We start from the raw sequence: 72,089 nt of genomic DNA on the forward strand, positions 1-72,089 counted from the left end.
AGTGTGCTTGTGTGCCTGTGAGTGCATGCATAGTGTTTGTGTGCATGGTGTGTGAGTGGCTGCATATGTACGTGTGTGCCTGTGAGTGGTGTGTGTGTGTGCATGGGTGGTGGGTTTGGGGCATGTGTGCACACACACATGCCTTTGTGCACATACACTTAGGACAACAGACCCACACCCGGGGGCTCCTGAGGGTTAGGGTCACAAAAAGTCATCTTTAACTGAAGAAAGTATCATTTGAAGTGGATTTATTTATGAGGGGAATGTCGAAAGCACCTAAGGAAAGGATGTGTGTACGTGCACATAAGGATGCACACAGAGACAGACACGCATTGCTGGAGCAAGGCTTGTGAAGCCCTGTCTCTGCCTGGGAAGTTCAGACTGGTTTCATGTTTTGCTGAAAAACAGATGCTGCAAGTCCAATCCTCATGCACAGTGTGGCCAGACGGACCAGTGGAGGAGAGGGGCTGCCTCTGCTGCTGAAGCCAGGTGGCCTCACTTGGCGGAGAGGCTTTCTGCCTCCTTTGCTTCCAACCTCTGTCTGCCAGAGTCTCAGCACTCCTGGTCAGTGGGGGCCCCAGCTCTGAGCTGTGACCCTTTGGGCAGATGACCTCAGCTCCACTGGCCATGCTGGAGGGATGCGGTGAGCCTAAGAATTGGAGACAAGCTGGGATAATAAAAGGATGGGGCCTTCCCAGTGCAGTGGCAGGGGCCACGGGCTACTCGGTCCTGTTACAGGCCCCAGCGCAGGCCAGGTGTTTCATGCCATTGCTCACAGACACTCATGCACACACACACGCATACATACATCATGACACACACAAACATGCATGCATTCACAACACACACACATGCATGCATTCACAACATACACATTCCAGTCCTCAGCAAGACCATCCCAGTCCCACACCTCCCAACTCCAAGGCCTTCCACGTCATCTCATGCCTAGCCTTGCTGTCAGAGGAGGGGACAGACCCCGGCCCCTGATCTTCTACTTGCTAATTTACAAGGTGCCTCCGCCACTATCTTCAGGAACTCTAGACTGGGCCACCCATTGGCATCCTGGTGCCTATAAGGACAGGCTGCCACTGCTCAGGGCACCACCGCCCCCAAGAGAAGGGACAAGGCTGCTGGGGTCACACACCCCACCCCTCCCCATGGGGGCTTCCTGCCTGTGGTGTCAGCTTGCACACAGCCATTTCCTGGCCCCATTTCTTCTCCTCAGGACCAAAGAAGCATCCGCTCTGCCCACTCCCCAGGTGCTGTGGCAGTGCCTGCCCCAACGCAGCCATGCTTGGGAAGCTGCTCCCAGTCAGAACAGATGGAGGTGGGGGTCCCTGCTCAGAAATATCAGGGCTTCTTGAACATTCCACCTCATCCATGGCAAGCGCACCTCAAAGCCGCCCCTCCCCTGTGATGAGCTCCTGCCTGAGGCTTGTCACAAAGCAAGATGCAGCGAGCACTGGGCTAAGCACCAGCCTGAAAATTTCACTCAGACCCCTCAGAATACCGGTAGGCCAGAGTTTGTGCTGCTATGAATGCACGATCACTTAAAATTAAACAGTTTTATCTTTATCATGAAAACAACATACTTGTAATGCCAACTGGAAGACCGAGAGGTCTTTTTTGCCGGCACGGAGTTTCACCACAGAGCGATCCTGCATATTCAAACATCATCACGTTGGCCTCCCACTGCCGTCTTCCGTAGACTGAATCAGCACTGAGTTACTCTAATCATGCCTCATTTTGCTTCTTCACCCAGAAACAAGATCTAAGAGCCTGCCCTCTGAAAGCTGCTGTTCAAGTTTCACCCACTGACTTCCCTGTCTACGCTTGCTCTCTGGTGCCCTCAGCCAGGCTCCCGGCTTGAAGGGGACTCCAGGCCAGCAATGGCCCACAGCGCAACTCCAGGCAGACCATTCCCTTGAGCCTCATACTCACGTGCCCAAGGATCTCCTCAAAGCCTCCTCTGGATGTCAAACATGTCCTCACGCCACCCACACCCAAGGTCAAACTCATGATTTCCATGAGTGCAAGATGTCCCTTTCCTCCTCCTCCTTCTTCTTTTTTGGCCAGGTCAGGTGATATTTTGTTTGTTTGTTTGAGACCAAGTCTCCCTCTGTCACCCAGGCTAGAGTGCAGTGGCGTGATCTCAGCTCACTGCAACTTGGGCCTCCCAGGTTCAAGCGATTCTCCTTCCTCAGCCTCCCGAGTAGCTGAGACTACAGGTTTGCACCACCATGCCTGGCTAATTTCCTTTATGTTTGTATATTTTTTGGTAGAAACGGGGTTTCCCCACATTGGTCAGGCTGGTCTCGAACTTCTGAACTCAAGTGATCCGCCTGCCTCGGCATCCCAAAGTGCTGGGATAGCAGGCGTAAACCACTGCGCCCTGCCAGGTCAGGTGACTTATAGTAGTGCTCCCTTATCCAAAGTTTCATTTTCTGGTTTCAGTTATTCACATTCAACTGTGGTCTAGAAATAATAAATCTGGAGAATTCTAGAGATAAACAATCCGTAAGTTTTAAATTGCGTGCCATTCTGAGTGGCCTGGTGAATTCTCAGGCAGTCCCTCTGTACCCCACTTCCCTTTGTCCAGCATCTACAGCTGGAGACGCCCCTGCCCGTGAGTCACCTAGTTGCCGTCTGGGTTATCAGATTGACTGTTGTGTCATCACAGCACTTGTGTTAAGTAACTCTATTTTTTTTTTTCTTCTGAGACGGAGTTTTGCTCTTGTTGCCCAGGCTGGAGTGCAATGGCATGATCTCGGGTCACTGCAACCTCCGCCTCCCAGGTTCAAGCGATTCTCCTGCCTCAGCCTCCAAAGTAGCTGGGATTATAGGCACCCACCACCACGCCTGGCTAATTTTTGTATTTTTTAGTAGAGACAAGATTTCACCATGTTGACAAGGCTAGTCTCGAACTCCTGATCTCAGGTGATCAGCCCGCCTCAGCCTCCCAAAGTGCTGGCATTACAGGCATAAGCCACCGCGCCCGGCCCAGGTAACTCATACTTGACTAAATAATGGCCTCAAAGTGCAAAGTAGTGATACTAGCTTATTGTTATAATTGTTCTATCCTATCATTAGTTATTGTTGTTAACCTCTTACTGTACCTGATTTATAAATTAAACACCTCCATAGGTGCATACATATAGGAAAAAAATGTAGTACAGACAGGGTTCAGTACTATCTGTAGTTTCAGGCATCCCCTTTGGGGTCTTAGAACCTATCCCCCATGGATAAGGGGGGACTACTGTGTCTGTGTTTACTTTTTTTATTTTGAAACAGCTTTAGACTTACAGAAAATTACAAAAATAGTAGAGAGATTTCCTGCATAACCTTCAACCAACTTCCCCTACCGTCGGCATCTTCCATACCATGGGGCAATGATCAAAACCAAGAAACTAACTTTGGTAAAGTACTATGAGCCAAACTCCAGACCTTACCCAAACCTCAGGTTGTCACAGCGGTGTCCCATGCTGCTCTGTGACCAGAGGGCCTGCAGTCACCCTCTCCTTGGCCTCCTTCTCCTGAACTGTTCCTGAGCCTGTCCTTAGCTGCTGTGCCCTTGACTCTGGAAGAGAACTGGGCAGGTATTTTGTAGCTTGTCCCTTTGTGTGTTTATCCGATGATTTTCCTGAGTAGATGAGATTGTGGAGCAGAGAGAGGGTTGGTTTTGCTCATTTTTCCTTTTGCTTCAGCCAGTTTCCTTTTCCTCCATGGCCCCACTACTTCATGTCCCCCACGGCCTCATTTCCTTTTCCTTCATGGCCCCACCACTGAGTTTGTCTCTATTTAACCATCATGGAGTGTATTTGCCTTAATTTTGATTTTTAAACGATTGCATTGAAATACTATTGACCTTGATGACTGAGTTTCTTGCACTCCCCCATCCCTCCATTAAACTTGACTCCCAAGGCAAGTGCCTCGCTCATCTCACCCGAATGCCCGAGCTGATCGGTCAAGGCAAGGCCCCGGCCAGCCTGGATTTAAGGGGAGGGGGTGGGCTCCCTGTTGCCTACAGTGGTGGGAGGGGGTGTTGAAGGCCATGGCTGGAACAATCCCTCACTCATCCCTTCCAGTTCTGCTTTCCGTCATGTCCAAGGATGTGGCAGCTCCCTTGCAATTCTCTCCTGCCCACTTTCCTTTCTTGAAATGCAGAAACAATGCACTAGGTACAAATGAAAAAGAGAAGTCTCCTCAGTGAGGAGCTAGCTAGCCCTGAGGCTGCCTCCCCTCAGCAGGTTCGGGCTTCTGGGACCCCAGGATTAAAGCCCAATATGTACTCGGGTAGAAAGAAAGAAAACACGCCAGCAGGCAGCTGCTGGGACATTTTGTCCTCCCATGGTTTCTCTGAGAACGTTCTGTTCTACATCCTCTCCATCCATGCTCTGCAGTTATGGGAACAATAAAAGAGGAATTAAAATCTGGAAGCCAAGTGTGCCTGACTGCCAAAGGGGCTCCACATGGGAGAGGGGGGTATGCGGCCAAACCACTCCCGACTCCTGTGGCAGGACTGCACAGCCATCTGCAAACACCTGGGAAAAGCACGTGGGTGTTTTCCAGAGCCCCCCATAAGCTGCAAGAGCTGCTGCCCCTGCAGAGACATGACACCAGCCTTCCGCACCCTCCCACACCGAGTCCCACAGTGGCTGCTCAGAACCCCTCCTGCCTACCCTTCTCTGTGGCTCCACTCCCAGTGCACCTTCCTCCCTTCCAGCCATGCCCCTGGTCATTCCTAATGCCAATCACTTTCACTGCTTCCATCTCACCATTCTCCAATCAGGCTGCAGCAGCCCCTTACAGGGCCTGGGACCTAAGCAGGCAAACCCAAACTTTCCTTAGAAGGCTGGAGAGCAAGAGGAGGCCAAGTACTGTAACAACTCACACTCCCTGCACACAGGAAGGATCAGGCTGAGCTCAGGCCCTCATGTGCATGCCCCCACCTAGTCCTCACCACCAGCCTCCTTTTTGCAGGAGAGGAAACAGGCTCAGTGACCAGTGAGAAAGGAAAGAAACTTTTAGTCTGTGGAATGCGAGCCCCCTTTAATTATCAGGCCCAGAGAGGCACTGAAATATGTCCGTGTGTGACGGCCGTCACGCCTCACTCACCCCTTGAGCTAAGTAATTACTTCTTGAAGCCTCTTGCAGTGTGCGCTCCAGACCGACGCCAAGGAGCCATAAAATGCCTTACGTTGGACACAATAACTCATACCCTAGAGCTCAACCATGTACAACCAATCACCAATGTTACTTCTATAAACCTATGAGAATTCCTCAGGAACAACTTTGTAATGGTCCCCCTCCTGATTCACTGTCTTTTAAAACACACACACACATACACACACACACACACACACGTACTTGAGCCTTTCCTTTGTTTTCTGGTGCAGTCCCCAAGGCAACTTGGAAGTGTGTCCCAGGCTACTGTCCTCAACCGTGGCCCAAATAAACTCTTTAAATTAATTTGGCTTGAGTCTCTTTCTTTAGATGGACACCAGCATAGCGCATGCTCATGTCCCATATACCATGTATCACAGCATGAGCTGCACCCTAGGACCAGTTAAGAATATCATATCAGCTACACAACACTTAGAGTAACCTGTTGACTTCAGTGATGGCGTAGAGTGTGTAGAGGAATGCATAAGAACACTATTCAGAGAGATGAGTGTTCTGCTCCCAGCTCTGGTTCCTGTGAGCACAGGAATGTCATTGACCTTGAGGGAGGGAGAGAGGGGGAGAAAGAGGAGAAGAGAAGGAGAACGGGGCAAAGCATTAACAACTACAACTCTAGGATCTAGTGAAGGGCACACGGGGGTTCATGTTGCCATTGAAACTTTGCTGTCTCTGCCTCCAGGACTGTGCTGTTAACCACCATACATCCTCCCACTCTGTGCCACTCCAGTGACGTCAGCTGAGCCAGGGATGCCCAAGGTCCACAATGGAAACGCCAAGCAAGGCTGTCAGAGTGAGCCATGGCATCACTCTGAAGGGGAGCCAGAGATGCTGGGCAGAGCCCCTGGGCCAGGCCAAGAAGGAGAAGGCAATGACCTTTGTGGTGTGAGTGGGGAACCCCAATCCTGCCTCCTGCAAACCCACCCTCCTCAGTCTGCAACTTTAAGTTATTTGTACAGCAAGTTCTTTTAACAGGAACAAAGCCTTTTCTTTCGCAGCCTACCTTAGGATGAAAATGCAAATCCCTCAGCAGAGCCCTCAGCAAACTCTCCCTAAGCCAGCAGCGTGCATCCCCTTCCCAGTTTCTCCCCTTGAGCTCCAGGGTTCTGCGTTGCAGTGCTTCCCACCTTAAATGTTTGGAAAGAATGATTTGCAGTGTTTGGGACACACTTCTACTAAAGGTGACTCCACGCTCATCTGAAATTCCAATGTACTGAGCCACCTGTGTTTTCATCTGCTAAGTCTGGCAACCGTGATTGCAGCCGTGTCTTCATATGTGGGCTCCCCACTAGGTTATCGGCCCATTTTTGTTTGTTTCTGCTTTTTATTTTGAAAAATGTCATACAGCAAAGTTTCAATGGCAACATGAACCCCCATGTGCCCTTCACTAGATCCTAGAGTTGTAGTTGTTAATGCTTTGCCCCGTTCTCCTTCTCTTCTCCTCTTTCTCCCCCTCTCTCCCTCCCTCAAGGTCAATGACATTCCTGTGCTCACAGGAACCAGAGCTGGGAGCAGAACACTCATCTCTCTGAATAGTGTTCTTATGCATTCCTCTACACAGTCTATGCCATCACTGAAGTCAACAGGTTACTCTAAGTGTTGTGTAGCTGATATGATATTCTTAAGTTGGATTGGTCTTCCTGGGAGCAGGGGACAATAATCAGAATGCATCAGCCCCCTCAGGTAGACCACAGCTGTTCAAGGATTGCCTATGCCTGGAGCCTTCTACTCACAGAGGCTCCAACATGCCCTGCAGCTGCCAGGAATGCAGATTTGCTGGACCAGAATCCATGAGCACCTAAAAATTCAGCCCATTCGTGAGCTGAGGAGAGCATGAGAAGTCTAGAATTAGCTGTATATGTCATCATGAGTTATGAATATATAGACTACAATTGTGGCCATCTCTATGGTGGGAGGGCTGGCAAGTAAAATTAGGAAAGATTTGTATATTTTGTTTATTTTCATTTTCAACCTATCTGCAAGGAGCTTCTACTGCTTGGGTAGGCTCTATGGGGCAGCTGACATTCTCTTTCTCCAAAAGCAAGAGAAAAACAAATAGAACATCAACAATAACAAGGAAACAAGATGTATTTGTTTCTTCTTCCCTGAAAGTACAAGATAATCTTTTGGAAGCATGTTCTGCCCTAGACAAGGTATTTGGGCTGCCCAGCTATGGAGGAAGATCGTTGCAAGGATTTAGAGTCAGTCTCAAGGGTCTCCAAGGCCCCCTGGAGAGCGAAACAGTCCAAACCCAGTCCCGGGGGTACTCCTGAGGTCTTGTGTGGGGCTTCTAGGTTTCCCAATGTGCTTCTCTCTGCAAACAACTTCCTTCTCTGACTGGTGGCTTCTCTGCTCCCCCTGACCTGCCTGGACCCCTACAGACCAGCCAAGAAGGCTCTGCATGGCCCCTCCATTCAAACGCCCATGGTGCCCAACTGATTCTCCCTTTCCAAGTTTCTATTGCCATTTCCTGGCAGAGAGAATCTGATGATCTCTGCTTGGGTACAAATCCATCCCTAGGGCAAGTCAGTGATGGCCAGGGGACGGACCACAGGTAAGAGGAGGAAGTTATAGATGGGAAGAAGAGATAGGCATATAGACTTACCCAAAAGTTAATTACTTCCTTTGGACAAATATATTACAGGCTCACACCTGTAATCCCATCACTTTGGGAGGCTGAGGCTGGCGGATCACAAGGTCAAGAGATCAAGACCATCCTGACCAACATGGTGAAACCCCGTCTCTACTAAAAATACAAAAATTTAGCTGGGCATGGTGGTGCACACCTGTAGTCCCAGCTACTCGGGAGGTTGAGGCAGGAGAATCGCTTGAACCCAGGAGGCAGAGGTTGCAGTGAGCCGAGATGGTGCCACTGCACTCCAGCCTGGTGACAGAGTAAGACACCATCTTAAAAAAACAAAACAAAACAAAAAACCAGGTTTCTGACCTCCAGGATCCTTGAGTTACAAACATAATCACAAACATATTTTTAAATGTTAGGAGCCTTCAGATGGTTTCTGGCACTTAGCACCGTGTCTGGAACATATTAGAAGTAGATGCTCAATTTTTTAATGAATAGCTCTGAGAAATTACAGAAATCCCAGGATTGGCCAGGCACAGTGGCTCACGCCTGTAGTCCCAGCACTTTGAGAGTCTAAAGTGAAAGGATCACTTGAGGTCAGGAGTTCGAGACCAGCCTGGCCAACATGGGGAAACCCTGTCTCTAGTAAAAATATAAAAATTAGCTGGGCGTGGTGGCACGCACCTGTAATCTCAGTTACTCAGGAGGCTGAGGCAGGAGAATCACTTAAACCCAGGAAGCAGAGGTTGCAGTGAGCCGAGATTAAGCCGCTGCACTCCAGCCTCAGTGACAGAGTGAGATCTTGTCTGAAAGAAAGAAAAGAAAAGAAAAGAAATCCCAAGATTGCTATTTCAAATTATTCCCAGAGGCAGGTAAAAACTTCTCTATCCTTGAGGGTTCTTTTCCTCATGTACCTTTAGGCATTCCTCCAGGTCCAGCAGTGGAGAGACCACCTGTAGGTAAGGATAACCACCCCTCAGTTAGTGACACAGTCTTCGAGTTTTAAGGTGACAAGTATGGAAGGATCCCAGTATCCTGTTTCACCCAATTAAAGTGCCTCTTTTAAAAGATAATGTTATAAAATATCTCACCTACTCACAGTATCAGCAATAATACATTTGGAGTTTAAATCAGCCAGTGTGCTCCAACTGAGGATGAAATTACAATCACACACATTTATAAAGTGCTCCTCTATGATAGGCTCCGATCTGAGCACTTTACATATTTTTCTTTATTTCACTTTTACAATAACTCTGGGAGGGTTATTATAAAAGTGACAGATGAGGACACTGAGGCACAAGTTGCTTAAGTAACATCTCCAACGCCACTCAGCAGGTGAGTGGCAGAGTTTCAAGTCCACGTGGCACAGCCCAGAGTTTTGCTTCAAACCACTGCACAATTGACTCCACCATTAGCCTGGGGCTTTCACTTTCTACACCATGAAGATTACATATGGATAAGAAAGACTTCAGAAGAAAGAAACCAGATTGGTTTCCTTTACTTTAAAGTTCAAATCTAATTCATCAAAAGAAGGAAATGATATGCTAGTTTTCTTCTTCTTTTTTTTTTTTTTTTTTTTGCAACCTACTGCCATACTTAAATTTCAGTTTTGAGTCTCTTTAAAAACTTCACAAAAATCCCTCCATGCTTGATCAGTAATTTCTAGCTGTCTAATTGAGTGGAATGAGTAGACATGTTGCCAAAGAACATCAGCAACTTGTCACAAATCAAACCCACATATCCAAAAATCTAGTACGTTTCTACACTTGAGTCATCAGAGAGACAGGATGATGGCAGGCTTCTCTCAGTGCCTGAGGTCTGCCTTACAGCAGGAGTTGTGTTTTGTTGTACTTTTTTTTCCACTTTAAGAGCATAAGCAAGTGTGAGTTGTCCCATTGGCATTTCCAGTCTGTCACTGTGTGAAAGGTTATCCAATGGAGTTTCTGATGGAAATGCCAAAAACTTTTTCTGGGTTCTAAAGTTTCTTACTAACAGGAGACACGTGTTCTCTGTGACATCCCTTCCTGGCTGCATTTATAAGCAATTTATTTAACCTCTCTAAGCCTCAGAATCCCCATCTCTATACTGGGGACAGTAATAACTGCAGTGGTCTTCCCTTATCCACAGGGGACACGTTCCAAGACCTTCGGTAGGTGCCTGAAACAGCAGATAGTACCAACCTCTACATAAAGTGCTCATCTGCACTGTGGCCATAACTTTTGCAGTTGGAGATGCAACAGCAAAAGCAGCATGACTTTGTTTTTCCCTCTTCACAATTTCACAGGGCGAAGATTTGTTCTTAAACAGATCTTAGCAACTTCAGCATACGATGCTTTACTTGGCTTACTATTGGAACTTTCATCTTTTCACTTAAAGGAAGCACTTTAAGGCTTTCTTTGGCATATGTGAATTGCCAGCATCACCACTCTTGCCCTTTGGGGCCATGATTAAATAAAATAAGGGTTTCTTGTACACAAGCCCTGTAATACCATGACAACTGATCCAATTACCCAGCCAGCCGCTAAGCAACTAATGGGCAGGAGGAAGGGAGGTGCTGGACAAAGGGAGGATGCACATCCCTGCCCTCTGACTGTCAATCCCATGAGGACAGGGGTCCTCTCTCTGCTGTCCTTCCAGCATCTAGCCCTTTGTGACCACTGAGTACATATTTGACAAATAAAGGAATGAGTGAGTAAATGATTTCTAAGACTCCTTTCAATTCTGAGTCAAAGAGGCACCAGCTACCCTTGTTTTACCCTAGAGTATGTGTCTTTTAAAAAGACAAAGATGTTCTTTTGGCACAACTAGGCAAGAACAAGAAATAAAAGAGAAACAAGAAGTAAAACTATATTCACAGATGATACGACTTTGTATATAAAGGATTTTAAGTACTTCACAAAGTAATCTATTAGAGGCAATAAACAAAAGCTGAAGGAGCTCATCACTACAAGACCTGCCCCACAGGAAATGCTGAAGGCAATTCTTCAAGGTGAAATGCAAGGGTGCTAAACAATAACATGAAAGCATATGCAAATGTAAATTTGGTAAACACAAATATGGAAACAAATACATAATACTGTAATACTGTAATAAAAGCTTGTAAATCTCTTTTAACTCTAGTATAGAAGTTAAAAGACAAAAGTATTAAGAATAGCTATAATTAGGCCAGGCTCTGCGGCTCATGCCTGTAATCCCAGCACTTTGGGAGGCCGAGGCAGGCGGATCACCTGAAGTGGGGAGTTTGAGATCAGCCTGACCAACATGGAGAAACCTCATCCCTACTAAAAATACAAAATTAGCTGGGCGTGGTGGCGCATGCCTGTAATCTCAGCTACTTGGGAGGCTGAGGCAGGAGAATCGCTTGAACCCGGGAGGTGGAGGTTGCGGTGAGCCAAGATCGCGCCATTGCACTCAGCCTGGGCAACAAGAGCAAAACTCCATCTCAAAAAAAAAAAAAAAAAAGAATAGCTATAATTACCAAAATGTGTTAATGGATACACAATATAAAAGATATAAATTGTGCTATCATTTACATAAAGTGGAATGTGGGGAGAGTAAGAGTATAGTTTTTGTATATGATTGAAAGCTTGAAATAAGATGATTTACATAAGTAAGCTTTATGATAACCACAAAGAAATTACCTATGGTAGATACACAAAATAAAAAGAGAAAGGAAGCAAAACATATCACTACAAAGAAATCATCAAATCACAAAAGAAGACAGTGAAAAAACAAAAAAGGGACAAAAGAACTACAAAACAAATAAAGCAAATAAAATGACAATTGTCCTTGACTATCAATAATTTCTTTAAATAAAAATGGATTAAACTTCTTAATCAAAAGGTATGAAATAGCTGAATGGATTTTAAACAACAACGGATTAGAGATTTAACTGTGTGCTATCTAGAAGAGACTAACTTTAGATTTAAGGACATACACAGGCTGAAAGTAAAGGGATGGAAAAAAAACATTCCACGCACATGGAAACCAAAAGAGTGTGGGAGTGGCTGTATTTATAACAAACAAAATATGCTTTAAGGTAAAACTGTCCAAAGAGACAAAGAAGGTCAGTGTATAATGATAAAAAGGTCTATTCATCAGGAAGATATAACAAGTGTAAATACACACTGTATGCACACAACATCAGAGCACCTAAATAGATAACGTTGACAGGTCTGAAGAGAGAAATTGACAGCAATATAATAATAGTAGGAGACTTCAATATCCCACTTTCTATGATAAATAGAACATCCACACAGAAAATCAATAAGAAAACAGTGGGCTTTAACAATACTACATGCGAAATGAACCTAATAAACATGTGCAGAATATTTCATCCAATAGCAGCAGAATACACATTCTTCTCAAGCTCAGATGGAACATTCTCCAGGATAGATCACATGTTAGGGCACAAAAATAAGCCTTAACAAATTTAAGAAGATTGAAATCATGCCAAGTTTCTTTTTAAACCACAATGGGATAAAACTAGAAATCAGTAGCAGAAGGAAAACTGGAAAATTCACAAATACGTAGAAACTAAACAACACAATATTGAATAACCATTGAGTAAAAGAAGGAATCGAAAGGAAAATAAGAAAATATCTCAAGACAAATGAAAATGAAAACACAACAAACCAAAACTTATGGGATGCAGCAAAAGCAGTTATAAGGGAAAGTTTATAGCAATAAATGCCTACATTAAAAAAGAAAGATCTCAAATCAACAACCTAACTTTAGAGCTCTAGGAGCTAGAACAAACTGAGCCAAAGTGAGCAAAGGAAAGGAAATAATAATTATTACAGCAGAAGTAAACAAAATAGAGAACAGAAAAACATTTTTAGTATCAACGAAACATTTTTCCCTTATCCACATACTAAAACATTTTTAGTATCAAGTGTTTGGTTTTGGGGAAGATAAATAAAATTGGCAACCCCTTAGTTAGACTAAGAAAGAAAGAGAGAAGACTCAATTAAATAAAATCAGAAATAAAAAAGGAGACATTACAACTGATACCATAGAAATAAAAAGAATTATAAGACATTATTAGGAATAAATATATGCCAATAAATTGGATAACCCAGAAAAAAGGGACAAATTCCTAGAAGCATGCAACCTACTAATACTGAATCATGAAGAATTAGAAAATCTAAACAGACTAATAGTAAGTTAAGAAGATTGAATCAGTAATCAAAAACCTTCCCAAAACAAAATCCCAGGACCACACGACTTCACTGGTGAATTCTACAAAATATTTAAATAGTTAGGACCCATTCTTCTTAAACTCTTCCCCAAAAAATGAAGAAAAGGAAATATTTTCAAACTTATTTTAAGAAGCTATAATTAGCTTAATACCAAAGCCAGACAAAGATACTGCAAGAAAACTACAGATCCTGTATTTTTACATTCATTCCTGATTAACATAGATGCAAAAACCCTCAATAAAATACTAGCAAATTGAATTCAGCAGCCCATTAAAAGGATCATACATTATGATCAAGTGGGATTTATCCCTGGAATTCAAGGATGATTCAACACATGCAAATCAATAAATGTGATACATCATACTACCAGAATAAAGGATAAAAATCACATGATTATCTCAACAGAAATAGAAAAGCCATTTGAAAAAGTTAACACTTTTTCATGATAAAACTTCTCGAAAACCTAGGTATAGAAGAAATTTACCACAACATAATAAAGGCCACATATGAAAAGCCCATCACTAACATCATACTCAATCTTGAAAAACTGAAAGCTTTTCCTCTGAGATTAGGAACAAGGCAAGGATGCCCACTCTTACCACTTCTATTCAACATATTACCAGAAGTTCTAGTCAGAACAATTGCTAAAGAAGAAGAAAAAAATGTCCAAATTGAAAAGAAAGAAGTAAATTTACATGTTTACAGTTGACATGATATATGTAGAGAAACCTAAAGACTACACACACACACACACACACACACACACACACACACACACACACACACAGGCTAAAACTAATAAATGAATTCAGTAAAGTTGCAGGATATTAAATCTACCTACAAACACTAGTTGTCTTTTCATATACAGCTAGTATCCCCTAACAACAACTCTCCCCCAAACTATCCCCAAAAAATTAAGGAAAAAATATCCATTTACAACATCATAAAAAAGAATAACATACTTAGAAATAGATTTAAGCAATAAGGGGAAAGACTTATGCACTAAAAACTACAAAATGTTGATGAAAGAAATTAAAGAAGACACAAATAAATGGAAATACAACCTATGTTCATGGATAGGAAGGCTTACTATTGTTAAAATTTTCCTATTAATAATATATGACTCAAAGTGGTCTACAGATTTAATGCAATCTATCAAAATCCCAACAGCATTTTCTATAGAAACAGAAAAAACAATCCTAAAATTCGTGGGATCCATGAAAAATCGTGAGTAGCCAAAGCAATCTTAAGAAAGAAGAACAAATCTTCTTTCATAATACTTCCTGATTTTGAAATATATTACAAAGCCATAGTATTAAAAGATAAGGTAGTAGTATAAAAAAGACATACAGACCAATGGAACAGAATAGAGAGCTCACAAATAAACCCACACACATACACTCAACTGACCTGTGACAAGAATGCTGATGATACACAATGGGAAAAGGATAGTCTCCTCAACAAATGGTGTTGAGAAAATTGGATATCCACATGCAAAAGAAAAAAATCGAATCTTTATCTGACATTATACAAAAAATCAACTCAAAATGGATTAAAGACTCCTAGAAGAACACTCCTAGAAGAAAATGTACGGGAAAAACTCCATGGCATTGGTCTTGGCAGTGATTACTTTAATATGATACCAAAAGCACAAGCAACAAAAGCAAAAGTAGACAAATGAGACTACATGAAACTAAAGATCTTCCACACGGCAGAAGAGACGCACAGCAGAGTGGAAAGAAAAACTATGAAATAGAATAAGATATTTCCAAGCCATATATCTATAAGGGGTTAAAATCCAAAATATGCAAGAAACTCCTACAATGCAATAACCCCCCAAAAAAATTTTTAAATGAGCAAAAAAATTAAATAGATATTTCTCCAAAGAAAATATACAAATAGTGAACTGGTATATGAAAAGATGCTCAACATTACTCATGAATAACTAGGGAAATGCCAATCATATCACCTCACACCTCACACATTTTCTGATGACTTTTATCAAAAAAAAAAAAACAGAAGATAAGTGTTGGCGGCAGTGTGAAAAAATTGACATCCTTGTACATTGTTAGTGGGCATGTAAATTGGTGCAGCTGTGATGGAAAACAGCATGGAGGTTCCTCAAAAAACTAACAGTGAAACTACTACATGATTCAGCAATCCCACTTCTGAGTATATATCCAAAGGAATTGAAATCAGGATTTCAAAGAGATATCCATACCATCGGTTTGTTGCAGCATTATTCACAACAGCCAGTTTGGAAACAACCTAAAGGTCCATCAACAAATGAATGGATAAAGAAAATGTGGTACACATATACACAAAGAAATATTATCCCACCTTAATAAAGAAGATGCTGCCATTTGTGATAACATGGATGAACCTGGAGGATGTTATGCTAAATTAGATAAGCCAGGCATGAAAGGGCAAATACTGCATGATTCCACTTATATGAGTTAAACTCATAGAAACAGAGAGTGGAATGGTAGTTGCCAGGGGCAGGGGGAGCAGGATATGGAAGGGGTTGCTGTTCAAGAGGTATAAAGTTTCAGTTATAGAAAATGAGTAAGTTTTAGATACTTGCTATATGGCATTGTGCCCATACTTAACAAGAAAAAGGAAAAGAATATAACAAAATCCATAATCTACCAAACTTTGTAAGAGCTGAAGATTTCATCATATTTGCTTCAGACAGGTCTTTTATTGCATAAGAAATAAAGTTTTACATTGCAGTAGAAGACTCTTGAATACTCCTCACCAATCACATCCCCACTACCCACGCCCTAAAGTAACTGCCACCCTAATTGTGGAGTTCATATGCCCCACACATATTTTATATGTTTACTCTTTATTATGTACCCATGAACAATACATAATATTTTGCCTTATAAAATTATACATGTTGTCATGTTGTAAATATCCCTCTGTAAATTATTTGTTTTAGTCAACATTACGTTTTTGAGGCTTATCAATGTTAATTCATTCATTTTACTGAATAGAAAAACAGATAGTTCCATAAAGACACATACACGTGTATGTTCATTGCAGCACTATTTACAATAGAAAAGACATGGAATCAACCTAAATGCCCAACAATGGTAGACTGGATAAAGAAAATGTGGTACATATTCACCATAGAATACTATGCAGCCATAAAAAGAATGAGATCGTGTTCTTTGCAGGAACACGGTTGGAGCTGGAGGCCATTATTCTTAGCAAACTAACACAGGAACAGAAAACCAAATATTGCATATTCTCACTTGTAAGTGAGAGCTAAATCATGATAACACATGGACACGTAGAGGGGAACAACAGATATAGGGGCCTACTTGAGGATGGAAGGTGGGAGGAGGGAGAGGAGCAGAAAAAATGACTATTGGGTATTAGGCTTAGTACCAGGGTAATGAAATATTGTGTACAACAAACCCCCATGACACAAGTTTACCTATATAACAAACCTGCACACGTACCTCTGAACCTAAAATAAAAGTTTTTTTGGAAAAATAAAAAAAGGAAAACAGTTCACATTATATAGACCTCATTACAATTTATTGACACATTCTCCTGTATATGTATGTTTAAATTGTTTATGCATTTTCTACTATCATAATCTACCTTGTTATGAACATTCTAGAGCATGACTCTCTGGGCATCTGTATGAGTTTCTCTAGGTTTTCACCTGGCAGTGGAATTCTCAGTAAGGGATGCATGTCCAACCAGATATTGCCAAATTGCCTATCACCGTGGTCTTCTAATTCACCCTCTTACACTCAAAGTCAGAGAGTTACTGACTCCCTATGTCCCACCCATATATAGTACTGCCAACTTTTACTTTTTCCAATCTACTTGTTATTTCAATTTTCATCTTCCTGATTACCGGTGACAGCAAGCAGATTTTCATGTTTGTTGGTCTTTGGGGATATGTCTCCTGTAAATTGCCTATATTCTTTTGCTCATTCTTCAATTGAATTGTTGGTTTTTTCTTAGAAACTGAGAGAGTTCTTTATACATCTTAATGTAAATTATTGGTCAGTTATATGTTTGCAAATATTATCTCCTGGACTAAAACTTGTATTTCCACTGAGGTTGTTTGTTTGTTTTTAGAGATGGGGTCTCACTTTGACATTCAAGCTGGAATACAGTGGCATGATCATAGCTCACTGCAGCCTTGAACGCCTGGGATCAAGCGGACCTCCCACCTCAGTCTCCTGACATGCTGAGATTACAGGTGTGAGCCATCCCGCCCAGCCCTCCACATTTTATGCTTGTTTTTACCTCTAATATAGCCAAATGAATAAAGTTTTTGTTTTATCATTTTGCCTTTTGTGTTTTGGGAAATACTTGTCAATTCTAGATTATAAATACCTTCTCCTATATATACACTTCAAATTTTTTTCATTTTGTTTTTCACTTTTAGTTCTTTAATCCACCTTATGTTTGGTGGTGGTGTAAGGGGGAAATCTAATTGTTTTTCCAACACTTCCCTCAGCAGTACTGACTAGGCTGTTCGTCATGTTCTCATTGATTCATAAGGGCACCTCTGTCCTGTTAATTTTCCATGTATGTACAAGTCTATTTTTAAGTTCTCTATTCTGTTCCTCTGATCTATTTTTTAAAGAAGTCCAAACACGTGGTAAGCATATCTTCCCACCTTGATGAGTCCTGATTATTCTTTACCATTTCTTCTTCCATGTGAGTTTTTGACTAGCTTGTTACATTTCCAAAAGTTTTTTGTTGGACATTGTTTGAAGTTTCAATGAATTCTTGGAAAAATTTGAGGAAATGGAGGTCTTTGTGCTGTGAGTCTCTTCATCCATGAACATCTTCATTGCCTCATCTATTTTTTGTGTACTCCTCTTATGTAATCCAATAACATTTTGAAATTTTCTTCATAAATACCTTTCATGGCTTTTGTTAGCTATATTCCTAGTTACCATATATTTTTGTTGCCACTATAAATGGTATGTTTCTTAAATTGCATTTTATGTTATCTGCTGCAATAGATAACACATTGATTTTCATATATATTACACATATCCAGCGAGATGGCTAAACATCCTCACTGATTCTAAACATTCGTCTGTAGATACCCTTGGATTTTCTATGTAAACAATCTTAGCATCTACAGATCATCTCAGTTTTGCTTCCCCTTTGGAAATTCTTATACTTATTTCCTTTTAATGTCTTATGACAGTAGCTCAGTAAAATATTGGATAAAAAGAATGATAGCAGACATTCACAGATTTTTTTGACTTTAAAGAGATTTGTGCAATGTTTCACCATTTACGCTGCTGGCTATACATTTATTTGGTAGATGCTTTCTACCAGGTTAAAACCCTTTGTTTCTCTTCCCCATTTTCTATAAGTTTGTATTATAAATAGATGTAGAATTTTAAACTGTTAATGTGGTGAATTACACTAATAAATTTTCAAATGTAAAGCCAGTAATACATTCCTTAAATAACTTAGATTTGTCATGATCTATTTATGTTTACAAACTGCTGGACTCTGCTAGTATCTATTAGGATTTTCATGCCTAGGTTTCTAAAGAAGGTGACCTTCCCTTTCCTGTCTGCTTTGTATAAAAAATAAAGTAGCCTCAGAAAATGAGTCAGAGAGCAGGCCCTCCTTTCTATTCTCTGAAACATTCTGTATGATATTGGGATAACTGTTCTTTGAATGTTTGGTAGAATTCTCTTATGAAAACATCTGGTCCTAGCATTTTGTGTATGATATTAACCAGAGCAGATTTTTAACCCATTCCTTTAATAGTTAAAATCTATTCAGGTTAGTTTTTTTTTTAGTTTTGCTGAGTTACATTTTTGGAGGTAATTTGTCTTCTCTCTGTGTTTTTGTAGTTTTTGTTGCTGCTGTTATTCTTATTGCTGTCTTACTTTTAGTCTCTGTCTCTCATGCTGTGCCTTTGGTTATTCCTAGAGTGGTTTATTTATGCCTTCTCAATTTGGGTTTTTTTTTCTCCCTTGCAATCTGTGTTGACTAAATTTGTCTATTTTATTTGTTGTCTTAAAGAACCAGCTGTTGGATTTGTTGACTCTCTATTTCGTACTTGTTTTCTATTTCATCCATTTTTCCTCTTATTTCTTGTGACTTCATCCTTCTATACTCTGTAGTTTTACTTGGTTTTTAAAATTTTATGTCTTCCTGAGTTTTCTGCTTTGCTATTAAGTTTGAACATTTCTTCTTCTCTGAAATAAATATTTATTTTCTTCCAAATACTAGTTTAGCTGCATTCCTGATATGGTTTGGATCTGTGTCCCCACCCAAATCTCATGTTCAGTTGTAATCCCCAGTGCTGGAGGTGAGGCCTGGTGGGAGGTGATTTGATCATGGGAGTGGTCCTTCATGAATGGTTTAGTGCCATCCCCTCAGTGCTGCTCTCATGATAGTGAGTAAGTTATTGTGAGGTCTGGTTGTTTAAAAGTGTGTAACACCTCTCCTGTCTCTCTCTTCCTCCTGCTCCAGCCACATGAAGTGCTGGATCCTTACCTCACCTTCTGCCATGTTTGTAAGTTTCCTGAGGTCTCCCCAGAAGCCTGGCAGATGCCAGCATCATGCTTTCTGTACAGCCCGTGGAACTGTGAGCCAATTAAACCCTTTTTCTTTATAAATTACCCAGTCTCAGGTATTTCTTTATAGCAATGCAGGAACAAACTAATTCCAAAGTTTTAAAATATAATGTTTTATCACTCCATTCTAAATGTATATATGCATATATATGCATATGTACATACTAAGTGATTTTTTAATATAATTTCATTATAATCAGAAAAATTGAGTCTGTGTAACTACTAACTTTTTGTTTAATAAATACTTGTTTTCTGGTTAGGACATGGTTAATTGCCACAAATATTCCATGTCTGCTGCTTGAACATAATGCACGTATTTTTTAGTTGGCCTTTAGATCAGTCTGTGTCTATTCCGTAGTTTCTCTCATCCACTGAGTTGCTCACTAGCAATTAACCTCTATCTGAGAGTTCTAGTTTCTGAAATTCTTATAATGAGAAGTATGGATTCACATATATCCACAAGTGTTTCTTTGAGATTGTCTTCTAAAATTAAATTTTTATGGGATTTATTGGTATTAAATTTTTTTGAGACGGAGTCTCGCTTTGTCGCCCAGGCTGGAGTGCAGTGGCACAATCTCGGCTCACTGCAAGCTCCGCCTCCCGGGTTCACGCCATTCTCCTGCCTCAGCCTCTCTGAGTAGCTGGGACTACAGGCGCCCGCCACCACGCCCGGCTAATTTTTTTTTGTATTTTTAGTAGAGACGGGGTTTCACCGTGGTTTCGATCTCCTGACCTCGTGATCCGCCCGCCTCGGCCTCCCAAAGTGCTGGGATTACAAGCGTGAGCCACCGCGCCCGGCCCACCATTCCCTTTCTATCCAACCCAGATTGTCTGCAGAAGTGTTCTGGACATTCTTGAACTTTCCATTCTTCTCACAGGACCCAAACAATAGGGAGTGGGTTTTTTGTTGGAAGTTTTTTTTTTTAAAGCCTTGCTAAGGTGAGGGAACTGAGACCCAAGGTAAGTTACAAGACATAGGAAGATCCCAGAGACAGATCTGCACTCCAGAGCCAATACTGCCATAGGGAGAGCAAGGGTGAGTGGTGCTAGGACCATTGCCAGGGTTTGTTTGTTTGTTTGTTTGTTTGTTTGTTTGTTTGTTTTGAGATGGGGTCTCCCTCTATTGCTCTGTCGTCCAGTCTGGAATGGAGTGGCACAATCTTGGCTCACTGCAGCCTCTGCCTCCTGGGTTCCAGCAATTCTCCTGCCTCAGCCTCCTGGGTAGCTGGGATTACAGGCATAAGCCATCACACCCGAATAATTTTTGGATTTTTAGTAGAGACGGGGTTTCACCATGTTGGCCAGGCTGGTCTCGAACTCCTGGCCTCAAGTGATCCACCCACTTCAGCCTCTCAAATTGCTAGGATTACAGGCATGAGCCACCGCACCGAGCTGCCAGGATTGTTTTAAAATATTTAAGGTCTAACAGTGACACGGGCATGAGATACTCAGAGAATTTTCAGGGTAATTGTTTTATAACTCTACTGAACACTTGTAAAACGCAAATGAATAACAGACATCTGAAAATAATCTTTCCTCTCAATAATAATGATAATGTATCTACAAAATAATAATGCATCTACAGAACTTTAAGATTTAATTTGAGCAATGAAAACAACAATGAGATAGCATTTTTTACCTCTTAGATCAGCAAAGAGTATAAAGTGGTAACATTTGTGGCTTTACAAGGGCAGAAAACAAGCTGGTGGAACTATAAAAATGGTGTGTCTTAGAAAAAAAATAAGTTGGCAAAACTCAATAACTCCCATTCTAGGACATCTACGTTAAGTAAAAGCCATACCCTCATACAAGCAGGATGTTATCATTGCCCAGGCACATCCTGTTCTCTTCTGTGTTGGGTATATAGAAAAATACAAACCCCCCTCCTTCACAGGTAGATGGGGCCAGGTGACTGGCATGGGCCAGTGGGCTGTGGGTGGAAACAAAGAGTTTCCTACATGGTAAGCCTGGCACCTGTGAGTTCCCATTGACTCTGGGATCTGTGTGCAAATTCTGGAGGGAGGATGGCAAAGCTGGCACTTCTTCAGCCTGGTCACCGACTAACTATGCAAAATGCAGCTAATAACAAACAGCCCCAAAATCTCAGTGGCTTAACACAACAAAGCTTTATTTCTTGTTCTCTTACAAAGGATGTGAACAAGATGTCCAACAAAGGATGTTCCTTAAGCCTAGATGATCCTAACAACTACACAGAGATTTATATCGCATGAGGTTCATTGTAGCATTACTTATAACAGTATAATTTTAACAACACTCTAAATGTCAAAACGTAAGAGATGACCAAATAAGTTATGACCCATGGTATAATACTATAATAAATATCTTACAAAAAATAGAAGTGATATGTTGAAGATATTTAGCAGCAACGGAGAAATTCTCACAATAAAAAACTGAGGAAAGAAGGCAGAATATTAAACGATTCATACAGTATAATCGCATCATTTATTTATTTAAAACAATTGACTAAATGCAGAGGAAAAATAAAGCCCAAACACTTCAGCATTAGTAATGATCATGGTAGTGACGCAACACAAGATTAGCGATCAAAAGGCTGAAGGTGGCTGTCAGGAAGTTTGTGAAACGAAGTATTGATGATGAGCTTGAATGATGCTATTTCATGTTAATATAGAAAAAAAATAAGTAAAGACTATGTTCCCAAACCATGCAAGCAGCAAGTGGGAATGAGTCATGACTGGTTATGGGGAATTTTTTCATCGAGCAAGCATACCCACGACTTGCAAAATCGTAGTATGGGGCATTGTGCCAATGTATTTATTTATTTTCCTTTGTTTTCTCTGACAGCAACCCTAATCTCAGGTTACAGTTTGGCTGGCCATAGTTAAAGGGAAATAGAGATGAGGTGATGAAACATGCAGGGGGATTCGAAGAGCATTCTCGTGGCTTGCTAACCTTAAAATCAAGTCTTGAGGTGTGGATTATTAGATATGCCATATAACAGCACAGACAACTTGAACTTGCCATCCTCAGAGGTTTGAAAAATATGCCAAACCGTCTGACTGCCCATAAACATTGTGTACTTAGGAAGGGTGTTGGCTTGCAGAAAAAAATAGGAATGTTTTGAAATTATCAGGGCCCATTCCAGGAAAAGACAGGGGAGTGGAGGATCACTGTGGTTTCAGAAATGGCCATCGGACTGATCAAAGAACTTTCACGTCTCAGCAACAAATAGAGTTCCAACAAATCCAACTGTTTCTTCTCTGGGGAAGTCCTTAAGGCCAAGGACTTCCTTTCTCGTCTTTGTGGGTTTTTCCAGAGGTGACCACGTGAAAGTTCATGTCTCAGCACAGTTTGGGCTGGAATGACTCCCATATAGATACTGATAAACCTTTTTTCAGAGCCTACAAATTCTGTTGTGTGACATCCACAGCTCCTGAATGTCACCAACTAGGAGGTTACTCAGATTCTCTTCCACTGCAGGAGTGACAATTGATAACTCACTGTGAGTGCAAAGTAATACTGCTAATTTTTAAGACAAGGATGACAATGTTTTATAGGATAACTCCCTGAGGACATTTGAGAGAGGAGTAAGCAAAAAGAATTGAAGAGTATAAGGAGCCAGTTGGAATCATTTTTTAGACTCAGGACATAGCAAATTAGTCATTTGGAGCATCTGTCATTTGTTATTCATTTAGCAAGTTTTTATGTAGCACCCACTGTGTGCATTGTTCTGGCCACTGGCAACAATGTGGATCCTACATCCATAAAAGCTACCATCTAACAGAGGATGTGGATATTTACAAACTAGAGTAATGAAAGAGGAAGGTATTGGGGGACCTGGGTAAGGAGGCAACCTTGAGCTGAACCCTTAAGCGGCAAGAGCAAAAAGCAACTCTAGAAGTCTATGGACATGGGCTCAAACAGTCTGTCCCTGGTTTGTGGAAGAAGTTGATGGGTTGTGAACAGGTTACTTAAGAACTAGGAAGTCGATGTTACAATATCCCTAAGATGGGCAATACTTCAGAGATTCCCCACAGGAGCTCAGAGGGAGTCTTAGGGGAAACCTCGCTCAGCCTCACGTTCATTAGATAATTCTTCTAATCCACTCAGTTGAGTGGTGGTTTCTATCAAGTGTGTCAGTTTGGTCCTTTGGAAAGCAGACACCAAGACAGAGTTTGAAGTGCAAAAGATTTATTGGAAGTAACACCTAAGATATGCGGACAGAAAGCAAGATATCCAGAGAAAGAAAACCTTCACACCATGGTGCAGGCTGACACCTCTAACAGGTGAGAGTGAAGGAAAAAAGGTGGGGTAGGAGAGCCTCAGCTGGTGGTGCAGCCAAGAGAAAGTCTTCGCCAGGCCCACAGGAAGCTCCAGCACAGAGAGAACATAGAGAAGCCCTACAGTGGGCAGAGATGTCCAGGCCTTGTTGCCCTGTCATCTTCAGGCATTGGTTGAGGACTGCCTAAGAAAAATACAGCCTCAGCTTAAATGCTGCAAGGGCTCTTGAAGGTGTCACAGCTGGAGGCTGTCAGCTACGTGTGCTCCTCACAGCCCAACAGCATGTCTTTCCTCAAGGAAGAGCCAAATGTCATTTATCCATGGCTGCAACACACAGCCACATGGCTTGGTAGCAGTAGAGGTGAGACTAGGCCATCGCTTGCACAATTTCAGGGAGGAGTTAATTCAGAAAAACACATTGCAGATATTTTACCTTTCATCTATAGCTGTCTGCTTAGGAACAAAAGGAAAGATAGTTTCTTGCATGACTCAGCTTTTAGCTTAATTTTTCCCTTTGACAGAGTAATTGGGGTCCCAAGTCTTTATTTTCCTTTCACACCTGCTTACAGAAACTTTGGGTTCCCTGAGTTCAGGCTTCCTCTCCTGCAGTCGATGCACATGCAGGCATCACCTGAACCTCTTCACATTGCCCTGGGGGAACTGGGGCTCGGGGAACCAGCACAAAAGTGCAGCTACCTTGGCTACTCTTATTGCTGTCAGTAACAAACTGTCCTTTGTCTCTGACCCAGGAATCTCCTGTCTTCTGCCAGCACCAGTGAAAATGATTGCTAGCTTGCAAGAAGGGTAAAATCTCAGAGCCTTCATGGTTCTTTCAAATTCAAAGGTACTGGGAGAGAAAACATCATGCACATATAAGAATGCCAAGATGGAGAAGTCTCAACAGGCTTCTCAGCAAGATAACCAGAGTATAAATGGGGTAGGAAAATTTCTGTCCCTAAGGAGACCAGGTTCCAAGAAGGGGGGGCCACCCCCACTGGACCTCTCTCCCTCTTCCAGGTTCAAGTCTCCACTTCCCAAGTCAGAGTGAGGGAAATAATAGGATGGGGGTAGCAATGGCCACCTTGATGACCTGACTATAAATAGCCAATATTTATGTTAAATAGTAAGGGTGAAAATAAATAGCTGTCACAGGATCTCATTTCTAGAGTTATTTATAGGCTTCATAGGATAACCTAATGAGATGGATCACATTTTAATGCTGCGAAGCTTTTGGTCATAAGATAGTCTATCATAAAGGTCAACATTTCCCTGGAGGGAATCTGGCACCTCAGGAACCAGCAGAGCACAGGTGGTTCTTAATAAGCACTTCTGGGTGCTCTTATGGAGCCCAATTTCCAAAACATCAGTGGAAAATGAACCAAGGAACGCACCCCACGCCCCCACTTAGCACCAGCCACTACCCAGTGGCCCTGCCATGGGATATCAGTTCTCCATGCAGATACAGGGCAGTGGCGGTCCAGCCCACAGATCCTCTACAGTATCACTCTAGTAGGTTCTGGGGTGATTTTTTTCACACTTGGTTTTTAGCATTGGTGTGCCAAGTATTCCATCATGAAATTCTAATCGGAAAGTGCTGAAGCCAGCAGTCCTTCCTCGCAGACACGCTCCTCCCCACAGCATCTCCCACAGCGCTGATTGCTCTTCCACCGGCCCATCTGCTGGAGGCACGGGTCCCTCAGTCTAATTCTTCCAAATTGCTTTTCTATTCCCTAAAATGGGCCCGGGTTGGAGGGGTAAAGTAAGGATCTACACTGAAAAGGCCTCTTCTTGCAGTTGTGTGGAGGAAGGACGGCCTTCGGAAGAGGCTGGGAATCTTAGTAACCAGCACTTGGCCCCCAAAAGCAGAAAAGCAAGTAACAACAACATTTGCCTAACTCTTAATAATGTATCATGTTTTTCATAGGCTTGCCTTTTAACAAATATCATATATTTTAGACACTCGTTAATTAATTTTTTAAATTGTTAGATAATTGTAGATTCACATGCAGTTACTTTTACCCAGTTTTCCCAGTGGTTACATCTTGGCAAAACTAGAATACAATTTCACCATCAGGTATTGACATTGATGCAACCCACGTGTCATGTTCAGATTGCCCAGTTATATATGCACAGGGACTCGTGTGTGTGTGTGTGTGTGTTCGTGTGTGTGTTTAGTTCTATACAATCTTCTCACATGTACATTGGTGTATTCACCCCCACAGTCAAGATACTGAACATACTGAACATTTTCGTCACCCAAAGGATCCCTCCTGCTCACCTTTTATGGCCACATCCACCACTGTCCTCCCCAACAATTAACTCAGTAATATTTTATTTTAAGAATAATAAAGTATTGGTGAGCTGTAAACTGGTGCAGCCACTCTGAAAAACAGTTTAGTCATTTCTCATAAAACTAAATATGCAACACCCGTACAGTGGTGTTCTTGAGCATTTATCTCGGAGAAATGAAAACTTACATTCTTACAAAAACTTGCACCATGAATGTTCACAGCAGCTTTATTTGTAGTAGTCAAAAATGTGTAATCGTCAACCTAGATGTCCTTCAGTTCACAGGTGAATGGTTAAACACTTTGTGCACACCCAGACTGTGGAACACCACTCAGCCATTAGACAGAATGGACTGTTGATACATAAAACTTGGATGAATCTGCAGGGAATTATGCTGAGTGAAAAAATCCAATCCCAAAAGGTTCCACACTATATGATGCCATTTACACATTATTCTTGAAATGACAATATTTTGGAAATGGACAGACTGCTTTCAAGCTCTCCTTGTCATGGCCTTGGGGCAGGAGGCAGCATTTGCTGGTATGGCGATCAGTAGTGAACCCATAATGAAGGCTGGGTCAACAAAAGCATTGCATTTGCCCCCTTAGCCTGTTTCCTCCCCATCACTCATTTGTGTCTGCCTTGGGTAAAACACTCAACGGCACACAAAGAAATCTGAGATGCAGCCACAGCAGTTAGTATTACGTGATGAACCTGGGTCACACATGATGTAACTGGGATTATCTTTCCAGAACCCTCTTCCATGTAGAGAGTTGGCCAAAAGAGGGATTCTGCCTGAGATTTGCAAAATGGAAGTGAAGCAGCAGTTTGTACCCTGAAGGTTGTCATGGCCTCTACAGTGACAAGCAAACACAGAGCTGCCCTCCCTCCTCTGGGCCTGACCCTTCCCACTGACCGGAAGGGGCCCCAGGCCCAGCAGCAGACATTGAGCCTGGACTTGATGCTAGAGGTGGTGGCACTCCATAGACTCCGCCTACTCCCCTCCCCATGCCCCTTGCTCTGACTTGCCTCTCTCGCCACAGGCCAGGGATTCAGAAAGGCTGGTTGATGCCTTTTCTCAGATCCTCCAACACCTCTTGTACTTTCCTGCCCAGCTCCCCCATGGTCCCGCGGGGTCTAACCCCTGGAAAGAATCCCTCCTCCGCGCCATACATCTTGCTTCTGCTCTCCTGCTGGGACCCTGCCCTGCAAAGCTCACCAGGAAGATAGCTCCCCACAACAGCCAGCAGTCCACAGAACCACGGCGCGACAGGAGGCATGAACTCCAGGAATCACCAGGGCTGACCTTCTGGCAAAGAGGCACAAGTTCTGATTGGAAGTGAGGAGGAGTTCTGAGTAGGGGCAAGGAGGGAATAACATACAGGGCTGAGACTATTTCATTCACCCATTCACTCAGCAGACTTTCCTGGGACCTGCTGTGTCCCTGCTCACACCAAGTCCTCACCCTCTGGTGGGGTTGGGAGTCAAGGGATGGTGCTGGGCCAGGCTGGCACCAAAGGCTGGCTTCCCACCACCAGGAGCTCAGATCCAGACAATCCCCAGGGAATGTTTGAACCATGGCACAAGTCATTTGAACCCAGAAAAACTGCCAAGACACACTCATGGCATAATTTGCCCAGGGGCTTGGGCTTCCCACCTGCAGATGGAATATTTTCGGGAAACTGCACAGGAGGCTCGAAGGCCTGCCAACAAGTAGTGCGAACCATCTAATCAGCCCACTGTGATGTCGGCACCCACTAGGAACCAAAATATATAACCAGAGTCATGGAGGTAAATTTCAGAAGACAATTTGGCCATCTCGGAAACAAGAAAGTCCCTGTGTAAGTAACTGTGAATGCAGGCTGCAGCTGAACCGGTGCGGCAGCCAGGGAAAGAGTTGTGGGAAGGAGTCATCAGGATGAGATAGAGAAGACAGTTGGAGACAGCAAGAAGTCAGCTGAACAGCTAAGATGGGCAGACAAGGAGGCACCGTTTACTGCAGCTCTGCTCATACATGCTGTGGAACACGCCCCCGGGCTTTCCAGATGGTTTGTCCTGTTGATTCTGTGCTGAAAGCCCTGCCCCTTGGAGAAACACCTGGAGGATCCAAGTGGCTTCCATTCAGAGAAGGACAAGTGCAAGAAGCTATGCTATGACCTCTGTGCGCAATGAAAAATCAAACTGGATTGATGTACCACAGTCAACAAGAAAGTTAAACGGAAGATATGAAAAATGCAACCATGCCTTGGACAACACATACTGGATACTTACCATGAGTGGGGCAGTGGAGTCAGGAAAGCATGCGATGTTAACTCACATGCCCCGCTGCTGCTCTCATCCAGGGTCTCATGGCTTCGAGGGAAATAATAGCAACAGCAGGCCATGTTAAGACAGAGTCTTGCTGCTTCTTTGAGTGACACTGGAAGAAAGCATCCCTGTTCAATAATGGGACGGCATGTTGCTGTCTAAGTCTTGGCAGTATCAGAAATCCCCTCTGGCACAGCAAGTGGTCAGCACAAGTGTGTAGCCAACTGCACCCATACCAAAGGTACAGGCTGATGCCTCATCCAGCTGGGAACCCATGCTCTGCACATGGCAGGCAGCACTTGAGCAAGGGAGAGCTACAGAGAACACCAGCTCTGGGGCAGACGGGGCTCGGGGATCAGCAGTGGTACGTTAAATAGTTGGCTGCTCTGTTAAATGGAACCTCTCGCACCTGCCTTGCTCAGCTGCAGAGCGGATTAGAGATCATGTAAGTGAAGCACCCAGTGCCTAGCAGGCCTACAATAGCAGCTGCCCTCAGGAGTAGTAGCAAAAGCAGTGGTAGAAGATGGAGTCTACAAATCTCTGCAACATGCAAGCTGGAGACGTGCAAAGTTGAAACATGGACATGGATGTTCTCTCCAAGAATGCCCATGGGAATGCAGCCCAGACAGAAGAATGGAAGCAAAGCTTCTTCGGCCATCAGCTAGTTTTCTTGGGACCAGGGGGAGTGCTCAGGAAAGAAGGTTATGGAACTGCCTGGTCAAGGTCACTGCTGGGAGCAGACAGGCATGGCCCTGGAGGGCCTCCTGGGATGCCCATAGAAAGTCTCCCAGAGTTCTCCTAGAGGAGGCTGACCCTTCTCCACTGGCACCTGTCCCTTTGTTGGCAGGGGTTGCCCCAGGGACATAAACAACCTGCATCTTTCACTATGTTTGCAGACAAGCCATCTCTGCTGCTAAAAGACCACCAGTCACTCTCCTGGGTGGTGGGAGCCTCTCCAGCTTGCTACAGTGCATCCTTCCAGGGAAAGTGATCCAGCTGCCCTGAAACCCTGGCCCGGGGTTCAAAATTCTTGAAGCTTGGAATTGGGGGGGGGGGGGCTGGCCTTTTACCTCTCTCCTATGCATCTATGTGCATCATTAACTCATGTCGTATGGGTTTTCTAAGCAGGATATAAAGCTCCCTAAAGGGCAGGAATCTTGTCTCAGAGTTCCTGTTATTGTCCCAAGACCTGCACACATCTCTACCTATTTGAGGTGCTAAGTACAGTGAAGCACCATGCAACAACATTTCAGTGAAGGACAGGCTGCATATACAATGGTGTTTTTAATGAGCTGCCCTATGGAGGGGGACCATGTTTTATCTTTTATACCATATTTTTACTGCCTTATCTACATTTAGATAGATTTAGATACACAAATACTTACCACTGTGTCTGGTTGCCTGCAGTACTCAGTACAGTCTCATGCTGTACAGGTTTATGGCCTAAAAGCAATGGGATGAACCCTATAGCCTGGGTGCATAGCAGGTTCTACCATCAGGGTTTGTGTGAGTGTATTACAGGATGCTTGCACTATGACAAAATTGCCTAACAATGCATTTCTCAGGACGTATCTCTGTTGTGAAGCAATGCACAACTGTATTTTCTGACTACTGTTCTTGCCTGCTGATAAGTGAGAATCAAGTGCATACACTCTAAGAGTTCTCTTTGGCATTCTTGGTTTAACCTGTGTACTAGTCAGGAAAACAGAACCAATAGGGTGTGGGGGTGGGGGTGGTGGTGAGAAGGAAAAACAGAGAAAGAGAGTCCGGCAAGCCTCAAGACCCATGGGGCAAATGGGCAAGCTGGACCCCGGGGCAGCCAATGGTGTCAGTTACTGTCTGAAGGCCAAGGGCTTGAGACCAAGGGAGAGCTAATTTTCCATTCATGTCCAAAAGCAATAAAAAAAACCAATGTCCCAGCCAGCTCGGTGGCTCATGCCTGTAATCCCAGCACTTTGGGATGCCAAGGCAGGCGGATCACCTGAGGTCAGGAGTTCGAGACCAGCCCAACCAACATAGAGAAACCCCATCTCTACTAAAAATACAACATCAACCGGGTGTGGTGGTGCATGCCTGTAATTCCAGCTACTCGGGAGGCTGAGACAGGAGAATTGCTTGAACCCGGGAGGCAGAGGTTGCAGTGAGCCGAGATTGCGCCATTGCATGAACCTGGGAGGTGGAGGTTGCAGTGAGCTGAGATTACACCATTGCACTCCAGCCTGGGCAACAAGAGTGAAACTCCCTCTCAATTAAAAAAAAAAAAAATCCCAAACCAAAGGCCACAAGATGGGAAGAATTTTCCTTTCCTCAAGGGAAGGGCTGCCTTTTTATTTTATTCAGGCCTTGAATGGATTGGCTGAGGCCCACCCACATTAGGAAGAGCCTGCTTTCCTCAGTCCACTGATGCAAATGTTAATCTCAACCAAAATAATGTTTGACCACATATCTGGGCACCCCATTGCCAAGTCAAGTTGACGCATAAAATTAACCATCACCTCTTGTAATTTAATAGAATTCATTTCCTTGATAATCCTGTGCTCTGGTTTTCTATTGCTGAGTGACACCACCACCCCCTCCAAAAACAAACAAACAAAAAGAAAACAAAATAAAAACAAACTTAATGGCCTAGAGCAACCATTTTCTTTTGCTGACAGTTTTGTGGATCAGGAGATTGAGGGAGGCTCACCTGGGAAGCTTGATTCTGACCACACAGCATCCCCTGCATATTCCTCTCCACTCAGTCTTCTGCCTCCTTGGTGCTCCTTGGTCTTCCTCTGAACATGGTGCCTCATTACACAGGCCTTGGCCTTCCCACAGTGTGGTGGTCTTAGGCAGTCATGCTTCTTACACAAGCCTGCTTCTCACAAAGAGGGAAGAGGTGCTGGGACGGTCAAGAGCTACATTCAGAGCTGCTACACCACCACTCCCTTCTTATTCTATTGGTCCAGGGATTCTCAGGGCTTCCTGAATTCCAGGAGGTAGAGAAATGGACTTGGTGGTGGAGTGACAAGTTCAGATGAGAGAAAAGCATGTGACCTGGCGGACACTGTCACACTATCTTTAGAAAGTACCCATCCCATGTGTTTTATTGTATTAGTCTGTTCTCACACTGCTATAAAGAAATACCTGAGATTGTAATTTACAAAGAAAAGAGGTTTAATAGGCTTACAGTTCTGCAGGCTGTACAGGCTTCTGCTTCTGGGGAGGCCTCAGGAAACTTATAACCATGGCAGAAGGCAAAGAAGAAGCAGGCATGTCACATGGCCGGAGCAGGAGGAAAAGAGAGAGAGAAGAAGGAGATGCTATGCACTTTTAAACAACCAGATCTCACAAGAACTCACTCAAAATCATGAGAACAGCAAGAGGGAAATCCACCTCAATGATCCAATCACCTTCCACCAAGCTCCTCCTCCAACACTGGGGATGACAATTCCACATGAGATTTGGGGGGTGGGTGGGGGCACACATCCAAACTATATCATTTATTTTATTTATTTCATATATTAGAAACATCATTCTGATCAGGCATCCATAAGCTTCACCACGCTGCCAGAGGGGTGCACGGCACAGGCAGTGAGAACCCAGCATCAAGCAATGGCTTTATTCCTCTGGAGGGTTGGAGAGAACCAGCTCAACTGTTTATTGGATGTAACTCAACAGCATTTGAACTGTAGCCCGGCAGATCTATCAACATGCTTACTGTCCTAAATTCATCACAAGGACTTCAAACACATTCTATTTATTTATTTATTTATTTATTTATTTATTTATTTATTTATTTATTTATTTTTGAGATGGAGTCTTACTCTGTCGCCAGGCTGGAGTGCAGTGGCACCATCTCAGCTCACTGCAACCTCCGCCTCCCAGGTTCAAGCAATTCTCCTGCCTCAGCCCCCTGAGTAGCTGGGACTACAGGCACAGGCCATCACGCCCGGCTAATTTTTTTTTTTTTTTTAGTAGAAACGGAGTTTCACCGTGTTGCCTAGGCTGGTCTCAAACTCCTGAGCTCAGGCAATCTGCCCACCTCGGCCTCCCAAAGTGCTAGGATTACAGGCGTGAGCCACCGCACCCGGCCTGCATTCTCTTTAAAAATTTCAGTCAAGGCTGGGTGCAGTGGCTCACTCCTATAATCCCAGCACTTTGAGAGACCAAGGCGGGAGGATCACTTGATGTCAGGAGTTCAAGACCAACCTGGTCAACATGGCAAAACCCTTTTTCTACTAAAAATGCAAAAATTAGCCGGGCATGGTGGTGGGTGCCTGTAATCCCAGCTACACAGGAGGCTGAGGCAGGGAAATGGCTAGAACCTGGGAGGCAGAGGTTGCAGTGAGCTGAGATCGTGCCTGTGCACTCCAGCCTGGGTAACAGAGCTAGGCATCATCTCAAGAAAAGAAAAAAAAATCTCAGTCAAGGGTAAGCTGCAAATAGGGGCGGCCTACACCTCTGCGGTCACATTTCACCCTGACCTCTCTCCCATTTCTGAGTTGCCAACATGCTCTCTGCACTGCCACACCCATCTTGTGGTCAGGCCTGAGGCCCTCTTATGGGAATGAGGGTGACAAACTCTCCCTGACAAAGAGGCAGGGACCCCAACAGGGGCACCACCCCATGGCTTGCTCACAGAGTTATACATTGTAAGTCACTGCCAGCACTGGGAAGCTGCCTCCCTTCTGGCCCTGGCCAGCACCCTTGAGCACACCGGAAGCTGCTGGCATCTGAGCTATCCCTTGCTGCGGATGCGTCTGCAGACACATGATACTTGGCTCAGAGTTCCCTGGGCCTCTGCAGACAAGAGCGGCCTGAGATTACCATGAGCTAGGAGGACACCTGCTCTACTCACACTTCACCTCTGACTGCCTTTTTCTGCAGGCAAACTAAAAGTGACCTGAGTGCTCGGCCAGGGGCATGTGGAAGGGACTGGGAGTAGCCCTTGGACACCAAGGTCCAGTGGAAGGGAAGGCTGGCCACAGAACGTAGCACGGCAGGCTCCTGTCATTTTCCAGACTTTGAGAAAAGGATGTTCACTTGCTTCCCAGCTTCTTTCTTCGTGAGACAATTGACTCAGAAAGAAAAATGCTCACTGGATTTCTCACCTCCTCTGTCAGTGCTGCGTAAACAGACCAGAAAAGGCAGAGGGATGTGGGGTCCGGCCTCCTTGATGAGAGAGTGAGTCACCAGCTTGTGGGGGGTGATCGATAGTGCAGAAATTAGTCATGAAATCTGAATGAAAACAAAAGAGCCAATCCCATCCTATGGCTGGTGGTGCCACAGAGACAGTCAATGAAAACAGTCTTGAACATAGGCAGATGCAGAGATCAACTCAACAGAGCTCAAAGAGCGGCTCACCTCTCTATCCCAAGTTCAAAATCCCAGCATCCTTAGAGAGGAAAAGGCCCCCGCAGCAGGGAGGAGAGAAGGGAAGCAGAGGGAGAGAGGGAGGGAGGAGAGGGGCCTGACACTCAGGCTGAGTCTGGGACACCTTGCAGCAGCGTGGCCAGCCTTCCCTTCCACTGGACCTTGGTGTCCAAGGGCTACTCCCAGTCCCTTCCACATGCCCCTGGCCGAGCACTCAGGTCACTTTTAGTTTGCCTGCAGAAAAAGGCAGTCAGAGGACATACGGCCTTTGACCCCCCACTTTCCTGGTGCTGGAAAGGAGGCAGTGCCCAGCAAATGGGACTCTCCCTGGAGCCATAAGGACTAGGAGGGCTGGCATCTGGCTGAATAGCCGGGGTATTTTTATCCACTCTATACAATCTGATTTTTTTAGTTGGCATACTTTCAGACAGAATTTTCCCATTAAAATGTGCTAAAATTTTGCCTAAAAGAAAGCCCATTGTATACAGATAACTCCCCACAAAAGGCCCTCTGATTGCACAGGCCCCACGTGACTCCAAAAAGCACTGGGGTCGGCCAGGCTTGGTGGCTCACGCCTGTAATCCCAGCACTTTGAGAGGCCAAGGAGGGTGGATCACCTGAGGTCAGGAGTTCAAGACCAGCCTGACCAACAGGGAGAAACCCCGTCTCTACTAAAAATACAAAATCAGCTGGGCTTGGTGGCACATGCCTGTAATCCCAGCTACTCGGGAGGCTCAGGCAGGCGAATCGCTTGAACCCGGGAGGCAGAGGTTGCGGTAAGCCGAGATTGCCTCATTGCATTCCAGCCTGGGCAACAAGAGCGAAACTCCGTCTCAAAAAAAAAAACACAAAATCACTGAGGTCTAGCCCAGCAGGACATGCATGGCCGGCTCTCCCTGCAGGGTGAGAGGGACTTCAGAGAAAGGAGGACCAGAAGGAGAGCAGCCCTTCCCATCTTTTCTTCCCCTAGGCCAGGAGAGTGCTTTGGGATGAGGGACGTCCCACACCACAGACTGCAACCCAACGCTTTGAAAGAAGTTTAAAGAAAATGTTAGGGTTTGGACAAGGCCCAGCTGGGCAAGAGATTCTTGTTTTCTAACCAGGAGAATACACTTGCTGCTAAAATATACAGAGAAAGAGATTAACATAGTAACAAAGCAAAGCAAGGAGGAGAAACAAAACCGTCTGTACTCAACAAGAGGGTGCCCCGCCCAGCCTCAGCTCCTCTGACCAACAGGAGAGCTGCCACCCAGGTAACCCGGTTCTCAGGTTCACCCAGGTAACAGGCTGTTCTCAGACTCACCCAGGTAACAGCCTGTCCTCGGGTTCACCCAGGTAACAGGCTGTCCTCAGGTTCACCCAGGTAATGGGCTGTTCACAGGTTCACCCAAGTAACAGGGTTCTCAGTTTCACCCAGGTAACAGGGCTGTTCTAAGATTCACCCAGGTGCAGGCTGTTCTCAGGTTCACCTATATAATAGGGCTATTCCCAGCTCACCTTGGTAAGAGAACTATCCTCAGGTTCATCCAAATAACAGGCTGTTCTTGGGTTCACCCAGGTAATAGGGCTGTTCTCAGGTTCATCCAGGTAACAGCTCTTCTTGTACTCACTCAGGTAACAGGGCTGCCCTGCTAATGCCAGGAAGGGGAGCCAGACTCTTGGGCAGAAAGAATCTGATAGCAGCCTGGCTCTCTTTGCCTCTATTAAGCATCACTGTGTTCAATCTCCATTTTTAGAACTCCACATTAAAAGGTCAAGTGCCTTCTAAAGTATTTATTTTCTCTCCAGTGTTTGTGCCCTGATTGAAATGACAGCCCCATGCTGCTTCCCTCACACCCACATCAAGCTTGATCCACTTGGCACAGGTTATTTTTTACCTGAATGGCCAAAGAAGCCTGAAATTCACAGCATTTGGGGTTCTGTTTTTTCTTAATCTGGCTCTAACCCTGACTCCTAGAGCCACAAAAACACGTGGCCACTCAGAAAAAGCACAGGTGTCCTTCCTCCCATGGCCAGATTGGTGGAATGCACCTGCCAGGTCTTCACCCCCATGGGCTTTACCTCTGAACATATGATCTTGCAAAAGTAAACCCAGCTCTGCCCACCTGTAGGACCCCACCGTCCCAGAGGTGGCCTTCCGGAGCACTGCCTGAGGTCTTGCAGAAAGCTCACGGCATAGATGTCTGGATTGCTGGCAGGCCTTCTCCCTGATCTGGCTGTGTCTTGTCGCCTCTTGCTCTGGGCTTCCTGGCCAGTCACTGTGTCACAGAACTCCACGAGCTTCTCCCGCGCTGTAGCTCTCCAGGATAGCCCAAGGCGTGGCCACACTTCACCCTGGATTCCCCACAACAGAGAATACCAGGCTCCAGTGTTCCAGGTCCAGCTTCCCAGGGGCTCATGGGAACCAGGCAAGAAATCACAACTCTGAGAAGAAAGCCAAACCCTGTTTATCAAAGATCCCTGTGTCCTTGTCTATTGGCCAGGCCCCAGGACTGGTGTCCCCTCTCCAGAGTCCAGGCCTCCTTTCTCCAGGGGCCTCATTTCCAGAGCAGGCAGGGTACAGGCACTGTTGGATTCACCTGCACAGCTCTGAGAGTGGGCTTGGCCCATTTGCAGAACCCCGAACCATGGATGCCAAGGCTCTGTGCCCTCCAGGCTGCTCAACCCCAAACTCCAGAAGCAGGTGAAGAGAGAATCTGGCTGGAACGCTCTTCTAGCAAGGTCCTCAAGTTCTTGGACCAGAAAGACAAAACCCATGGGAAAAACAGACTTCTCACCCTAGAGCACACAAAACCAACTCGCACCATTAAGCCCAGCCAGTCACATTCTTTTTCTCAACTCTCCACCTTCCCAAGGGCAAAGCAAAGCCTTCTTTCCAAGACAAGTCCCATCTCTCACCCCAAAAGAAGAACGGGGGTAGTTGATGGTGAAAACTCATAACAGATAAGTGAAGAACTTTGTCCTCACATCAGCCCTGGGGGCAGAATTCCCGGCCCAGCGCAGGGCCCATCCGGGTAGGAGGGACAGCGGCCAGCGTGACGCCGTTGTCAGAGACAGCCTTGTGCTTCCATATCCCCACCCACAGAGCACAACAGTTCAATCTGCAAATTCAACTCCAGAGCGTATTGACAGAAGCAAAGAAAACAACAGCTAGAACCAGAAGTTCTCACCAGGGAGCCCATGTTAAAAATAAAAATAAATAAAATACTTGGAACATTCTTTTCTGGAGGAACATCTACTCCCTTTTCTACTTAATCCTGGCCTCCTTTCTTCTCTCCCTCTTTTCCTAATGAGCCCCTCTGGCTGCTGCCCAGCGTGGCGGCTCCCCCTCCCCCCATGCCCACTGCTACTGTGTCCTGGGCCTGACCCGGGACCGCCCAACCCTGTCGTGTTCACCCTGCCTGCAGTACCCAGGGACCACCACCGCTAAGATGATCAGGCAAGTTGGGAATTACAAGTATGCTGTGCCTGGTGACTTATGGAAGACTGCAAAACCCAAAACAAGCGTTCTCCTTGCCCAGAAGGTTTTCTCTCTTCTCCTAAAGAGTTTGTTCTCCCACTCTCCAGAGCAACCATTGCACAAAGCCTCTGTCCTCAGCCTCACAGCCCCCTCCACCACCACCCACAAGCTGCCCTTCAGGGAGAAAACTAAAGCCGGCAGGCAATGGCTGTCTTGTCCATCATCGGCCCCCAATCCCTGACTTCTGGGCTTCCATGCACCAGGCACCTCTGGACACAGTGAAGCAGAGCAGCCCTTTCTCCAGGTGCTAAACTCTGCATCCCCCACCACCATCTTCTCAGAGATGCCTCTTTTCCTGCACCATTGTGTCCCCTCTCCACCAGACCATTCCAATAGCAAGAAAACATGCTCTATGTTGGTCTTTTAAATTTTCATTTTGTATTGACCTCACATTTTCCTCCACCAATAGCCCTATTTTGCCATTTTCCGTTATGCACCAAACAGTGCTGTCCGCAGATGCTATCTGTGCTATCTATGCTTCCAGCTCCTGCACGGCTATACCCCATCCCCATGCTGCTCCCTCCTGGAATGGCTGGTCAAGGTCACAAAGAACCTCCAGTGGCCTCTCACTGAGTTGGTGGACGGATGCAAAATGTATTTTGAAATAGAAGGTGAAGCCTGCAGGACAATGTGAGGGTTTATTGTATGTGGAAGGCAAGGAAAAGAGCAGAATCAAGGGCAAGGGCTGCCTGCTGGGCTTGAGTCATTTACTGAGATGGAAAAGACTAGGAAGGAGCAAGTTTGGAAGCTTGGGGGTAAATTAAGACTCTTTTTGGCCACATTAAATATGAGATCCTGATTGGATTTTCAAATAGCAGTGTCAAGATGGCAGTTGGGGCCAAGTGCCGGGTCTCATGCCTATAATTTTAATGCATTGGTAGGCCAAGGCAGGAGGATCACTTAAGTGCAGCAGTTTGAGACCAGCCTGGGCAGCATAGTGAGACTCCTTCTCTACAAAAAGTTTAAAAATTAGCCAGGCATGGTGGCGTAAGCCTGTGGTCACAGCTACTTGGGAGGATTCCTGGAGCCCACGAGGTCAAGGCTGCAGGGAGCTGTGATCATGCCACTACACTCCAGCCTGGGTAACAAAGTGAGACCCTGTCTCTAAAGAAAAAAAAAAACAGAAGGCAGTTAGTCATGTGCTTGGTGCTCAAGGAGAGGCCAGTATGCAGATACATACCTGGAGCTATTGGCACTAAGATGACATTTAAGGACAAGGAACTGGACAGGAGTCTCTGGAGAAGCCAAGACCTAAGCCCTTCATGGCTCCACAGCCTGTAAGGATGAAACAGAGAGAAGGGGTTGTGGGGAGAGACCAAAGCAAGAGGCAAACAGGAGGGCATGTTATCCAGGAGTCCACTAAAGAGTGGGCTCAGATGCTGCAAGAGATGAGTTAACTCAGAAGAGGGCCTTTGTGTCTGTCAGCGGAGCCACATCAGCTGCAACCCTTCAAAGCCAGGGACGATATAGTGTCTTAGTCTGTTTTGTGCTGCTCTAACAGAATATCACAGACTGAGTAATTTTATAATCAACAGGAATTTATTGGCTTGTGGTTGTGGAGACTGGAAAGTCCAAGGTCGAGGGACTAGCATCTAGCGAGGCCTTCTTGCTACGTCACTCCATGGCAGAAGGTGGAAGGGCAAGAGAGGACAAGAAAGTGGGAAAAGGGGCCCAAACTTGTCCTTTTGTAAAGAACTCACTCCCTTGGAATAGCAGCATTACTCCATTCACGAAAGCAGAGTCCTCATGGCCTGAGCACTTCCCATTAGGCCCCACCTCCCAACACTGTTGCATGGGGCCTAAGTTTCCCACACATGCTTTTTGGAGTACATATTCAAACCACAACAAGTGGGATGGAAGTGTATTCTATGCCCAAGAAAAATAATGAACCTGACGTAATTGCTTGAAGAAACAAACCTCCAAACTGACATGGAAGGTGGAACAAAAGCTCAGCGAATGAGCCCTGGTGCGTTCAGACAGCCACACTCAGCACAGTTGCCATCACAGCACCCAGAACCTTGATTTTCTGGACATAAACACACACTGAGATCCCTGATGAGGGAGCTATTAACTTCCCTTTCATTTCTAGTAAGTTCCACTCCAGAACCAGAGGGGACCCTTTGGAGTTGCCACAAGTCTCCTTGTCTTAATACCTAGGCTCTTCTCTCTAGCTCTTCTGGGCTAGGTAAGCACATACATTCCCATGCCCTGTGGGTAAGCACAAACATTCCCAGCCACTAGAGGTGACTGGTTCTTCCAGGCAGACAACCCTTCCCTTTCCACGGGAACATGCCCATTCTGGTTTGTGAGGACTTGCAGCTGCGGGGACTGTCACTCCACACAACAAAGGCAAAGGCACAGCACTGCTCCCCATGACTTGCCCCAATCCATGGATTTCTAAGCGAAAAGACCAAATGCTAAAAAACAAACAAACAAACAAAAGCTATTAACACAATGACTTGCAGATGAACAGCCCAGGGCTGTGGGGTGGGAGGAGTTGAAGACTCCTTATTGCGTTATTGCTGTTGTTGTTTTGTGTTTTAGTAAGGAAAAATGTGCTAAACCTTCTGTGCCTGGGGCATGTTATTATACGGCAAAGAAAGGCCAAAGTTTCCAACTTTGCTACTTGGCAGTTTTCTTTTAGTGGACTCATTAGCTATTTCGTCTCCTTATCAGGCTGAAATGTAATAAAGATTCTAACAATATTCTAAATTCCTGGCAGAGTTACACAACCAACGAGAACAACCAGTGTTCTCTCCTCAAAGCCTCCTAGAAATGTCAAGTGTTCTCGTTGGCTTTAAGGAAATAGCATAAACGTAACTTTTCAAGCTGCAGTAGCTGAGGCCTTTGGAGGACATAATTCACACCCAGGAGAGGGGATGCTGCGGGGAGATGGCTCTCACAGCACGACGCCTTCAGCTCTGTCTCGCTGCCTATTTGAGTGTCACTGTGCATCTCTGTGGTGCCTTTGTCTGTGCTTCTCTCTATAGCAAAAGGAATACATTCAGTTAGCTTCCAATTTTACTGGTGGGAGTGAATAACTTATAGCCATAGCCAGAGATGCTAGAGTTATTCACAATGTACCACAGGATGTTTCTGTGGTCCTACCGGATTTGGGGTGCAAGGTGCAAACCAAAAATAAAATTCTAAGGCGCCCCAATCATCTGAATGAACTTTCTCCTCAGCCAGTGCTCTTAAAATTTAACCTGAAATACTGATTCAGGCCCCAAAGGGAAATGGGAGTCGGACATGCCTCATTATACCTCCCCACATTAACATCAACACAGACTTTAAGTCTGATAAGAAGCATTTTACAGCCTATTCTCTCTGAAGCCTGCTACCTGGAAGCTTCATCTGCGTGATAAAACTCTGCTCTCCACCACCTCTTATGGCAACGCAGACATTCCTTTCTATGGATCCCAGGTCTTTGAATAAACTCAACCAATTGTCAACCAGAAAATTTTAAAATCTGTCTATAAGCTGGAAGCACCCCCAACCCCCTTGCTTCAAGTTGTCCCACCTTTCTGAACCAAACCAGTGTATTTTTTTTTTTCCTTGAGAAGGAGTCTTGCTCTGTCTCACTGCAACCTCCGCCTCCTGGGTTCCTGCCTCAGCCTCCTGAGTAGCTGGGATTACAGGCACACACCACCATGCCTGGCTAATTTTTGTATTTTCAGCAGAGATGGGGTTTCATCATGTTGGCCAGGCTGGTCTCAAACTCTTGACCTCAAGTGATCCTCCCACCTCATCCTCCCAAAGTACTGGGATTACAGGCATGAGCCACCATACCCAGCCAAACCAATATATTTCTTAAATGTATTTGATTGAAGTCACATGCCTCCCTAAAATGTATAAAACCAAACTACACCCTGATCACTTTGGACACATGTTCTCAGAACCTCCTGAGGGGCTGTGTCATGGGCCATGGTTACTTATACATGACTCAGAATAAATCTCTTTAAATATTTTACAGAATTTGACTCTTTTCATTGACAAAGGTAAGAGACAAACACAGCAAGGTATAAATGTCCCACATATCAGCATGCTGCAGCCCTAGAAGCGTGGTTCACAATATCCAGTGTGCATGAGAACCATTTGGGTTCTTTCCTAAGTTGTGGGTACCCCCCTAGATCTGCTGAATCAGGGGTTCTAAAAGTGAGAACCGGAAATGTGCCAGTTGATTCCAACTGGATGGGCCTCCAACTACAGTTGGAGAAACACTACCCAACAGAGAACTAGAATTGCCCTGCTTGGTAGGCTGTAAGGATCACTGGGTAATCAGGGATGAGAACTAGTGAACAGTTCCAGGCTTTTGCATTTCTGTTCCCTGAAGGCTCTGGAATCTGCGTGGCCCTTTGTGGTGCTGGAAACCATTCCAGCCAGTTCTCTCCCTTTGTTCTAGATCCTACCAATAGATGACAAGGCGCAACATATGAGCAATGTCAGGTGGGCCTTCCTGGGTTCCCCGTGAAATTATATGATTTATGAAATGGGTGATAAATTTAGAGACAGCCCAAAGGAGATCCAAGAGTTTCATAAAGGTCAGAATAAGGACCTTAGAGCATTTGTTGCAATCTTAGTAATAACTCAGATTTGAAATGGAAAGAGGATTGCGAGAGGCAGTGTGTCCTTCATGCTCCCTGGCAAGTGAGCATGTGGGGCTTACATGCTACAACACTTCCAACCTCAACCATAGCTGGCACTGAGGTGAGCCGCAGCTAACATCATTGGTGCTCTGCCCCGTATTCTTGGGCAACCAGAGCCTCCTGCTGCACACTGAAGCTTGCTCCAACCACACACTAGGATTGCTCAGACAGAGAGGGATGAGGGCCAAAGGATGAAGACCCAGCTTACCTGTCCTTCACTGGGGTAATCCTGAGGCACCATCAGCAGGGATCATCAGGGGGTGCCCAGCAGGCAGAGCCCCAGTCACCCACATCAGTAACCCGATCACTAACCTCCCTTCACTGGCCTTCCTTCTTAGTTTTCCCTCTTCCTTGGTTGAGCTTCCTGAGGTCACCCCCCACCCAAGTAAATAACTTGCACCCACATTCTTATCTCAGCCTCTGCTGTGGAACATATATACTCAGATAGGAGCTTCTAGTCAAGGAAGATTTTTTTCATCCCCTGCTCCCTATGAATTCCTGTTGTCTTTAAGAATTAAGAATAGAAGCAAACAAAAGTTATTGCATTAGAATGGCTGACTCCATGTGAACTAATCAATTTTAAATTATTCAAAAGATAGACTAGCCAAAAACGTATTGTAAAAAGTAAAGCAGAGGTTCCTCTTCAAAGACTTTCCTCCCCATCTAATTAGGAATAAATAGTAACTTCTCTTAGAAGCAGAATTTATTCAAAGACCTGTGCTAACATTCTTAAATATCTGCTAGCCATAATAAATCAATGTACTTTATATTCCTAGCTCCCACAATTTAGCCTAAATATTTGCCCTGGCATGCTTATACTGGTCCAAGCAAGCATCAGGTCATAGCCTGTTCCTCTTCCTTATTTGAAGGTGTTTTTACCTTTCTCAGCATTCCAGAAGTTACTTTCTCCTTCCTTTGTTCTCCTCTGCCTTTGCCTCTTTTAAAAAGTTCTAAGTTGCTAGCTAATTGGGACAAATACAGAATGTGAGGTCCCATTTCAGCCAATGGAAACTGGACACAGCAGTAGGGTGGATGCGTCAGGTTATAAATGACCCTGTCTCCTTTGTTCGGTGTACTCTCATGGCAAAACTGCTGGTGAGTGTACCCTTTCTGCATAATGTAAAAATGGCCTTGCTGAGGAAATTAAATTTAAGTTCAAGTGCTATTTCTTTACGGCACTGAAGAACAAGCATTTCTAACAGTATGATAATAGAAATGCAAGTTCAGAGGAGGTAATTGGCAACTGGGTCTGACTATAGTGACTGTGAAGCTAAAATTCCAAATTTTAGTTGCAGTGAGATATGCTACAGTTCTACAAAGTGACTGGCCTGGCAGCAATTCAGAGCAAAAGGATTATCAAAGAAGCAGAGAGAATGGGCCTTGATTACCAGCACAAAAAGGAGGAGGCAACCCATTACATGTGCTCACAGCATGACTTTCGTTATTAGGAATTAGATTGTATGCATAAAAATATTAAAGAGAGTATGTATCCCTTGATGGTTTATATTTTCACTCGGCAAATTACATATTACCTAAACCTTACCCTGCCGATAAATTTTAAACTCAAGATAGATTATGAACTTAAATGTAAAACATAAAACTATGGCCAAGCACAGTGGCTCACACCTGTAATTCTAGCACTTTGGGAGGCTGAAGCGGGTGGATCACTTGAGGTCAGGAGTTCAAGACCAGCCTGGCCAACATGGTGAACCCTCATCTCTACTAAAAATACAAAAAAATCAGTCAGGCGTGGTGGTGGGTACCTGTAATCCCAGCTACTTGGGAGGCTGAGGCAGGAGAATCGCTTGAACCTGGGAGGCGGAGGTTGCAGTGAGCTGAGATTGTGCCATTGCACTCCAGCCTAGGCGACAGAGCAGTCTTGCAAAAATAAAAAATAAATAAATAAATAAAACTATGAAACATTTAGAAATTAAAAAAAAAACAGAGAAAATATTTGAGATATAATCCTCAGAAAATTTTCTTAGAAAATCTCTGAGATAATTCTTAGAAATGACACCAAAAGCATAATCCATAAAAGTAAAAGTTGACAAACCAGGCTTCAACAAATATGAAAAGTTTTGCTCTGCAAAAAATCCTGATAACAGGATGAAAAGACAAGCTAGAGACTGGGAGAAAATAAGACAAGCTAGAGACTGGGAGAAAATACAACACACATTCACCTACAGTATGTAAAGAACCCTCAAAACTCAATAAGGAAAAAACAAGCAATCCAATTAGAAAATGGGCAAAAGATATGAGACATTTTGCCAGAGAAGACATGCAGATGGAAAAGAAGCATATGAAAATTGGTGTTCAATATTATTGGCCTTCATGGGCATGCAAATTAAAACTGCAATCAGTACAAACCTATCAGAAAGGTTAAAATTAAACAGTGGCAATATCAAATTCTGGAGAGGATACAGAGAAGCTGGGTCACTCCTACACTGCTGGTTGGAGTAGAAAATGGTACAGGCACCCTGGAAAACAGTTTGACAGCGGCTTGGGAAACTAAACATCCAATTACCATACAAACCAGCCATTGCACCTGGGCATTTACTCCAGCGATATGAAAACTGAGGTCCACACAAAACTTTGTACACAAATGTTTATAGCAGTTTATTTGTAGTAATTAAAACTAGAAACAACCCAAATATCCATCAACAGTGAATAGTTAAACAAACCATGGTACATTTATACCAAGTGTCAATGAAAAGAGTCAAACTGTAAAATATTTCGGAAGATTTATCCTGAGCCAAATATGAGTGACCAGTGGCCCATGACACAGCCCTGAGAGAGCCTGAGAATGTGCCCAAGGTGGCTGGGCTACAGCTTGGTTTTATACATTTTAGGGAGATATAAGACATCAATCAATACATGTAAGATGTACACCGGTTGGGTCCAGAAAGGCTGGAAAACTCAAAGTAGGGGGCTTCCAGGTGGATTCAAAGATTTTCTTACTGGCAATTGGTTGAGTTTATCTAAAGACTTGGAATCAATAGAAGGGAGTGTCTGGGTAAAGGGTTGTGGAGGCCAAGGTTCTTATTACGCATAGGAAAGCTCCAGGTAGCAGGCTTTGGAGAAAAGAGATTGTAAATGTTTCTAATCAGACTTTAAAAGTGCCAAATTCTTAAATTCTCTCCTGGATCAGAAAAATGACCTGGGAAAGGGAAGGGGATTCTCTACAGAATGTAGATTTTCCCCACAAGAGACAGCTTTGCAGGACCATCTCAAAATATGTCAAAGAAATCTATTTTTGGGAAAAATACTTCAATTTCTTTCAAGGCCCGCTGTCATGTTTGTACTTGCCACTACAAAGAGTCCACTCAGTCAGTCTTAAGGTCTCGTTTTAATGTTAATGCCAGTCAGCTATGCCTGAATTCCAAAGGGAGGAAGGTATAATAAGACATGTCCAACCACCTAGTTCCATCATGGCCGAACTAATGTTGCAGGTTTACTTTTTCAACTGCCCTTGGCCAAGACAAGGGGTCCATTCAGTTAGCAGGAGAGCTTAGAATTTTATTTTTGATTTACACAGGTGTATCAATCAGCAATCTAAAGGAATAAACTACTGAACTTGGATGAATCTCCAGGAAATGGTGCTGGGTCTTCACCAGCAAACTGCAAAAGGTTACACACTACGTGATTTCTATATAGCATTCTTGAAATGACACAATCATAGAAATAGGGAATAGATTGGTTGTTGCCAGAGGTTAAGGACTGGAGGTGGAGTGGGGGAGCATGTGTGGCTATTAAAGGGTGACTGGAGGGACCCTGTGGTATTGGAAATGTTCTGATCCTGACTATCAATGTGCATACACTGGTTGAGATACTGTATTTTAGCACTGCAAAATTCTACCCATTGGAGGAGACTAGGGAAAAGGGTACAACAGGATCCCTGTGTATTATTTCTTACAACTGCATGTGAATCTACAATTATCTCAAAATAAAAACATCTAATTTTAAAAAATGGAACAAAGAAAACAGAAAAAACAATAAATTTGAAGGAATGCCAACATCATGTTCGTGCATAAAGGCAAATCTTTTATTGAATAATAATGCACAGCAAGTTGCAGGAGAAAACTTGGGGAAATGATTACAGAATACAAAGATTTCATGAATAATGACTTCATAGTCACAAACTTTTTTTTAAGTATCATAAAGGTTTTAATATGTACCCTGAAAACTTATAGAAATATCTTTTTTTTTTTTTTTTTGAGATGGAGTCTGTCGCCCAGGCTGGAGTGCAGTGGTGTGATCTCGGCTCGCTGCAAGCTCCGCCTCCCGGGTTCATGCCATTCTCCTGCCTCAGCCTCCCGAGTAGCTGGGACCACAGGCGCCCACCATGACGCCCGGCTAATTTTTTTGTATTTTCAGTAGAGACGGGGTTTCACCATGTTAGCCAGGATGGTCTCAATCTCCTCACCTCGTGATCCACCCGCCTCTGCCTCCCAAAGTGCTGGGATTACAGAGGTGAGCCACCGCGCCCGGCCAGAAATATTTTCAAAGCCTGAAACCATTGTTGCTATTGGACTCTAGATGGATCTCTTAATTGTTAGCCTTCACTACAGGAGAACACAGGCCAAAACCGTCTTCAGACAACAAATCATACTCAGGTTGCCAAGAGCATTGCCAGTCCCACGTTATTTAAACCATTTCACCAAGAGCTCTTGTTTTACAGCCTTCCATGATGTGTTGACATGTTCACACACTTGTGATGTGTGAGCCTCTTCCTTCTTCCTTTTGGAGTGTGAGGTCTGCATCTGCCTCTTTCCCTTCCCTTCTCCCTTGTAGGTCTTTTCTCTTTTTTTTTTTTTTTTTTTTTTGAGACAGAGTCTCACTCTGTCGCCCCGGCTGAAGTGCAATGATACAATCTCAGCTCACTGCAACCTCCACTCACTGCAACCTCTGCCTCCCAGGTTCAAGTGATTCTCCTGCCTCAGCCTCCTGAGTAGCTGGGATTATAGATGCCAGCCACCATGCCCAGCTAATTTTTTTGTATTTTTTGTAGAGACGGGGTTTCACCACTTTGGCCAGGCTGGTCTCAAACTCCTGACCTCAGGTCATCTGCCTGCCCTGGCCTCCCAAAGTGCTGGGATTACAGGTGTGAGCCACTGTGCCCAGCCCGTTGCGGGTCCTTTCAGTGGCTTCTTGACAGTGTATCTCAAAGTCGGGGCTGGCTGACTGAGTCTCCCAGGGATTACAACTGTCCTGTCTGACCAACGAAGGCTTGTCCCAGACTGACAGGGCAAGTTACTTTGGTCACCCGCTGGGACACACTGTCCACAATTTAATTTCTTTCTTACTCATCCAACCTGTTACATGGACCTAAAAATAAATTGGGGATTCTGTCTTTTGATCTGGATACAGCTTTCTTTAAAAAATTAGAAAAAGGGACAAATTTCATCCCATTAACGAAACATGCTAATACAACAGTAATATATTTCTCATGTCCACAAGTTTTAATAGTGGGCAATTTAACAAATTTTGCACCTTTGGAGTTGGGCTTGATGGTACATTGAATATCAAAGGGACTTAGCTGCCTCACAGTATTCACATGCTCATATGTATTCGTTCTCTACATTAATGGAAAAAATAAATTCTGTCAAATATTTAAAGAGGTTTATTCTAAACAAATATGAATAACCATGGCCCAGGGAATAGTCTCTAGAGGTCCTAAGAAAGTGTGTCCCAAGCAGTTGGGTTATAGTTTGGTTTTATACATTTTAGGCAGACAGAAGTTACAGGCCTCAATACATGTAAGGTTTACATTCAATCAGACTATAAAGTTGTGAAGAGGGTCAGGGCAGAGTGGGGGTACTTACAGGTCATAGTTGGGTTCAAAGATTTTCTGATTTGCAATTGATTGAAAGAGTTCAGCTTTGTCTAAGAAGTTGAACCCAGCAGAAAAAAAAAATGTCTGAGTTAAGATAAGGGGGTTTCAAGAGCCAAGGATAGAGGGTAAATGTCTCTTTTCAGACCTCAAAAGGTGTCAGACTCTTAATCTCTATTTTGATGTTAATGCTGATCAGTTCTGCCTGAACTCCAGAATAGAGGGTGTACAATGAGGCATGTCTGACCCCCCTTCCCATCGGGAATTCCATTTTATAGGTTTCTCTGGGGTCCCCTTGGCCCAGAGCGAGTCTGTTCAGACAGTCGGGGGAAGGCTTGGATTTTATGTTTGGTTTACATTTATTGCTGTCTAAAAAATTACCCCACAATTTATTGGCTGAAAGCAACAGTAAATGTTTATAATTTCACAGCCTTTGTCAATAAGGAATGCAGGTATGGCTTACCTGGGGGGCTCTTGTCAGGTTCTTACATGTGGTTGCGGCCTAAATGTTAACAGAATGCTAAAAAAAAGAAGCCAGGCCAGGCACGGTGGCTTACGCCTGTAATCCCAGCACTTTGAGAGGCCAAGGCGGGCAGATAACCTGAGGTTGGGAGTTTCAGACCAGCCTGATCAACATGGAGAAACCTCGTCTCTACTAAAAATACAAAATTAACCAGGCATGGTGGCCCACGCCTGTAATCCCAGCTACTCGAGAGGCTAAGGAAGGAGAATCGCTTGAACCCGGGAGGCGGAGGTTGCGGTGAGCTGAGATTGCGCCATTGCACTCCAGTCTGGGCAACAAGAGTGAAACTCTGTCTCAAAAAAAAAAAAAAAAAGAAGCCAAACACAAAAACACACTGGGACAGTGTGACTTATAATAAGCAATACATATATTTGGTTTTCAACCACCTCTCTTTCGTGACATATGGCTCCTAAAACACTTGGAACTTCCCAACTGGTAAGTACCTTTTGTATGCCAAGGAGATGACTGGTGACTGGAAGCTTCTGGACAACCTCAGGTTGGGGGCTGGTTTCCAGAGGGAACCAACCTTGTGATTAGAGCATTTGGACTTTCAGCCCCATCCCCAACCTCCAGGGAGGGGAGAGGGGTTGAAGGTTGAGTTGATCACAAATGGCCAGTGATTGAGTCAATCATGGCTATGCAATGAAGTCTCTATAAAGGACAGGTTTTGGAGAGCTTCTGTATAGATGAACCCAGGAAGGTTCCTGAGGTGAATCAGGAACCCAGTTCCTGAGTGCAATCACTCAACCAGATTCTTCTTGCGCACAGCCCAGAAAAGTCAATGCACTGAAAACAGCAGGCGTTGCAGCAAAGAAAGAGTTTAATAATCACAGGGCCAGGCAAGTGAGGAGGACGGGAGATAATTCTCAAATCTGTCTCCCTGAGAATTCAGAGGCTAGGGTTTTTAAGGGCACTTTGGTAGACAAGGGACTACAGAATGGGGAATGCTGATTGGTTGCACTGAGGATGAAATCACTGGGGTGTCAGAACTGTCTTTGTGCAGTTGAGTTCCTGGGAGACAGTCACAGGTCCAGGTGTCATCATTTGGTCTGCCAAAATGCTGTCTGAAAAATATCTCAAAGACCAATTCTTTAGGTTTCACAATTGTGATGTAATCTATAGGAGCAGTTGGGGAAGTTACAAATCTTGTAACCTCAAGTTAGTTGACTCCAGGACAGTAGGCACTACAGAAAAGCACACTACAGGATGACAGGATATTGCTTAACTATGTCTATTCTTTAGCAAAGTTGAAGCCCCTATCATAAGTCTAATCCTTTCTTTGGAATGCAGCTTCAATCTCTGAATAAGGTGGGGTGGGGATCAGTTTTCCTTGACTTAAAGTTTAACTCTAAACTAAATTCTTCTCATAGTTTTCTTGGCTTCTGGGCTAGAAAAAGCAAAAAACAAAAATCAAACAAAACGATTTAGCCTGTGAGGTTAGAAGCAAGATGGAATCAGTCACATTCAATTTCTCACATTACTTATAATTCTGCAAAGACAGTTTCAGTGGCACATTCAAAGAGGGCATGGAAGCTATGCACCCCTTCCTATATACCTCATCCTGCTGTGATGGTTAATACTGAGTGTCAACTTGATTGGATTGAAGGATACAAAGTATTGATCCTGAGTGTGTCTGTGAGGGCATTGCCAAAGGAGGTTAACATTTGAGTTAGTGGGCTGGGAAAGGCAGACCCACCCTTAATCTGAGTGGGCACCATCTAATCAGCTGCCAGAGCAGCTTGAATATAAGTAGGCAGAACAATGTGAAAAGAGAGACTGGCCTAGCTTCCCAGCCTACATCTTCCTCCCATGCTGGATGCTTCCTGCCCTTGAACATTGGACTCCAAGTTCCTCAGTTTTGGAACTCAGACTGGCTCTCCTTGCTCCTCAGCCTGCAGATGGCCTATTGTGGGACCTTGTGATCATGTGAGTTAATACTTAATAAACTCCCCTTTATACATATATCTATATATTCCATTAGTTCTGTCTCTCTAGAGAACCCTAATATACCTGTGCATCTCTTTATCTAGCCATTCATCTATATTCTTTGTAATATTCTTTATAATAAATGAGTAAATTCTTTATAATAAATGAGTAAACACAAGTTAGTGTTTCTGTGACTCATCCTCACCAATTAATCAAACCCAAAGAGAGGGTCATGGGAACTCCAGTTTATAGCCAATCAGCCAGACGTATAGGTGACAACCTACTACCTGTGATTGGTGTCTGAAGAGAGGCAGTCTTGTGGGTCCGAGCCATCAGATCTGTGGGATCTGATGCTATCTCAAGGCAGTTCATATCAGAATTGAATTATAGGATGCCCAGCTGTGTCTGCAGGAGAATTGCTTGCTCTGTGAGGAAAAACCTACCACACCTCTGGCCTTAGAAGTGTTCTGTGTTATATCGAATGTATGAGAGTAGGGAAAACACTTTGGTTTATTTTTTCCTATCTCAAATGCATACAGATTGTATGATTCCATTCACATTAAGTTTCCAGAAAAGACAAATCTGCCTTGCCTGATAAGGAAGGTAGGGAGAGGGAATGACTGCAATGAGTAGGGAGTTTCTTTAGGGCATGATGAAAATATTCTAAAATTAGATAGTGGTGATAGTTGTGCAACTCTGTACATGTACTGGAAATTGTAAAATTATGCATTTGAAATCAGTGAACTTAACAATAAGTAAATTATATCTCAGTAAACTTGTTTAAGAGAGAAAAAGAGAGTTGAGTTAGTCAGGCTGCAGTTATCTGAAAGCTTGACTGGAAGTGAACAATCTGCTTCCAAGATGAAACACTGTCATAGCTAACCAGTTCATGCTGGCTGTTGGCAAGAGGCCTCAGCTCCTCACCACGAGAACCTCTGCACAGGGCAGCTCGAGTGCCTCACAACATGGCAGTGGCTTTGCCAAGAGCAAGTGACCCAGGAGAGAGACCAGGCTGGAAACTGTAACGCCTTTTATAATTGCCACACTCTGTTACATACACAGTCCAGGCATGCTGCAGTGTGGGAGAACACTTCACAAGGGAGTGAATACCAGGAAGTTGTAATGATCTGGCACCATCTTGGAGACTGGCTGCAATGCCATGGAATTGACAGGTTTTATCTTCAATATTAACAGGCATCATTAGGGCCATTCTTGTTTACTTACAGAGGTTACTGAAATTGCTACTCATAAATATGGACTAGCATGGTATCTCTGTGTTATCAGTTGTTTTGTTTTGTTTTGTTTTGTTTTGTTTTGTTTTGTTCTGTTTTGTTGTAGTAGAGACAAGATCTTACTATGTTGCCCAGGCCAGTCTTGAACTCCTGGGCTCAAGCAATCCTCCCACTTCAGCCTCCTAAAACACTGGGATTATAGGTGCCAGCTAACATGTCCAGCCATGTATTGGGTCTTGATTCGTAAAATATATAACATATAAATGCGTGTGTGTGTGTGTGTGTGAGAGAGAGAGAGAGAGAGAGAGAGAAAGAGAAATACTGAATTCCCATGATCCATTTATTTGTTTGAAGGTCCAATATCTATATTTTTAATATTTCTTCTATTTAGGGGTATCATATAGTTTTTAGTTTTCTTACCATATAATACATATTGGACATGCGTGTCTAAGACTTTAAGCTGCTTTCCCCCGGTTGGTGACAATAGAAGCCCTGAATCCCTATTATTGTGACATTTTGCAAACTAAGCCTGACATGAGGTAGGCAAAAAGTCAATCAATCGTATTTGTGGGTCTTCTGGACTTTCTGACTTCTGTTCCATTGGTATGTCTGCCCCTTTTCCAATGTTACACTGTCTTAATTATTAGGGCTAAATAACATCTTAAAATTGAGTAGTGTGATTCCTCCATCTTATTTGTTTTCAAAATAGTTTTAGCTATTCTGGTTCCTTTGTTTTTCCACATACATTTTAGAAGAAGCTTGTTTATATCTACAAACAATCCTATCAGCATTTTGATTGGAATTACAATTCGATCTATAGATCAGTTTGGGGACAATTAACATTTTTTCATGTTGAGTCTTCCAGTCTCAGAGAGACTTCTCAGAGTGAGAAGTCAAGTCTTTTTCCCCCGTGGGGTGGTCTTCTTGCACTGGTGCCTTAATTATTGCTTGTCCATCTGTTCCCTTCTCCATACCAGATTCCTGATATCTTTGTCTGGCATTCTGGTGCTGACATCTTTCATCTTCTTACTCAGAATTTCTCACTGACTTGCTGTCTTGGCTCTGTTTTATGAGAGACTTGTACCATTCCGTCTTTCAAACCAGAAATTCTAGTTTCAATAAAGGTGATTCTCTTTTTTATTTATCTGCCAATGTCTTGGAAATCAGAACTCATGCATTTGTTCTCATCATGTCCTTTTGTGGTGTAATCTCATCTCTTTACAGGGCCTCTCGCTCTTCTTACTGAAGCTCTCGGCCCATGAGCTCTGCCTCAAGAGAAGCCATGTGTCTTCATTGCTCATTCTGACTATCCTCCCTCAGTCCTGAATCCCCCTAAAGCCAGGACAATTCCCTTTGCCCTACAGAGGAGACTCTTGGGAGACCCAGCTCACTCAGGTGGGTGAATGAAGGCACCATGCCTCCTTCATGGCATCTTCCTGCTGTTGCAGGAGGCAGACAGGGCTAGGCAGCGACTGAGAGTAGACAGGCCTTTGCAGATGCAAGGACAGTCCTCCCAGCAGCACACTTCAGCTCACACCTAAGTCCTTTTGCCAAAGTTCAGGACCACCCTATTCAAATGTCCCCCTGAAGGACCTCAGGGGTGCCACCTTCCTCTAAGTGGATGCCCTGCATCTACCAGGTCCCCTCTCACAGCAATGGACAGTGACATTTGGGGCCAGCTTTGCAGAGAGGCAAGATTTCTCCTCTTCAATGTATCAGTATTTGGAGGGATTTGATCAATTTAGCCCTTGACAGCACAAGCCCACGAGCCTCATTTTGACACCTTTCCCCAGAATACTACAGCTTGGGAGCAAACGGCCTGCACAGTCCCCAGCTCCAGAAGCCATGCATGAACTACTGCTGCGAAGTCTAATTCTCTCTCCTTTGCATTAAGCTCCTGCAGGGCTCTGATTACACAAGAAAAGAAAATGTTGCTGAAGAAGATGGCTCTTCTGGGAAACCTGTCTCCAGCACTCTGCAGGAGGGAGAGGTCCTTCCAAGCTCACATTTAGTAAGAAGAGAAAGGGACTCTTCAAAGAGATGAGAGTGCGTTTGGCTTCAGAGTGTGCCTTCGCCAAGAGAGGGTGCACTTCAGCAGGCAGTGGCATCGAGCTCTCACTCCACAGGATGACCAACGATGTTTCAGTCGCCCTTTTTCTGATGCTTCCAAAACAAATAAAGTGGAAGTAATTCTAGAGCTTAACCAGAAGAAAACTGCACATTCCCTCCTGAAGATATTGCCCTGACTATATCCATCCGGTTGTTACACATACATAAATGTTACCCTGCTACATGAGTGTCCTAAGACTTTGACGACATTTAAATTAGCAACTGTTCCAGCCTCCTACCTTCAAGCCAACTAGCAGCTCATTTCCCAAAAGAGGGCATGCTTTAAGGGCTAATGTCTCAGCTGACACCGAGCTGCTACTACAAAATGCAGAGCAGGGAGGCATGCGGGACCAGGTGTCCACAACAAATAGAAGGTGCCCTGAGCCTCAAAAACCAGCCATCTCCCCATGGAGGTCAGCACAGGCTTATTCATCAATTCTGCTCTTGTAAACACAGGCATCACTGGGTATAAAACACGCCATCAACTAGGTGGGGAGCATTTTTTCTATAGCCCCTGTTGCCAGGTCATATAACCTGTTGCCAGGTTAGATGACCATCACAAGGATGATCAGCCAGGGCAGAGGGGTGACCTGGTGACCTGGGTCCTGGTACTCTGCGGGGCTCCCTGGCTGTCTGGCCAGTCGTTGGCAGCTCTGCAGAACATCAAGCAAGTTACAGTGTGGCACTGAAAGCTGATGGGTATCGAGAAGGTGGCGGCCACTTAGAAGCCCCACTGGAGCCTTCAAGAAGCTGACCACAAGGTGCATGTTCTTAGATGGACCTCTGGGCAGCTGCAGAGTTCTGGCTTACTACCCAGATTAGAAACCCCATGCAGGGCGAGGATTGTCATTGAGAGAGGAACTGGTGGAGGAAGTTCTGCTGAAAAAGTGCTGGTGACCTCATCCCCTGAGCAGAATGCTCAGGTAAGCAACCTCCTGTCTCTTCCTCCTTCCTTCTCTTTCGTGCAAACACAGAAAAGGCAGCATAGCAGTGACACCAACCACACTGCAATTCCCACCTGGAGAGGAGGCGAGGTCAAAAAACACACGCCCTGCCATGCCGGCTGGCCGTGAACACGCCTTCCTCCATGCACACAGGTAGACAGGTGAATCCTGAGGTTACTGTTCCAAAACACACCATGAGGGTCCAGTCACGGTGGCTCACTCCTGTAATCCCAGCACTTTAGGAGGCTGAGGCAGACAGAACACTTGAGGTCAGGAGTTCGAGACCACCCTGGCCAACATGGTGAAACCCCATCTCTACTAAAAATATAAAAATTAGTCGGGCATGGTGGCAAACACCTGTAATTTTAGTTGCTCAGGAGGCTCATGAGGCATGAGAATCACTTGAGCCCAGGAGGCGAAGGTTGCAGTGAGCTGAGATCATGCCACTGCACTCCAGCCTGGATGACAGAGTGAGACTTCGTCTCAAAAACAAAACAAAACAAAAGGCTGGGAGCAGTGGCTCACACCTGTAATCCCAGCACTTTGGGAGGCCGAGGTGGGCAGATCACGAGGTCACAAGTTCGAGACCAGCCTGGCCAATACGATGAAACTCCATCTCTGCCAAAAATACAAAAATTGGCCAGACATGGTGGCATATGCCTGTAGTCCCAGCTACTTGGGAGGCTGAGGCAGGAGAATCGCTTGAGATTCCATCTCAAAAGGAAAAAAAAAGAGAGAAGAAAGGAAAAACATTCCTGGATCACAGACACCACCCCTCCCTTACTCTGGGCAGCAGTGGCCTGGTGCACAGAGCATCTCTAGTTGCTATGGGAGAGAGAACACAGCAATTGTGAGACATTGAACGCAGTGCAATCCTGTTAGAGGAGAAAGGAAAACCTGATCAAACTCAGCTGATGCCCACCCATTAAGGGAGTGTTTAAACCAGCCCTAGTCAGAGGGGAACGGTCCCCACTTAAGTGCCTGCAAACCTCACCACTGCCACCAAGGGCTACAGTGCTCTGTGTCTCCAAGTAAATTTGAAAGGAAGTCAAGTCCTTATGTAGACATAAGGACTGCAACTCTTAGGTGGGTCCTAGTGTTGAACTAGACCCAGGGACAGTGCACAGGGATGGGGGGGACGAGACATACTGAGATACCAGCTGGGGCAGCCAAGGGAGTACTAGCATCACCCAACCTTTAGCCCCGGGATACACAGCTCACGGCTCCAAAAGAGACCCCTTCCTTCCACTTGAGGAGAGGAGGGGAAAGTAGAGGGGACTTTGTCTTGCATCTTGGATACCATCCCAACCACATCAAGATAGGGCACCAGTCAGAGTTGTGAGGCCCCTGTTCCAGGCCCTAGCTCCCAGACGACATTTCTAGACACACCCTGGGCCAGAAGGGAGACCACTGCCTTGAAGAAAAAAAAAAAAGAAGTCCTGGCAGCATTCATCACCTGCTAACTGAAGAGCCCCTGGGCCCTGAATAACCAGCAATAATACCCAGGCACTATATTGAGCACCTTGGTGAGCCTCTGAGATTTGCTGGCTTCAGGTGAGACTCAGCACATTACCAACTGTGGTGGCTACACAGCAAAACTCCTGCCTGAAAAAAGCAGAAGGAAAAGTAAAGGGGACTTTGTCTTTCTTGCACCTTAGGTACCAGCACAGCCACAGGGGCGTAGAGCACCAAGTAGGCTCTTAGAGTCCTTGATTCCAGGCCTTGACTCTTAGATGGCATTTCTGGACCTGCCCTGGGACAGAAGGGAGCCCGCTGCCCTAAAGGGTGAGTCCCAGACCAGGCAGCATTCACCACAAGCTGACTTAAGAGCCCTTGGACCTTAAGGGAACACTGGAGATAATCTGGCAGTATTTATTGTGGCCTGGAGTGGCAGGGGCTGTAGGGCGAGGGGTTTCCTAGCTATCTGGCCAGTCGTTGGCAGCTCTTGGAACATTAAGCAAATTACAGCTCCCCTGCCTTTGTAAAGGGGAGGTGATATGGTTTGGTTGTGTCCCTATTCAAATTTCATCTTGAATTTTAGCTCCCATAATTCCCACATGTCATGGGAGGGACCCAGTGGGAGATCATTGAATCATGGGGGCAGGTCTTTTCCCATGCTGTTCTTGTGATAGTGAATAAGTCTCACGAGATCTGATGGTTTTATAAAAGGGCAATTACCCTGCACGTGCTCTCTTGCCTCCCACCACATAAGACATGATTTTTTCTCCTTTGCCTTCCACCATGATTGTGAGGCCTACCCAGCCATGTGGAACTGTGAGTCTATTAAAATTCTTTCCTTTAACAATTACCCAGTCTCAGATATGTCTTTATTAGCAGTGTGAGAACAGACTAATACAAGAGGGAGGAGTGAGAAGGGTTGCATCTGGTGGTTTGAGTGCCAGCTCAGCCTGGCCAGATAGCTAGGGAGCCCCTCGCCCTACAGCCCCTGCCACTCCAGGCCACAATAAATACTGCCAGATTATCTCCAATGTTCCCTTAAGGTCCGAGGGCTCTTAAGTCAGCTTGTGGTGAATGCTGCCTGGCCTAGGACTCACCCTTTAGGGCAGCAGGCTCCCTTCTGGTCCAGGGCAGGTCCAGAAATGCCATCTAAGAGTCAAAGCCTGGAATCAAGGACTCTAAGAGCCTACTTGGTACTCTACGCCCCTGTGGCTGTGCTGGTACCTAAGGTGCAAGAACACTAGATAGGCTTCTAAGGTTTTTGACTCTACTCCCTGACTCCCAGACAGCACCTCTGGACCCACTCAGGGCCTGAGGGACCTCGCTGCCCTGCAGGGAAGGACACAGGCCTGGCTGGCTTTGCCACCTGCTGATTTTCGTGCTACAGGGCCTTGAGCGAACATAGGCAGTAGCCAGGGAGTGGTTACAGCAGGCTTTGGGAGAGACTCAGTGCTTTCCTGGCTTCAGATCTGACCCAGCACAGTCATAGTAGTGGTGGCCACAGAGATGCTTGTGTCACTAGCCCCCCAGCTTCAGGTGGCTCAGAGCACAGAGAGAAACTGTGTGTTTGGAAGAAATTAAGGGAAGGATTACCTGGTAATCCAGAGAATTATCCTGGATCTTGTCCAAAACCATAAAGACAGTACCTCTACAGGTTTGGAAGAACCACAGTGCTACTGGGCTTGGAGCATCCCCCAAAATAGACACAGCTTAGATCACAATACCCAAGTCCTTTCAAGTATCTGGAAAGCCTTCCCAAGAAGGACAGCTACAAATAAACCCAGACAGTGAAGATTACAATAAATACCTAACTCTTCAATGCCCAGACACTGAAGAACCTCTGCTAGCATCAACACCATCCAGGAAAACATGCCCTTGCTAAATGAACTAAATAAAGCACCAAGGACCAATCCTGGAGAAACAGAGATATGTGATATTTCAGACAGAGAATTCAAAATAGCTGTGTTGACGAAAACTCAAAGAAATTCAAGATAACAGAGGAGGAATTCAGAATAATATCAGATAAATTTAACAAAGAGATTGAAACAATTAAAAAGAATCAAACAGAAATTTGGGAGCTGAAAAATACAATTGGCATACCAAAAAATGCTTCAGAGTCCTTTAATAGCAGAACTGATCAAGCAGAAGAAAGAACTAGGGAGCCTGAAGACAGGCCATTTGAAAATACACAGTCAGAGGAGACAAAATAAAAACAGAATAAAAAACAATGAAGCACACCTACAGGATCCAGAAAACAGCCTGGAAAGGGAAAATCTAAGATTATTGGCCTTGCAGAGGAGAGAGAAAGAGGTAGGGATAGAAAGTTTATTCAAAGTGATAATAACAGAGAACTTCCCAAATCTAGAGAAAGATATCAATATCCAAGTACAAGAAGGCTGTAGAACACCAAGCAGATTTAACACCAAACAGATTTCTAAGAAGACTACCTCAAGGCATTTAATAATCAAACTCCCAAAATTCAAGTATAAAGAAAGGATCCTAAAAGCAGCAAGAGAAAAGAAACAAATAACATACAATGGAGCTCCAATAGGCCTGGCAGCAGACTTTTCAGTGGAAAGCTTACAGGCCAGGAGAGAGTGCCATGACATTATTTAAAGTGCAGAAGGAAAAAACTTTTACCCTATGATAGTATATCCAGCAAAAAAATATCCTTCAAACATGAAGGAGAAATAAAGACATTACTAGACAATCAAAAGCTGAGGGATTTCATCAACACCAGACCTGTCCTACAAGAAATGCTACAGGGAGTACTTCAATCAGAAAGAAAAGAACATTAATGAGCAATAAATAATCACCTGAAGGTACAAAACTCACTGGTCATAATAGATACACAGAAAAACACAAAATATTATACCACTGTAACTGTGGTGCATAAACTACTCATATCCTAAGTGGAACCACTAAAAGATGAACCAACCAAAAATAACTACAATAGCTTTTCAAGACATAGTTAGTAAAATTGAAACAATAAAAATTTTAAAAGTGGGGGGATGGCAGAGAGGATGAAGTTAAGGTGTAAAGTGTTTATTAGTTTTCTTTTTGATTGTTTGTTTGTTTATACAAATAGTGTTAAGTTGTTATTAGGTTAAAATAATGGATGATAAGATAGTATTTGCAAGCCTCATGGTAACCTCAAACCAAAAAACATACAGTGGATATCCAAAACCCATCATGAGAGCTCACCTGAATATGCCAGTCCCTGGTGGATGCCGCTGTCCCCAGTGGTGGGATCAGCAAGCTTATTGATCTGTCTATCCCAACAAGTGAAAAAGCATGCCAAGGTTTGAAGAACTACACAGAACCAGCGAAATGGAATTCTGAATAGTTGGGCCCATGCGAGGTGTCAGAGAAGCTATTATTTTTTGACATGTAAGCCTTTCTAACCCAAACTGCCTTAAATGCTTGCTTCATGAGCTTTGAGAGTGTCACACAAGTGGGGAGCAGGTGAGGATAGGTCCCAGCTCACTGTGGAGGAAGTTCTGGGTTTCAGGCAGGAATGGCTGCCCAAAGAACTGACATGCTCAGGTAGCTGGAAACAGCCCTGAATCCAGAGGGCAGGGAGCCCTGTCTGGAGCCCCCCACTTCACACCTGGCTATGCCAGCTGCAGGGCTGAGACTCCTGCCAGTGAGATATGAGCCCCTGGGTCATGGCTGCAGCTCGCTGGCTGATACTCAGTGTCCCTCTCTCTGGAACTGTCTGGGATCTCTGTCCCTGACTCGGAATGGCAATTCTGACCCCTCTACCACCCTCAATCCCATGTGGAATGAGAGACAGAGAGGTGGAGTCTAGTCTCTATGACCACATGCCCATGGGTGCCTGCAGAGCCCAGGCCCCACAGCCCTGCCCCCGGGTCACATGCATGGCCCACACGGGACAAGATCAGTGTCCAGTCGGAATGGGGAGCTCAGTTGCTCATGCTGGACCGGCATGGCCAATTCCTGCTCCTTTTCAGCAGTGACCATAAACCTCCTCCTCCAACATTCAGAAACAGCCTGCATCTGGCTGAACCACACTCAGGCTTCCTTTCCCCCTGGAAAAGCCCACTCTAGCCAGATGCTACTGATATTTCCTTCCTGGTGTCCCAAAGGATGCCACACGCCCCCACCTCCTGTGCCAGTACTCCACCAACACACACCTTTGAGTCGTAAGAACAGGGCTGGCAAGGGACAGATAATTGTGTGGACTGGGGTTGCCATTAGAGGAACTTTGTGAACAAGTGAACCAATGAACAAGCACTTTGAGATTGCAGTGTTTATGCATTTGAGTGGAAATGGGCCAAATGTCTCTCTTTTTAAAAGGCGACAGCAGTTTTCCAGGAGCACAGCTTACACCCATGAGTCCTAAAGGCAGCTCCATAAGACACCAACTGACCCTGGAGAGGTGAGAAGGGCGGTATATTCATCAGCTGGGGCTGCGTGGCTGTGGTACCACAGACTGTGTGGCTTCAACAACAGAAATGTAACATTTCATAGTTCTGGAGGCTGGAAGTCTGAGATCAAGTTGTCATCAGGGTTGGTCTCTCCTGAGGTCTCTCCTTGCCTTGTAGATGGCATCTTCTCCCTATGTCCGCACATGGCCTTTCTTCTGTGCCTGTGTCCTCATCTCCTCTTCTTAGAAGGAGACCAGTCAGATTGAGCTAGGGCCACCCTATGACCTCATTTCACTTTAATCACCTGTTTCGAGGCCCTATCTCCAAACACAGTCACATTCTGAGGTACTGGGAGTTGGGGGTCCACCATATGAATTTTAGGGGGGGACACAGTTCAGTACATCACAGGCAGTTCCCTCCCTCTGCTCTCACCCCTTGACCTCTCTTTCAATTTGCATTCACCTGCTTTGGCTTCCTCTGAGATGTTCTCAATATTCCTTCCTTTCATAGGCTTCATTCCAGGCACTTGATCATTTTCCGTTCATGAACTCTTCGTCTCTGTTCTATGTTTTAGGATCTTTTAAGGGTCCTATTATCCTTTGCTAACCACCAAAGAGTGAAGTCTGCAACCTGGAGAGCCTTCCCCTGCCTTGGGCTGCTCTGTGAGCTGAGCTCTGTGGTGCTGGGGTCTGCCTATACTGCTTTGGAGATGGATTACTCCAGTGCTTCCCACATGATTCCAGGCTGTGGACCCTTCAACATAGCAGAAAACCTCTCCCCCGTTGGTGCCCTTTTCCCCCACATGTCCAAGCCAATCCTGAGGAATGTTGCTGGGATGACCAACTTAAGCCAGATACTCACAGCAGTATTGTCAATATCAGTGCTGGCATTGCCCAGACACAGACTCTCAGCCCAAACCCATGGACTAAAACCACCTTCAGACTGAAACCCCTGATTTGTACCAGTGCCAGGATTCAGCCTGGATTTCAACACATCTGGGGCCATCAGGCACCGGAGCACAATGCCACCCTCATAGCCAACAGCAACTACTGACCAGGGCCTTAACACAGAGCCTGCCGTTGGCTGCTTTCACTGAGATGTAGCAGGTCATTTTTGAATGAGTCAAAGAACATTTGTTGGAGATTGCTAGTAATTTAGAGACCGTATAGCCTAGTGGTCCCAAAGCACACATTCTGGACTTTACCTAAGTTTGAATCCTGACTTTTCTAGTTCCTAGCTGTGTGACCCAGGGTACAGTACTTGACCTCTCTGGGCCTCCAATTACTCTTCTATAAAGTAAAAACAATAATACAGTTGGCCCTCCATATCTGCAGGTTCTGCATCCGTGAATTCAACCAACCTCAGATAGAAGGTATTTGGGAGTAAAAAATAAATGATTGAGTCTGCACTGAACATGTACAGATTTCTTTTTTTGCCACTGTATGTAATGTATGTAAACAATACAGTATAACAAATATTGCATTTACACTGTATTAGATGTCATAAGTAATCTAGAGATGATTTAACATATACAGGAAGCTATGCATAGGTCATATGCAAATATCACACCACTTTATATGAGATTTGAGCGTCTGTGGATTTTGGTATCTGTAGTGGGTACTGGAACCAGTCTCCCATGGATACTGAGAGATGACTGTACTTACCTTCTAAGGGAATTGGATTAAATGAGATTATCTATAGACAGCACTTAGAGAGCACCTGAGGGTACAGTAAGCATTCTATAAGTGTTTCTTTGAATTATTATGCTGCTTGCATCATTATTTCATACAAGCTGTGGGGAGTTTCTCATCTGCCTCTCAAACTGTGTTCCACCTTATCTGTTCTGGTGGGTAGAAGGCAAAGCACCTGGCCCCATTACAGTTATAGCTGAACCATGACCAATGAGTCTGAGCATTTGATGGCATGAACATCGGAGATCCTCTCCTGTGAATCTCAAGTGACCCTCCTTGCCCCTCCCCAACTCTCCCACTGCAGGATTTTCCCAGGACAGAATCTCAGACATGAGCTGGCTCTACAGGCACTCACAGATGCACCCTTACCTTGATCTGCAGGCCTGAAGCCGACCCAGCCCACAGGCAGCATTCCGGGCTGACATGTCAAGAAGCTCCAGATGCCTCCCCGACCTTCACAAATGTGAAACAAGATGAAGGTGTTGGCAGGGCTGGTCTGCAGAAATAGTATGTTGTTATTACTGAAATGTTAGTGTGTGAAATAGAATGTTCTGTTCCTCTCTAGCCACAATGTCCCATTGATTAGGGGTCCCCAGTCCCTGGACCATGAACCACTATCGGCCCATGGTTTGTTGGGGACTGGGCCACACAGCAAGAGGGGAGTGGTGGGTGAGTGAGCATTACTGCCTGAGCTCTGCCTCCTGTCAGATCAGTGGCGGCATTAGATTTTCACAGGAGCACAAACCCTATTGTGAACTGAGCATGAGCGGGATCTAGGTTGCGCACTCTTTATGAGAATCATCTAACTAATGCCTGATGATCTGAGGTGAAACAGTTTCATCCCAAAACCATTTCCCCTACCCCCACCCGTGGAAAAACTGTTTTCCACAAAACCGGTCCCTGGTGCCAAAAAGGTTGGGGACTGCTGCTGTGGCACTGCCATTTCTCAAGCTACCTAGAAGCTAGTTTGAACAGTGTGTGTATTTAAGTAAATTTCATTTGGGACACTTTATTACAGAAGCTTATTATCTCTTTTTAAAGGAATCTTTCTTCTCAGGATCTTAAGGCATCTTATATCCATTGAAAAGTCCTCCTGTACCATGACAGCTTCTTCAAAGGACACCCTAGATAATAGGACAGGAATCCCAGGGAGATGAAATACCCTGAGATCCACAGACTTCCCTGAGATGGGGAGTCCTGTTTCCTCCTCTACCAAGCTGCTAACCAGTAGCCAAGTCAGATTAAGCTGTATTTCCTCCCAACACCCCCACCCCCAATCTGCAGTGGAGGAGGTTTTAAGCAGGCAGTGGTTAAATCCCGGAAGGAGAAATTAGAAGAAATGAAAAGACTCTCCCAACTTGGATGAGAAAGTGGTGGAGTGACAGGGTGGGCGAGCACCCAGCAGGCTGTCCGGGGCCAGGCCCATCCAGGAGTCTGGTGTGTTTCAGTGTCTGCCCAGGCTTCCTGTCTGGGAAGCTTTACCTGCCATGTTCAGAAAATGAAGAACATAAACCACAGGACCCTATTTTATGGGTAGAAATAATGTCAATGAGGGCAAATGGAGAAGAGTGAGGCAACAGCCACACCCATCCAGGAAGGATGCCTGGGACACAGGTGGTTCTGCCAAAGAGCCAGGAGGACGGAAGGAAATCTCAAAATTCAGATGAGAAGCCAGACAGTAGGAAAGCCGAAAAGGCACGATCTAATAATTTAGAAAATGAGAGAGGAGGAGGGCTGTTAAAGATGTTCTCTGCTCCTTCGTAACATCTCAGCTCCTCTCTTCCTATGTAGAAATAAACACTCATTGCAAAAGGCAATTATTTGCTTAGAAAAAATTCATTTAAAATGTCTTGCAATTATTGACACTGTCATTAAATCTTGGCAGTAGCAGCTTATTATTACCTCCTATGTATGTTTGCCGGGAGAAGAGTCTCATTGTTTAGGAGGAAGAAATAAAACAAAAGCCCAAGGGTATTGTGCTTGAAATACATGCCTAGCGATATGGAGTTGATTGCCCCAGAAAAAAAAAGGAAGCCTGTGTGTATATTATTATTCACCTCAGTAGCCCGAATCTTCTATTTCTCTCTCTCTCTCTCATACAGTTGAGCTCAGCTGGGCAGCCATCCAAGTGATTCATATTAAATTCTAGCTATATTCAGCACAAAAGTCATCTAGCATCAGAAGATCAAAGTTACATCAACTAACAAGCACTGGGGGATTGATAAGCTGCTAAAATTAGGTCATTGCATAGCAGCAGCCTTTGATGGATGAAGTGAAATTTAGCCGCGGGTTTGCTATTTAAAGATCTGTTACAGCACCCTTTCCTGTAGCCACAATGAACACACAACAAAGTATCATGCGTCTGATTAAATGTTTAATCATCGCTGTTGAGCTTGCCGACTGTGGCAAAGATTCAGTTTCCTTAAGAGTGCATTCAGCTCTCGGGCCGAGCCAGTACATGCATTTTAATTCCCACATCCAGAGCCTTAGAGCAGGGCCCATTTCTCCCTCCTCAGGATGAATTCTGTAAAGTTAGTTTAATCGTTTTTAAAAGCATTTGGTCACACAGTTCCACCTTCAAGTCCCTGCCAGTTCAGTGTTTCAAAACTCTTCGTCAACGTCACACACACACACACACACACACACACACACACACACACACACACGGTTCCAGACTGCCCAGTGGATGCAACTGGTCTGGTGAGTGCATTTCTGTTTCTTGCTCATTCCCTCAATTTCAGAATCACACACCTGTCCAAAATGGCTCACGTCTCTCTCTTCTTTGGGATTGTTTTTGTTTCCAGATGGGTTAAGGTAGGGATTTGACTTCATTCGGTTTAGGTTTTGGCTGTGACTGAGGCCCCAGGCATGTGGCAGTCACCAGTTCTGATTTCATAACGCCCATGGCCAGGCCAGGAGCCACACAGGAAGCCGGAAGGGGCCTCGGGTCAGTGTGTCCTGTCCCAGCAGCACGGGGTGGGGGACTGTGTGCCCCCAGGTATCCTATCCACCCCTCAGCTCCAAAGGGCCTGTGGACATGCGTCAGGTCCCCTGAGGCCATCTACAAACACCAGATGTACTGTTGAGCCTCCCCAGGCTCTGAACCTAAGAACCCGCAATTGGAAGGAAAAGGCAGCAGAAGATGAGAAAAACGGTCAGGGAGGAAAGAAAACACTTTAACTCAAACAAAGTTTAAAATAAAATAAAGAGTGGTGAACACTCAGCTGGGAGAGGAGAGGAGGCCTCTGTGGGCAAAGGGAAATGCTGCTGAGAGGCAGCTAAGCCTGAGCCTGGGAGACTGGAGGGAGGCGGCTCCAGGGTGTGCAGGGTGTGCACAAGGCTCTGGAAGGGGAGGGCAAGGGGTATCACCCTCCCCAGAGCCCCAGGGAAGCCTGATTCATCAGTACACCCAGGAAGGGGCTGCCTCCAGCGCTAGCCCCCTGCCCAGTTGTCTCAGGTGAACCCTGGGCTTGAAACAGTCCAGGGACACTGGCAGGCTGAGAGCCACCGGAGAGGGTCACCCCGTCCCCCTCCTGCCTGTAGGGGCACACAGGTTTCCCACTAATCCTCAAGTCCCAGTTGACCAATTGCCAGATAAGAAGATTGGATCCTCCTATCCTTACAGACACAAGGACACATGTGGGAATGGCTTTTCACATGCAAATTCCATGCCATTTGCTTCCTATTACAGCCAAACAGTTGTGCAGAAGATAAAACGAATCAGGGAGTGCTCCCGGCTCTCAGGAGCACTGTAGGGAGTGGAGACAGGAAGGAGCCATGACAGGGAAGGTGACAATACTGGCCCTGTGCTCTAGATGCAGTTCTGCAGGTGCTCACTGAAGAGACTGCTGGAGAAGGCAGGAGGATGTGCTCGCGGTTTCCTGTGATGTGGTGAGGGCGGGTGGAGCTCCAGCACCCAGAGGCTGGAGGGAGATCCTTAAGTGGCCCAGGTGACGCGGGAGCCTGGGCTTTCACACAGATTCACACCAGAGAGACAACATAGGAAACTTGATTTTAAACCTGGAGTGGCTGAGTGCCTTGTTCTTGGCTATGTTCTGGCGTGATCTTACACATAACTACCCAGCATATCTGTCTGTCTTCATTTATGTTCCTTCAGAAGCCAACCCTAAAATAACATCCAAGGGCAGGCAGCAAATTTGGGAAGTTATCTCCAGGAGCACTGTAGGGAGTGGAGACAGGAAGGGAGACAGGACAGGGAAGGTGACAATAAAACAGCTGCCCCATGGACAACTAGAGCCTAATCCCTCTTGGGAACTCCAGGTCCCAGTCCCATGAGGGGAGGTAGCTGGAGTGTGTGAGCCACTCCCATAGCCACTGGTGGAACACTGCTGGGTGCAGGTAGGGCATTACTTCTCTGGCATTCCAACCTGCTGAATCTTCAGGAAAATCAGGCTCTAATGGCCAGAAAAAGATGCTGGGGGGTGGCAGTTTACAGGCATGCACTTTCACAGTAGCAGGGTGGGGCTAGGAGCTGAAGAGCACGTACACAGCACTTGCTACAACATCCAAGATTTTATTTTCAAGAGGTGCTTTCTGAAAGCTTAGAGTTGAGCCCTATGTCATGGGAGATAGGAACAAAAAAACCTGATTAGAGTCACAAGTTGTTTTCAAGGTTAATTCAAAGAGTCACGTCTATTCATGTTCAAAATCCCAGCCATGTGTATCTTTACACACAGTAGATGCTCAGATCATCCACCTAGGTGATGAGATATATCCCGGGCATGTGGGCACTTCACCCAGAGGCCTATCCTTGAGGCCAGTAAGTTACTGCACTGTACATTACACCAGTATGATGCTGTCATTATTAATCACTTTCATCTATGTCATTTAAATTGTATCAGGATGGTATTGTAGGTCATGCTGGCTGATTTTATTTTCCAAGGACAATGATGTTGGTATGAGCCATCCCACAAGCTCTCTGTATCGTGTGATGCTAACCTTCTCTCAAGAGGTGGGATCTATGTTCCCTCCTGTTATGAGCTGAATTGTGTTCCCCCAAAATTCATATGTTGAAGCCCTAACCCCCAGTATCTCAGAATGTGACTGCCTTTGGAGACAGGGTCTCCAAAGAGATAAGTAAGGCTAAATATGGTCCTTAAGGTAGGCCCTAACCCAGTATGACAGTGTCCTTATTACAAGAGGAGATTAGAACACAGACAGACACAGAGGGATGACCACATGAAGACACAGGGAGAAGACAGCATCTACAAGCCAAGGAGACAGGCCTCAGGAGAAACCAACCCTGTTGACACCTTTATCTCAGACTTCTACTTTCAAAACTATAAGAAAATTAATTTCTGTTGTTTAAGCCATCCAGTCTGTAGTACTTTGTCATGGCAGCCCTAGCAGACTACTGTACCTCTCCCTTGAGCCTGGGCAGAACTTTATAACTATCTTAACTAACAGAATGCAGTGGGGATGATACTGTATAACTTCCAAAGCTAAATGAGGAGTTGTGGAAAAGCCATAGAGTTTACACCTGGCTTTCTGTCTCTCATGGATGCTTGCTGGAACCCCAGCTAGCTGACATGGAGTGACAGCATGGGGAAGAACTGAGGCCCCCAAGCCAACAGCTAGCTCCAATCACCAGACACCTAACATGAGTGAGGCTGCAGGTTATGCCAGCCCCTAGCCTCAGTGTCTTTCAGTTGAATTCCCAACCCACTGAATTCATGCACATAGAAAACAATTGTTGCATGCCACCATATTTTTGGGTAATTTATCATGGAGTCATGGCAACCGGAGTAGTCTTAGACAGGAAATAGTGCACGCTCCAATTTTCCAATGAGAAAACTGAGACGAAGAGAAACTCAATGATCTTCCAAGGCCAAACAACTAGAAAGTAGCAAAGTGAAAGGAATTTTGCTAGAATGAATAATTATGAAATGCAAATTACAAGGAAGGTAACACACTAAGCCACTGGGGGCACAAAGATGGCCTTGGGGAAGGCCCCCTTGCCTATGCAACTATGATGCCCACATGCCATGAGGCTTTTCTCCTAAGAACTATGTAAGTAGATCTGTTGGATAAGTTCCAAGAAGTGACATATTTCTTTTAAATTTTTTTAGATAGTGTCTCATCTTCCCCCAAAGAGATGGCAATAATTTATACTCCACTCATAACCTCCGTGAATGCCTGCTTCAGTAGAGAGTCGACAATATTATGGGTTGTAGGTGTCTTTCCTTTCCGATAATTGGAAAAGCTTTTCATTCTTTCACAAGTTTGTTTGTTTGTTTGTTTTGCGACAGAGTCTCTCTCTGTTGCCCAGGCTGGAGTGCAGTGGTGCAATCTTGGCTCACTGTAACCTCTGCCTCCCAGGTTCAAGCGATTCACCTGCCTCAGCCTCCCAGGTAGCTGGGATTACAGGCATGCGCCACCACGCCTGGCTAATTTTTGTATTTTTGGTAGAGATAGGGTTTCACCATGTTGGCCAGGCTGGTCATGAACTCCTGACCTCAAGTGATCCACCCGCCTCGGCCTCCCAAAGGGCTGGGATTACAGGTGTGAGTGCAGATGGAAGGGGTCCTGGGATTGGAGGTGCAGAGGGAGGTTCACACTCACTGTAAACTCCATCCTACAGTTAGAACTTTTCATTTCCATGTTCAAGCATTTCTTCTCACACACAGAAAACCTAGTTAATATAAAAGTGGGTTCTCATAAAAACAAACGTTTGAGCATCCCTGCTGTACACCCTTAGGCTTTTGCACAAAAATGGGTTCAGGCTTCTTTCATCCAGATCTTGAACTAAGCAACCCATAAAAACACAGAGCTGTGCTCTGTGTCACCAGGTGCGTTAGAAACTTCAGTCCAACAACCAAAGATAAACGGAAGCAGTTTAGGTCTTTAATGCAGGGGATGACAGACAATGTTCCCATTCAGTACACCTAGAAAGAATACCTGAAAGAAATGTGACCTTACAGGTCCTTGACTGCTCAGCACTCCTCCCCTAAAACCTCTCTCCTCCTCCCTCCCCTCCAGCACCCTTCCCTGCCTGTCCAGGAAGAGCAATTCCCAACCCAGCTGCACCAGCTTGTGCAGATCACATCCGCTTCTCTTGTCACCTGTCCTGGATTCTGGACAACAGAGGCGGGCCGAGAAGCAAGTGAAAATCCTGCCTCTTCTTGCAGCGGGGATCTCAGTAGACTACAAACACTGACAAGTTATGTTTCACGTGTGCCACAATTTCCTTCCAGCTTTTTGTGCTGTTCCTTCTACAGCTAGAATGGCTTTGCTGAATGCTCTCCTGGGGAAAATAATTTAATTGTTTCAATTGTGCCAATTATGTACTTAAGGGTCAATGTTTGTTTCCTATAACATAGCAGCTTAACTAATTAAAAAGATTAACCTTGGGTAGAAAAGAGCCTGTATTTATGCAAATTACATGAAGCAATGACTTGCACACAGGGACAAGAGTGTCCTGCCCTGCAAAGGCTTACTGAGGCTGCCTGGAGTCCAGGGTACCCTAACTGCACATTACCACCCTCAGGGGCATCTAGAACCCAAGATGACCACAGCAGAGACTTGGGAGGTGGGGCAGGATGCCAGAACTTTCCACAGCTCCCAGAGGACCCCAGCAAGTGGTGGGGGCCGAGACTAGAATATATGGCCTTTGGTTGGTGATCAGAGCCTTTTTTCTTCCCAAAGGGAATTTTCTAGAGGGGAATTTAGGCCAAATCAAACCCTCACATCCCTTTCACTCACAGATGCTAACAAATAGTAACAAATCAGAGCAAAAAGGAATCTTATTTGGGAAGAGTCCTCAAAAAGTATGCTTTTTTTTCTCCCTCACTGAAGTGGTCCTCAACTTTAACTACTTCTGGACTTACCCTGGGAGCATGAAGAAATCAGCAGGCCTGGGACTCCGCCCCAGAGGCCCTCAATTAAAGAGTTTAGGTGAGGCCCGGGCCTTCTTAAGTGATCTCCTCTGCAGAACCACAGCTTCCGCACCTTCACGCCGACCCAGGGATGAAGGCATGTCTGGAGGCTGAGCTGATTCTAATGGCTCCACTGCCGCTTGGACTATTAGGATGGTCAAAGTGCCTGCATGTCACACAGTACGATCTGACCTGATGGTAGGAACCATGCATCGCCTGGTGTCATCTCAGGCAGGGTCATGGACTCACTCAGCATATTACGGTTGCTGTTCTCAATCCACCAGCCGCCCTCTCTGGTTAGCCAATTTGGGGTCTCCTGCCTTAGGTGGCTGGGCTCTGCCTCATTACTTCCCTCCATCTCCTCCCTCACGGATGTCAATTCCAGGGACTCTGTGGTTGTTGGTGCCCTATCACCACCGCATGCATTTTAGGGTCTGGGGATAACTTGTCACCTGATTTGGTTGTCCATTATTGGCCATGGGTTTTTGGTGTTGCTCTCTAGGTGCTCAGTTTTTCAGTGTGTGTGTTGGAGGAGCATCCTGGGCAGAGCAGATCCCGACTTGGAGAGAAACCTTCTCGGTTTCTCGGAGGAGTCTCCTCTGTGAGTCTTCCAGAGCCCGCCCTGAACCACATGACTGGGGCACCACTCCTGGGAAAAAAAATGCTAAGTCATTAAGCAAAAGGTCAAGTTGTTTTCAGAAAATGCTTTTTAAAAAGAGAAGGAAAAATATGATATGGCTTATAAACATTCGTTTCAAAAATTCTTATTTCTAAATGAAATTTAATGCCACTTGGAACTTTATGCAGAATAACTCGGTCTTCGATAAATCTGAATAAATGTACATGTGTAAGTATATATGTGTCTCTGGCTTTCTGTAACTCAAATTCAGGGTTTAAGGTTTACATTTTTTGAGAATGTTGCAAACATAGCTCAGAAATATTTCAGGTTTGGTTCTAGATAACCACAATAAAGCAAATATCAGAATATGGCTAGTTACACTAATATTTTGGTTTTCCAATGCATACAAACATTATGTTTACAGTGTGCTATAGTCTATTAAGCATGCAGTAGCATTATATCTTAAAAAAGTACATACTTTAATTTAAAAATACTTTATTTCTAAAAAATGTTAACGATCATCTGAGCCTTCAGCGAGCCATAATCTTGTTGCTAATGGAGGGTCTTGCTTTGATGTTGATGATTGTTGAAGGCTGAGGTGGCTGTGGCAATTTCTTAAAATAAGACAACAGTGAAATTTGCCACATTGATTGACTTTTCCTTTCACAGAAGACTTCTCTATAGCATGTGATGCTCTTTGACCGCATTATACCCACAGTAGAACTTCTTTCAAAATTGGAGTCAATCCTCTCAAACCCTGCTGCTGCTTTATCAACTACATTTATGTAATATTCTAATTCCTTTGTTGTCACTTCAACAATGTTCACAGCATCTTCACCAGGAGTAGAATCCATTTCAAGAAGCCATTTTCTTTGCTCATCCATAAGAAGCAACTCCTCATCCATTCAAGTTTGATCATGAGATTGCAGCAATTCAGTCACATCTTGAGGCTCTACTTCTAATTTTAGTTCTCTTGCTGTTTCCACCACATGTGTGGTGACTTCTTCCACTGAAGTGTTAAACCTTTCAAAGTCATTTGTGAGGGTTGGAACTAACTTCTTCCAAACTTCTGAGAATGTCAATATCTTGACTGCCTTTCATGAGTCGCAAATGTTCTTAATGGCATCTAAAATGGTTAATCCCTTCCAGAAGGTTTTCAATGTACTTGGCCCAGATACATCAGAGGAATCACTATCTATGACAGCTGTGGCCTTACCTAATGCTTTTCTTTTTTTTTTTTTTTTTTTGAGACGGAGTCTCACTCTGTTGCCCAGGCTGGAGTGCAGTGGCGCGATCTCGGCTCACTGCAAGCTCTGCTTCCTGGGTTCACGCAGTGGCGCGATCTCGGCTCACTGCAAGCTCTGCCTCCTGGGTTCACGCCATTCTCTTGCCCCAGTCTCCCGAGTAGCTGGGACTACAGTCGCCCACCACCATGCCCAGCTAATTTTTTGTATACTTAGTAGAGATGGAGTTTCACCATGTTGGCCAGGATGGTCTCGATCTCCTGGCCTCATGATCCGCCCGCCTCGGCTTCCCAAACTGCTGGG

At 44.8% G+C, this 72,089-nt stretch overlaps 1 long non-coding RNA gene across 1 annotated transcript; it reads right to left on the reverse strand.

Annotated features, from left to right (window-relative positions):
- Positions 1 to 24,964: 24,964 nt before the first annotated feature.
- Positions 24,965 to 36,855, reverse strand: LOC116474215 (uncharacterized). The gene is made up of 4 exons (XR_004249633.2): positions 35,256 to 36,855; positions 31,090 to 31,260; positions 28,368 to 28,515; positions 24,965 to 28,255 (listed from the first exon to the last, which is right to left on the reverse strand). It is a non-coding gene; the product is annotated as an uncharacterized LOC116474215 (long non-coding RNA).
- Between the last annotated feature and the right edge of the window lie 35,234 nt (positions 36,856 to 72,089).

The sequence above is a fragment of the Hylobates moloch genome, unplaced genomic scaffold, assembly GCF_009828535.3.
Source record: "Hylobates moloch isolate HMO894 unplaced genomic scaffold, HMol_V3 SCAFFOLD_10, whole genome shotgun sequence".
Taxonomy (NCBI): domain Eukaryota; kingdom Metazoa; phylum Chordata; class Mammalia; order Primates; family Hylobatidae; genus Hylobates; species Hylobates moloch.